The 60,948-nt window shown below is 36.7% G+C and overlaps 3 protein-coding genes, 2 long non-coding RNA genes and 1 pseudogene across 7 annotated transcripts; 4 read left to right on the plus strand and 2 right to left on the minus strand.

The window, feature by feature from the left end:
- Nucleotides 1-14,663: 14,663 nt before the first annotated feature.
- LOC128133001 (uncharacterized) lies at nt 14,664-15,811 on the plus strand. The gene is made up of 3 exons (XR_008231194.1): nt 14,664-14,774; nt 15,305-15,370; nt 15,661-15,811. It is a non-coding gene; the product is annotated as an uncharacterized LOC128133001 (long non-coding RNA).
- Nucleotides 15,812-21,274: 5,463 nt separating this feature from the next.
- LOC128133002 (uncharacterized) lies at nt 21,275-22,422 on the plus strand. Its single transcript, XR_008231195.1, has 3 exons — nt 21,275-21,385; nt 21,916-21,981; nt 22,272-22,422. It is a non-coding gene; the product is annotated as an uncharacterized LOC128133002 (long non-coding RNA).
- Nucleotides 22,423-32,141: 9,719 nt separating this feature from the next.
- Nucleotides 32,142-37,080, minus strand: LOC122196841 (uncharacterized). Of its 3 annotated transcripts, none has more exons than XM_042900050.2 (11): nt 36,757-37,080; nt 35,819-35,865; nt 35,524-35,713; nt 34,613-34,677; nt 34,353-34,497; nt 33,931-34,171; nt 33,596-33,787; nt 33,292-33,531; nt 32,460-33,218; nt 32,328-32,396; nt 32,142-32,219 (listed from the first exon to the last, which is right to left on the minus strand). In XM_042900050.2, exons 5-9 carry the CDS (start codon nt 34,460-34,462, stop codon nt 32,763-32,765), a joined length of 1,239 nt encoding a protein of 412 aa, XP_042755984.2. In that variant the 5' UTR covers nt 34,463-34,497; nt 34,613-34,677; nt 35,524-35,713; nt 35,819-35,865; nt 36,757-37,080; the 3' UTR covers nt 32,142-32,219; nt 32,328-32,396; nt 32,460-32,762. The 3 variants fall into 3 exon arrangements, with proteins under 3 accessions (XP_042755984.2, XP_042755985.2, XP_042755986.2); XM_042900051.2 differs by having other exon boundaries at nt 35,497-35,713; XM_042900052.2 differs by lacking the exon at nt 35,819-35,865.
- Nucleotides 37,081-41,904: 4,824 nt separating this feature from the next.
- On the plus strand, nt 41,905-42,631 carry LOC111905242 (calcium-dependent protein kinase 1-like). Its single transcript, XM_023900933.1, has 2 exons — nt 41,905-42,226; nt 42,354-42,631. The coding sequence occupies exons 1-2, from the start codon at nt 41,905-41,907 to the stop codon at nt 42,629-42,631; spliced, it is 600 nt and encodes a 199-aa protein (XP_023756701.1).
- A 12,119-nt stretch (nt 42,632-54,750) lies between these two features.
- On the plus strand, nt 54,751-56,820 carry LOC111905244 (uncharacterized; annotated as a pseudogene).
- Nucleotides 56,821-58,181: 1,361 nt separating this feature from the next.
- LOC122197095 (uncharacterized) lies at nt 58,182-60,015 on the minus strand. The gene is made up of 4 exons (XM_042900564.2): nt 59,772-60,015; nt 59,366-59,453; nt 59,177-59,273; nt 58,182-58,412 (listed from the first exon to the last, which is right to left on the minus strand). Exons 1-4 carry the CDS (start codon nt 59,944-59,946, stop codon nt 58,269-58,271), a joined length of 504 nt encoding a protein of 167 aa, XP_042756498.2. The 5' UTR covers nt 59,947-60,015; the 3' UTR covers nt 58,182-58,268.
- Between the last annotated feature and the right edge of the window lie 933 nt (nt 60,016-60,948).

The following is a 60,948-nucleotide window of genomic DNA, read 5'->3' on the forward strand; positions in this document are numbered from 1 at the left end:
CATAACCGACGACCTCCCGATTGGCGATCTTTCATCATCAGCGACGTCACCAAACTTCTGCAAGTGAGGTTTTCTTCTTCTTTCTTCATTGTTTTTTCTTCTTTTCTCCCCCTTTTTTCTTCTCCCCGCTGAAAACTCAACTTTGCCAGAATTTCCAGCTCCACTTTCGGGATTTGGAGCTCCCTACCAGAAAATCTTGAAATATAGAACACCCATCTCTCTCCGCTGGATTACACCTCTACAGGTTCTTAATCATCTTTTTAGTTTTAATTTTGTATGTGGAATGTATATTTTGTTTATGTATGTGTATAATGTATGTATGTATATGTGTGTGTATTTGTATGTGTATAATGTATGTATGTGTATCATGTTTATATATATATATATATATATATATATATATATATATATATATATATGTGTGTGTGTGTGTGTGTATTTTTGTATGTGTATTATGTGTGTATTTGTGTATTATGTGTGTCTATGTGCTTGCTAGTTATTAGGATTGCGTTGCACTTGTCTCTTGATCAAGTATGCATAATGTTCTCCTAGGAACTAGCCCATTGTCCATTTTTATGCTTCCAAGACTAGTTCAATGTTCTCCTAGCATGAATTCCACATAATTTCCGCAATCTCCAATCTTTCCCACTCCTCGTAGTCTTCTATAAATCTGAAATTAAACAAAGACTAGAAAGTGTTCAAATATAGATAAAAAAAGAGAAATATGTAAGATTATTAAGTAAAAACAAGATAAAATATACTAAAAAAAACTATAAAATGAAGTAAATAAAATGCATCTATCATAGTAACATGAACACCAAAACCAATAAATGAGATACTTGGAGCACTATAAAGACGTCGTCATTCGTAATCGAGAGTTTCTTCGGAATGGTCGATATGATGGATTCCAAAATGCAGAGAAAGTTGTAGGTACCATATCATTTTTCTTAAATGAAGGATCATAATAAATAAATAGACAAATGTCTCTTGGATTTTGGGTCCAAAATAACTCATCATCATACATACTTATAAAGCTAGCATTTTTTCTTTAATCTCATGCATTTGAAACCCCCATAAAAATTTGCCAACACATCATGCATTTGAAACCCCCACACCCTTTCACCTTCAAAATAATTAATCACACATAATCTCATTCCAAGAAAATCACACACTCTATAAGTTCAACACCTCATGCATTTCAAAATCCCACACCCTTTCACCTTCATTATATATGTAGTTATATTAGTACATTTTTTTTACAAAAAGTCGTCATTTGGTTGAAGATATTATGATTCAAAACTTTTCATATAGTTGAAGCATCCACGATCCAAATATGATGATTTAAAGAAATGAATTATGTTGCATCGATGGTAATTGGAATATGATTTTCTCTTTCAACCAAAACAAATGAAGCTTTTCTATTATTTCTTTATATTCAATTTCTCATTTGACCTTTATATGTGATTTGTATGTATTACTCAATCTTGAATGTGACTCTCCAAACATCAAGGTTTTGCTTGGAATATCTTTCTCGTTCTTCTCTTTCAAGAAAAACATTTTGATTGCAGGTTAGTGAAAAATTGTCATCAAGTTTTTATGGTTGAATGGTGTTCAATAAAGAAATAAGATTCAGAAAACGGATATATGTTTTTTTTGTTTGAGCAAAGTAGACGAATGTTAGTTTTTTCTTTTGATTTAAACTTATATTTATGTAACATTTTTATTTATATATTCAACCACCCAATGTTCTTATTTATTTGATTGTAGTTTTTCTATTTTGATTATGTTTATTTTTTATTATTTTTTTGTTGGGTTATCCTACACAACATATTTGCAAGACAATATTTAAAAGATAACATAATTTTTAACATTTGGTATGTAATTATGACGACTTATCATGATATGCTCTTCATATGAAAATAATTTATTCATATTACTACGACAAGAATTACATATGACATTTACGAAAATATATATTATATGTGATTTGTTTAATATATATATATATATATATATATATATATATATATATATATATATATATATATATATGCACTTATGTATGTATGTTATAAAATTTTAATTAAATATCTTTACGTTTAATAATTGAAGGGATTAAACTGATGCATCAAAAACAATTATTTAGACGAATATAATAATAATAATAATAATAATAATAATAATAATAATAATAATAATAATAATAATAATAATAAATACACATTTCCAAGTATTGTATTCATTTGAAACTCACACTACAACTCAAAAGTTTTCTAATTTATGTATATTTATTAGTTACAACTCAACAGTTTTTAACTTATGATTATTAATTACTAATCATTAATAACTTTTTATTTTTCTTTCTTTTATAAGGTTGTAAAATTTTGCTCATTAAAAACATTAATGCATTTGAAGAGATTTATGATTTAAATAGGAAATGTTAATATTTATATTATAATAAATGTTTTAGCGTTTTTATGTTATTAAAAGTTGTAGTGTTTATTTTTCATATTTTCTATTATTCGTTGTATATATATTTTTTATAATACAAATGTTATAATAGATGTATTTGTATTTTTATGTTACTAAAAGTTGTAGTTCATATTTTTGTTCATACATTTTATTACCCGTTATATATAGATTATATATGTTTGATATATAATTTACATAATTTTAAACGGTTTATAAAATTATTAATAATTGTATATATCACAATGACTTAAAAATTAAAACTATAATCATCATATCATATCATACTATATTATAAATGAAATATTTTTTCTTTCACCACATTCATTTGAAACTCCTAACTTTTCATATTTCTATACAATATACTTAATTTATTAACTTAAATATGCTTTTAGTTGTAAACATTATCATAAATGGAAGAATTTGTGACTTATCAATATGATATGCTTAATTTGTTAACTTCAATATATAGTTAAATAAATAACCTACGTTAATATATCAAATAAGCTAAAAAATTTAGTGTAAAATTTAAAACCTAAAGTAAAATATCAAATAATGTTTAAAAAAAATTCAATATATATTTTTTTAACATAGTTAAAAGGAAAAACATTAAATATACTAATAATAAAAGAACCTAAACTGATGAATGGAAGTAACTAAAAAGTGTCAAACTATATTCTAACAATATATTTTTAACCTACGCCGACAATAATGATGAGGACAAAAGTGCACAAAAAACATTAAGTTTACACAAAACTGTGATTCCACCACTGTGTTTTTTGTTTCCTCAATTAAGTCACTAAATTTATAATTTTGTTGCAAATTTAACCAATTGACCGATTTGTTTCTTGTGTTTCATTTTCTCACTTGAAGACTAGTTAAGAAGCTAGCGTAGCTTCCACATATGAGCATTGTTGGCCAACATTGTCCCTAATTTTTTCTTCTTTTATTCTCTTAAAGAATCATTATTTTTTCAATGACTTCTCAATGTCGTTCAAGTGGTTCATCATCCTAAGGGAACCTTGTTGCTTGCCCACCGTAACATCTCCTAAAGGAAACATTTCTTGCCTTGCTTATACCATCCTTAAATGATGACCGATCTTGATGCTAGAAAAGAAGAAATTAAGGAAATTAAGTATAGATCTACATAATGGTTCAATTGAACACAAATGTTTGTCGATTGGAGTGATATATGAAAAGCATATCAACTTTTGTCTAGGTAGTATGTTAGAAACATAAAATACTTGAAGTAAACCGGTCGATTTGTTAGATTTGCAACAAATTGTAAACTTTGCAATTTAACTGAGAAAAGAGAAACACGGTATCAATCAAAATTTCATGTAAACTTATTTTTTTAATGAAATTTTCCTTTAGGATAAATAAACTTCTAAACGGCACTCTAAAGATGAGTATCTATTATTGTGCATATTGTATTTTTGTAATTATCTTTGAGTTTTTGAAGGATAAATATAATTAAAGTTAAAATTAACTTAAATAAGCTGTATTTTTGGAAATTAAAATCAATTTGTTGCATTAATTTATGGTGGAAAGCATAAACAGAGTAACCGAGGATCTTGGTGTTAGGGTTCAGGAATTCGCTTTTCTTGGAAGATTAAGAGGTACTTCTCTCTCAAACCCTAGTTTTCCATCATCCACGCATTGATTTATCAACTTCCATTTGCTAACTGCATAATTTAGAGATCAGGGCATTCGAGTTTCATAATGATTTTACTGTAGTCATTATCGTATTTCAGTTGATTGAAGCTTGATAAATCAAGAGAATAATAAATAAGGAAAAGACTGTACTATCAGAAGAAAATGTTTATTCGTCTTCTATAGAGATTGTTGTTTGATGTATACTGCATAATTAACAAAAGGCTACAACGTGGGTCCACGCCGTTTTGATTTTAAGAAGTTCACTCTTCTGCTGTTCGAATTCTAAGATTGGTACGGGATGGTTGAGATTTTTAGTTTTAAAAAGTTTTCTTTTGTTATGGTGATAGCTGTTGATTGTTTAATGTAATCATCATGTTTATCCGTAATCAAATAGTAGTTCTTATTAAGTCTTAAAGATGCTTAAATAACCTCGTTGACATTATTGTTATTATGTTAATGCTAGTCGATATTTTTTTACCTGTTAGCTAGTGATTCTACTATTAGTATATGAAGATGGAATTGGGAATTTATATTTGTCTAACCAAATCAAAATTCCTATTTTCTTCATTCATATATCCGTTCCTGCATAAAGTTATGTATACGAAACACAACTCTGTATTTGATCTTATGGTGTTAAAGCATAAGAACTTATTTTGGGCATTTATTCACTGGTATTGTAAGTGTAAAATTGGGATATAGAATCTTGTCACCTTTTTGAATACTCAATTTCATTAGCAGAACTTAGAAGAAAGCATATATGGTTTCATCATGAGATTGATGTTAATTCAAGTAACAATCATATATACTTATCAGCTAGCTAGAAGAGTTATCAAATTTGCAAACAGCCTTAATACATCCACAGAAGTGATAAAAGTATTCTGATTAAACGATGATAGGTAATCCAATTATGTTCATGTGACCCGTGAGGGAGACCATCAGATGATAAGACCAACCTTATGAGGAGCACCACCTGATGAATTATTATTGTTGTGCTCCATTTTTTAGTTGCATTAGGACTCAGCACGCATAAGAAGTATTGTTATTTACTATCCAATTAATTGATTTTTTTTAATTTACATTTTAAAGTGCAGACTATCATTTGTACGTGCTTGACTGGATATTGTTAACGAGGTAGAGAAGAGAATGGAGTTTGATCGCAATAAAGTTGGACGAGTGGTAAAAGAAGATAGATTGAGCAGCTTACCAGATGAGCTTATTCATAATATCCTGTCTTCTTTTGACATGAAATTTGTTGTTCAAACATGCTTGTTGTCATCGAGATGGAAGCTTCTATGGACATCAATGCCATGTCTCAACTTCACTAGTTGGCAGTTTACTTCTTTACCAAAGTTTGCCAAATTTGTGAATCACGTTTTGTCTCATCACAACCATCAACTTGAAGTATCTACTGTAAAGCTATATTTCACTGGAGCAGCAAGTCAGGTTTTTGTGAGAAAGATTGTAAAATATGCATTCTCTCACAAAGTCCAACAACTAACTGTTAATGGTTCGGCCAAATACCGCCTTACAAATTACCCTCCTTGCCTATTCAGCTCTCATTCCCTTAAACATTTAACGTTGACTGGCCTGCATAGTCCTTGCATTACACCCAAAACACCTTGGGACTTTCCAGCTTTAACAACTTTGCATCTCAGTCACATCACATTGTGTGAAGATGACACTGAAAAGTCTCTTGATCTTTTCTCCAAGTGTGTAAACTTAGAGAATCTCACTTTAGAACTTTTCTCTGTCGGGAATGTGGAAGTGTTTGACATCATTACCCCTCGACTTTCTAATCTCATGCTTGCCCATGGCGACAGTTGTTCAGCAGTCATCAATCTGATTGCCCCTCAACTTGAGAAACTCACAGTAATTAGTTTCTCATTCAAGTACTTGAATGCTCCACCAGGACTTTCATCTTTGTTCTACTGGGGTCGTCCCCCCCTGCAATTTTGTAAAGATCGATTTTACTCTTTAAACGAAGTGACTATCTGTTTTAATTCTTTTGGTTCGCGGTATAAAGAGGAAGACGCACGCAAGACTATGAACTTGCTTCAAGAGCTCCACAGTGCAAGATATCTAACACTTCATGTGGACATTGTCAAGGTATGTTTATATTATATTTCAGAAATTTATGACATGTACTGTAGAAATTGCAGATAAATGAGCAGGTATACAATTTATGTGTACTTTTATCCATCTTTCATATTTGTACTTATTTGTTGTAAATTTTTTGCAGTGTATTTCCTCATTTCCGTATTTATTATCACACCATCCATCACCTTTTAGCAACTTAATCAGCTTGACCATAGATTACCGCTTGAATAGGGATGCATATGGAGAAGAACTATCTACCGAAGCTAGAAACTTCTTGCTTGAGAACTCTCCAAGTGCCACTTTAATCATGAAATCACCCTGAGCTATGGCTTCTATCAGAATGATATACTCATAACAATACTTCCCATTTATCAAGTTTGTATATATATATATATATATATATATATATATATATATATATATATATATATATATATATATATATATATATATATATATATATATATATATATATATATATTTTATAGCTTTTAACTGTTGCTCTTTTTGCAATGTTTTGCTCATTTTAGGCAGTCCTTGGCATCATATATAATGTTGCTTTTCATGGTATTTTTGTGGCAATATGATATTTCTGTCTCTTGGCTAATTTCTTAAGGGTTCTGGACTGAATGTCTAACTAATCGAAACAGATTGAATGACAATTTAAATGTTTCCTGTAACTTATCCTACCGTTCCAAGTACACCATTGGACTTGTGAGGGTTGCATTTATTGATAGGACCTTCTGTGTTTATTACATGAGTAGAACAACAGTTACCTTGTTTTGTGTTGCCTTTCGGTAGATGCCACCTGACTAAAATCATCTATCAGATTAAGCTTGTCTGTATTTATAGAAGGGATTCATAGCAGTTTTAAAGTTTGCACATACATTAAACTTATTTTCCTAAAATTGGTAAATGTCAACATTCAGTATCAATCCTGTTCCGATTCTTCTCTTTTTTCCTAAAATGTCAACATTGAGTATCAATCCTGTTAGAACTTTCGCTCAGAAATCATGCAGTGCACCTATGTTTTTGTTTATAATAGCATCGTATTTTTAATTCTTCCTAAAATAACATTGTATTTTCAAAAGTCTACGTAATTATAGCACTGTCATCTAAAGATAGTCTATCCAATTATAGCAATGTCATCTAAAAACAAAAGGTTACTCTCATCTTCAAGGTAACTTTATGATTATCTTGTAGATTACTCACACCTACGTCAAGATAATTAAATGGTTTAATGCAACAAATTGGAATTTATTTTCACTTATATGTGGTATTATAACATCAATACTTTTTTTTTTTTTTTTTTAAAGTTTCTACTACATTGTTGTACTTTCTATTTATGAATTAATTTTCTCAACTTGCCTATGTAGTCGCAAAGAGTTTCAATCATTATGAACTGTTTTATGTTTTACTTAAACGTTATAAAAACTTCTAAAGAGGTTTTAAAGTAAACCTGAGCATAACTTAAACCTTGTTTGGATCTGTTCTTGGCTTTTTTGGATTTGATTCAAATCGGATTATAAAAGATACAGTGGATTTAATAGTAGAGGCCTAAGGGAGTCGGATAACATGACGGATAAATTCTTACATAACAATCGAGTTTGAAGGGTTTGTGACATGATTAGGTTTACCTTTGTATACCTAAAAAATTGTGTAGTTAATTTGTTAGTTATAATTAAAACTATTATTATAATATGTAGAGACCATGTATAAGTTAAGTCTAGCTAGGAACTTGCCCCGCCACTGTCAATCCGTTTTGTAAGTTGAGTTTTGACGATTCTATTGATAAAAGTTAGGTACAGTTGCATTTGTTGGTAAATAGATATATAAGGTCGGTACAACTAACACCAATTTATACCGTCCTAGTAAACGTACATAAAATAAGTATGAAAACGTACATACAGAGGATAAACATGAAAGTGGAGGGGACCAAAAAAGAACAAAGAAAAAATGATAGGGGCTGAAATTACCATTTAAATATATTAAGTTAAAAGTCGAATTAGGACCAAAAGGTAAAAATAAAAGGCATGGACCACAATCGCCAAAGTCGAATTAGAACCAAAAAAGAAAAAAAAAAGTCGGGAGGGACTAAAGATGGCAAGTAAAGTTGCCACCGACATTGATAAATAGGGAAAATGACTTATAAGCCCAACGAAATTTTTAAACCGTTCAAAAAACCCAATTATGTTTTCTCTGTTCAAGAAAACCCAACAAACTTAACATTTTGCCTAAAAAACCCAACTAACTTACACTTTCGTTCACTTCTCATTTAGGGTCAACCAGCTAATGAAAGTCAACGAATGACATGGCTTATGACGTGTAATTAAATATCGGAAAATGACTTGTAAGACCAACGAAGTTTCAAAACCATTCAAAAAACCTCAATCATGTTTTGTTTGTTGAAAAAATCTCAACGAATTTACGTTTTTGTTCAATTCTCATTAGAGGCAACCAGATTCGTTACATATACAACTAGTTGGCAAATGACATGACATTATATTTAATGACATTGAATAGACAGATTAGAACTTCCCTTTATATATCGATTTAGGTCTTGGAGATGAGAAAAACGAACGACGTCTGTGTTCGATATCTTGTAATAGCTACTTATTATTCCTCCTCTTAATCGTTGATGTCCAACTCAAGATCTAGAAAAAAGATATTTGATGATGAAAACCCTTGTGGACGTGAAGGCCCTTCTTGGATTTGGACATCTAGAACGGAGGGTCATCTAGAGAAAAAAGTTCAAGTTCAGGTTCAACCAAATGAGTAAGCGTAAATGAAAGCTTTATCATGTCTATAATCTATCTATTTGTTTGTTTTCTTTCAAAAACAAAAACTTATTAAAATGGACATGATAAAGCTTTCAATTACACTTACCCATCTATTCGAACAAGCCCTAAACATTATCTCTTGATGATCCTCCATTCTGGATGTCCAAATTCGAGAAGGGCGTCTACATCCACAAGAGTTTGCATCATCAAATATCTTCTTTGTAGATCTTGAGTTGGACATCAACGATTGAGAGGAATAAGAAGAACTAGCTATTACAAGAGATCAAACACATACGTCGTTTGTTTTTCTCTTATCCAAGTACTAAACGAATATATAAAGGGCAATTCTAATTTGGTTATTCCATGTCATTAAATATAATGTCATGTCATTTGCCAACTAGTTGTATACCTAATGAATCTGGTTGTCTCTAATGACAATTAAACAAAAGCGTAAGTTCGTTGGGTTTTTTTTTTCAACAAACAAAACATTATTTGGGCTTTTTTAACGGTTTTGAAACATCGTTGGTCTTACAAGTCATTTTCCGGTATTTAATTACACATCATAAGCCATGTCAATTCGTTGACTTTCATTAGCCAGTTGACCCTAAATGTGAAATTTAAGTTGGGTTTTTTTAGACGAAAGGTTAAGTTCGTTCGGTTTTCTTGAACAGACAAAACATAATTGGGGTTTTTTGAACGGTTTGGAAACTTCTTTGGGCTTATAATTCATTATCCCTTGATAAATAATATTGTAGTTAATTGTACGTTTTTACCTATACGCTAGGTTGCTTCCAATTTATTTGACCCGTTTTCATTTTAATTAGGTTTTATCCATTTGCTATCTAAAGACCATGTATAAAGGTAAGTCAAACTATTTACTAGAATATTTACCAAAAGGCTTCTAGCCTACCGGTATCCGGTGTTGTCCTCCCTCATTGAGCTTGAGAGTTCAAGTCCCCTAGTGGACAAAGGTGAAATTAAAAATTAGATTTGCCATTTAAAAAAAATTACTAGAATATTTACATTTAGACCGATTAAATCGCCTCTGATTTGAAAAGTAGAACTGCAAACAATGATTGGTCTTGTATCGGATCTGAAAAAAGACCTAGACCGAACATGTCTAAAACGAGACCAGATTGGAAAAAAAAAAAAGACTGGTCCAAAAAAAAACAGATCGCAAAAAACCAGTCCGACCCGATCCGGAATTAAAAAAACCTGGTCCAGAAAAGAACAAATCATTTCGAAATAGACACAAGACCGTTCTGAGACCGACTTAAGATTCGTCTCAAAAAAAGACGAGTAGCCAAAGTTTATAAACATGTCTATATATTTTCTTTGTCATTTTGAAAAAAATAAAATCCTTAAATTATCAAATGAATCTTACATGTGCTGAAAGACGTTTTAGTGCATATATGTGTTTGTGTAGTGATCATTTTTTAACATTAGCCCTTACCTAAATAATATGTAATACTTTTATCTTTTGTTCATTGCTAACTATATATGTTTTACATACAATATACCAATATTGTTCTTTATTTCTATCTGATTAGTGAACCTCCTAATTTAATTAAATATGATAGCTTATATGTATCAATAATAATGAAATGTTTATATAATTTTTCAAAAAAACTAAAAAACAGTTTAAAACTTACTGGATTCATGTTCTATCAAAAACAAAATATGTAGTTGGGATTTTATCTACAATTGTTCTCTGACCTTATTTCCTATTCTTATTACTGTACATTATTCAACCACCGATTAACTTAGTGTAAAATTGTGTTCGGTTAATGAAATATATAATTTTTTATGTACCAAAATGTAAGAATGATTGATAGTCTTGTTGATATCAAAATACATGACATTTGAACCTATGAAAATAGAAAACATCACAATCGAACCTTTGAATAAAAAAAATGATGAAAATCAAATTCCAAACCGAAATCTTACCTTGTCGCCAGATTCCAAGGATAGAAAGAGTGGCAGTAGTTTAGAGAGAGAGAGAGAGAGAGAGAGAGAACCAATGGTCGTGGTGTGGTCTTCTTGGAGGTGCGGAGGTTTGTTGGTTGTCTCACATAAAAACACAGAGATATGATCGGTGACATTGAAATTAGGCGGAGGTGATCAAGTGGTTTTTAGATGGAGAGAGAGAGAGAGATAGATAGATAGAGAAAGAACCAATGGTCGCGGTGAGGTCATCTTAGAGGTGCGATGGTTTGTTGGTTGTCTCACAAAAAAACATAGAGATATGAGCGGTGACGGTGAAATTAGGCGAAGGAGATCGAGTGGGTTTTAGATGGAGAGAGAGAGAGAGTGTGTGTGTGTGTGTGTATGTGTGTGTGTGTGTAACATCCATAAATGTGGTCCCGAAATTTCATTTTTAAATATTAAATAAAACCATAGTTATCAAAACATCCGTTAAAAATATAAGTCAAAGTATCCAAAACATCACAATCAGAGTATCCATATCAAAAACATCAGAGTGAACATCACAGGCTAAATCATCATGGTGTGTGCAATGCAGTCATCCCGAGCTCTCCCTTTTGCTACAAGAAGTACCTGAAACCAAAACTGAAAACCGTAAACACGAATCTTAGTGAGTTCCCCATACTACCACATACCATAAACATAATACATATACTGGGCCCTCGCCCCTTCATCGGTCCCCGCTCGACATCAGGCTCTGTCTGTCTAGCATGAGGCCTCGGCATCGAGCCACACTCGGTATACATATATGTTTATCCCATGCCCCACCTGTCACTGGGCCTCGCCCGCTATACATATACAATCAAAATCACATAATCATGCTAGCACATAAAGAAAACATACACAACACTATCAGTTCCAATCCTAAGGCCTCACCTATCATAGGCCCCATACTCTTCTAGTGATGAGATATGAAACCCTATCCACACTCAGCTAGTGGTGAGATACGGGACCCCGCCCACACTCACTTCCCTAACCAGGCATATACAAGTATCACACAGACAACAAGTATAACTAATCATGCATACATTCATCGGGTACCACCTGGCATCGAACCATAGCCCAGAAACATACATATAAGCATTCTCGGGCCCCACCCAATATCGAACCATAGCCCAGAAAGCATACAAATACTCATCGGGCATTGCCCGACATCGAACCGTAGTCCGGAAAACATACAAACATAAATACGGGCCGACATTGGTGCATTCGACCCGTTCAAACACGAGGAAACTCAGCTTGATGCTGAATCTTAGGGTAAGAAATCTCTAGCGGTTGCTCTGACGACTCCCGAGCTATCAGTACCAAAATAACACCCAGTCAGAATCCCTTAATCTAAGCTTGAGATAAAATACCATTCTGCCCCTGACCTAATTAGTCCATGATTAAGGCCCAAATCCACACACAAAGGCCCAATTATTAGTTAGCCTTCCCAAGGCCCACTAATGGCCCAATTTTCTAAATTGGGCCCAAATCATCTAATGGGCCTTACCATAAAGCCCAAAAATATTTGATTTTTGATGGCCCACTAAGGCCCAACGTAAAAAGTCCAAGGAATGGCCCAAACTGAGGCCCAAAACAAAACCTAACATATTGTCTGAGAACGTGGGGCGTACTCTGTTGTACGCTGCGCGTGCATGCTTTTTAGCTTGTACTCTGTGCGTATATGCCCAATGTATTGCTCTGTTAAGCCACTTATACCATTAAGCACTTAATACTTTATTCTAGAGGTTAAAATCATAGATCCAAGTCCTCTTTAACGTCTTAATCCATAAAGTCACTGACTTGGTGACTTTACACGACTCAAATGAACCCAAGATCAAAGTATAGCAATCTACTTCCATGAAAATGACCTTAGCTCATGCATGAACACATCAAGACCTTCAAGATGACAAATTTCTATCTTAAGGGCTCAAATAGCACCAAGGGTGGCAACCCTGAGCCTAGGAAACATATTTCAACTATAAAGCTTCATCCTTGGGACCAAAAAGGTCCCAAAACCCATACTTCAAGAGATCTAAGCAAATAAACACCAAGTTCAAAGCTTTATACCTTATATAAGTTCCAAATGTTGATAAGGTTCTGGATCTATAAGCCTTTTCTCCTTTGATGGTGCTTCAACAACGACAACCTTCCTTCAAAACACCAAGATACACTCCAAAATGGTATTCTAAGCTCCAATACTACACAAGGAAGGTTTAAGGTTTATAGAGTAGGGTTTGAGGGACAAGGAGGCTGATAAGAATACGGTTCACTCCAAAATGTTGCTTAAATAGTGGCTAAAACCCGGAAATTAGCGTTTTCACAAAACCCACTTATGCCCATCTTAGATACACGTACGCCCGATGTACGTGTCCGTGGTCCCGATTTGATTTGCTCGAGTACGCTAAGCATACACTTTGGTATGCCCCACATACAAACCCAAGGACCAAAATTATCAATAACTTCAAAGTGCCATAACTTCCTCATCCGAGGTCCATTTCCAACGAACCTTATATCCACGAGAAGGTGGCAAGAATCCCTACGCTCCTAATAACACTCCCAATACTTAAAATGTAACATCCCGAGTTCAGGAGTGCAAGTTCAGGGTTCAAAGTGTAAATGTGGAAGGGCAACTCGGTGATTCCATGGGTGGACTCGGCGAGTGGGGTCGCGACTCTAGTCGCGTGTTAAGTGGCCAACTCGGCGAGTCGGAGGCTGGAATCGGCGAGTAGGTGCTGAGTGGAGAAAACCCTAATTTCAAAGGATGAGCCCTATATAAAGGACATTATACCCTCTCCCTAGCCTCTTTACCCTCTCTTGAAGTCTAAAAAACCCTAAGGCGCGTTTGTGAGGGATTTGAGAGCATTTGAACCTTGGAGAAGAGATTTTGGAGGAGATCTTGGAGAGTTAAGAGGATTGGAGCAAGGGGCTTTGCTAAGATTCGGATTTCTCTTATGTTGGAGCTTCCTTTTGAGGTATTATATCGTTGCTTGGGCTGTTATTCATCTAGATTCATCATTTGTGGGGTTTTTTGGGCATAAATGAGGTCCATCTCAAGTTTGGTGTAAGATCTGAGGTTGCTACCTCAAATCTAGGTTGTTATTAATCCAGAAAGCCATAAAGTCTATGCACAAGAGTTGTGGGTGAAGTCCTTTTGTCCCAAACCCTAGCCCTAGAGTGTAAAATGCCTAGATCTCTTTGGATTCACGTAAAGTTTGCCACTTTACGTGATGGATGGGTTGTAGAAGGGTAGATCTATGGTTTGGATCAACTGCATGGCCTGGAAGGCTTCTGTATGGGTTAAGATCTAGAGGCACTCGGCGAGTCACAAAGGTGTACTCGGCGAGTTGCTTGAAGATGGGCAGGAACTCGACGAGTAGGTTGAAGATAGCCTTGGACTCGGCGTGTAACAGCCCGGAATCTCAGGTATTATTAAAATTATGTTTTTGGGGTGATTTAAGAGGGGACTCGGCGAGTTGGAGCCTAGACTCGCCGAGTAGGATCGCAGACTTGGTCGCGGGTCCGCGACTGGACTCGACGAGTCCAGATATGGACTCGGCGAGTCGACGCTGTTCAGCAGAAACCCTAACCGTTCAGTTTGGATCGTATTTAACGCCTCTTAGGCCGTCATTTTCAGTCTTTTGGTCGATTGAGAAGAACCTTAATCGCTGTGGACGTCTAGATCAGGAGAGAAAGCTTTTGGAACTTGGAAGAATTGGTTAGGCAAGAAGAAGAGGGATTTGGCTAAAGGAATATCAAGGAGGATTGAGTCCTGAGATTTGGGGGACACAGAGAGTGCGTTTTCAGGTAATACTCGGACCAAATCTGTTATTTTGATGTGTATGTGAGTTTAGGGTTTATGAAACCCATTTAGTGATTAGATGGGTTATTATGTTATTACCCAAACGCTTTTACCCCAGTAATGAGATGTTTAGACGTCCAGAGGGTCCCATGGTTGTATACCTTGGGACCATACGTAATTCAGGAAGCAGTTACTCGTCTGCATGGCATGGACTCGCCGAGTTGTTCTTCAGACTCGGCGAGTAGCTTGAAGATTTACTGGGACTCGCCGAGTTGTTCTTCAGACTCGGCGAGTGGAGTCGGGGTGGCCCCGCGATTCTTCCAGGAGTAACTCGTCGGGTCGAGGAGGGTACTCGACGAGTATATAAGGAATCTCAGAAAGTTGGAAGACGTCTAGACTCGCCGAGTCGCCATGGTACTCGCCGAGTCCGGTTGAGCTGACCGTTGACCGTTGACCAGAGTTGACCTAAGTCTGACTTCTTAGGGATAGTCACACTTAGAAGAGATAAGTATTAATGAGTTACGTAATGTTATAGGGAGGTTGTAGCTCGTCGGTTGTGCACGAGTCATTTCAGGAGTTGCTAGCTTTCAGCATATACGAGGTGAGTCTTCTCACTATACTGCACCCGGAAGGGTTTGACTGTGTGACCGGGAGGTCAAATATGTTATGTGATATGTATGCTATATGTGGTAAGTTAATTGTTATATGTGCTATGTATGATATGTGGGCCGGAAGGCAATATGTTATGGGCCGGAAGGCGATTATGTTATGGGCCGGAAGGCGTTGTATTGAGGACCGGAAGGTCAGGGCCTGGAAAGGCGTATGTGTGTAAGTGTATATTGGGGAACTCACTAAGCATTTATGCTTACAGTTGTTGTGTATGTATTTCAGGTACTAGCGAGGACCGTGGGAAGGCGCCGGCATGATCGATACACACTGAAGATTGTTTTATGATCTTGGGAGTTTGAATAATTGTATTGACCGAATAATTAAACTATTTATGCCTTGTTTTTAATGGAAACAATTATGTTTTAAAAATGAAAAATTTGCTTGAAAAATTTGAGTTGTTACAATTGGTATCAGAGCCTTGGTTTGAGGGATTCGGGTGCACCTTTGGGGGTAACTGAACTCAAACCGAGGATTCGAGGAAACTTTTCAAATAAAGGCATAAACTTTTGTAAATGGTTTTGTGGTAAGCAAGAAAGAAGCAGTGTGTACGATCAGTCAGCGCCCGAACGGTAAAGATCCCCAAAATACCTTACAATATTATATGATATGAATTGTTATGCATGCTAGAAGACTAGGTATTCATGATAGGACTAGAGTGGCCTGATTTGTGATGCCTTAGTCTAGGGAAGTTTGCTTATATGAGATGCTTTGCTAGTATGCGGGTAGATAGTGCATATCAGAAGTAGAGTACTCACTATCCGAAGTTTGGGGAGGAGGACTTGGGATGAACACTGATACGGTGTGGTCGGTAGTATTGGGCCCGTACTACCGAGGACACCGGGTCAGTGGGAGACCCAAGTAAGAATCCCTGGATATCGGGGACGGGGTAGGGTCGCGTTATCGAGTGCAATTACACTTGATAGAATCTCTGATAGTTTTATGTTGTATTTCAGAGATATCATGGTTAGACCGCGGCACGGGGCAAGTACGAGCGGTGTGAGTGACGAGGATATTCGTCAGATGATCCACGAGGAGGTGGCGGCGGCAATCCGGGCTGAGATCCCGGAGATGTTTGGGTCTATCAAGACCACCCTGATGGAGACGTTCGACGAGCGGTACGCCGCATTGACTGAGGCTGCAACCGCTGCAGCTACCGCAGCTGTGGCCGCTGCTAGGCCACAGGGGGGTGATTCATTGCTGTTCCGAGAGTTCAGCAACACGAAGCCACCAGAGTTCGATGGGACGCAGGATCCGATTGCTGCGATGAGGTGGATCGCAGATATAGAGGGGTGCTTCTACACTTGTTCATGCCCGGAGCACCTGAGGGTACGGTTCGCTTTGAACCAGCTCCGTCTGGGAGCCAAGGACTGGTGGAAGTTCGTGACGGCGAACTTCACTTTAGCAGAGACTGCGGCAGTGACATGGGAGGGGTTCACTACCATGTTCAGGGATGAGTACGTTCCCCCGGTGGAGCGGGAACGATTGGTTCAGGAGTTCTTAACCCTCAAGCAGGGTACTGATTCGGTGGCGGCGATCACGCGGAAGTTCCATGAGAGGGCGATGTTTTGCCCCGAGCTAGTGGCCACAGAGCAGGCACGGATGAGCCGGTACTTAGGTGTTCTGAGGAGGGAGATCCGGGAGTTTGTGTCAAACTCCACTTACCATACTTTTACTGAGCTTCAGGCGAATGCCAGGAAGCGTGAGATCGAGTTAGAGACTCAGGCCAGGGAGGAGGCCGAGTCTCAGCAAGCAGACCGGCGACCGGCTCAGTCTCAGCCGGCAGCCAAGCGGATTAAGTCCGCCGATTCGAGGTCGGGAGGTTCGAAGAACCGCACTTGCGTAAAGTGCGGTAAGGGTCACGATGGGGTGTGTCGAGCCGGTGCTTGCTACAAGTGTGGCAAGGAGGGACACATTGCTAGGGAGTGTCCCAAGGGATTTACGGTTTGCTTTCATTGCAACCAGACCGGCCATCGGAAGGCCGAGTGCCCTCAGCTTCGTCAGGGATCTGCACCTGTTGCCAGGACTACTGAGACTCGACCGGTGAAGGTCGAGGCCCCGATGGCTCGTGGGAGAGCCTTTCAGCTGACTGCGGAGGAGGTCCGCGCTGCGCCCGATGTTGTGGCAGGTATGTTGTAATTCATGTATTTATTTTAATGTCAAGATGTTATGCTTATGTTATTATATGCGTAGGTACTTTCCTTGTGAACTCTGTGCCTGCCTTAGTGTTATTTGACTCGGGTGCGAGTAGGTCCTTTGTGTCCTTAGCCTTTAGTCAGCATATCGGCGTTAGTCGTGAGTCGTTGAGTCGACCTTTGAGAGTTTCTATAGCTGACGAGAAGGTGATTTGTGCTACGGAGGTCCTTCGGGGATGTGTACTAGAGATTTTCGGGATTGGATTTCCAATTGATCTGATCCCTATCGTGATGGGGGATGTCTGTGTCATCGTGGGCATGGACTGGCTGAGCCGGTTCGGCGCTGTCATCGACTGTGAGCGTCAGTTGGTGACTATACGAGACCCTAGAGGGGGAGTTCTTTCGGTGTACGGCGAGGGTACCCGTTCGGGATCAGCTTTTTGTTCGGCCGCTAGGGCGAGGCAGTGTCTACGGCAGGGCTGTAAAGGTTTTGTGGCGTATGTGATGGATACGCGGGAGGTTTCCGAGAAACCGAAGTCAGTTGAGGAAGTTCCGGTGGTGCGCGAATTTTCAGATGTCTTTCCCGAGGAGTTGCCGGGAGTACCGCCTGTGAGGCAAGTAGAGTTTTATATCGATCTGGTTCCGGGGGCAGCGCCTATTGCTAAAGTGCCCTATCGTCTTGCACCTCCAGAGATGCAAGAGTTGTCCTCGCAACTCCAGGAGTTGCTGGGGAAGGGATTCATTCGGCCGAGCAGCTCGCCATGGGGAGCACCTATTCTGTTCGTCAAGAAGAAGGATGGTTCACACCGGATGTGCATTGATTACCGGGAGTTGAACAAGCTAACGGTCAAGAACCGTTACCCGTTGCCGAGGATCGATGATTTATTCGATCAGTTGCAGGGAGCATCTTGGTTTTCCAAGATCGATCTGAGGTCAGGTTACCATCAGGTGAGAGTACGGGATGAAGACGTCCAGAAGACAGCGTTTAGGACGCGATATGGGCATTATGAGTTTGTGGTGATGCCTTTTGGACTCACCAATGCCCCGGCTGTATTCATGGATCTCATGAACAGGGTATGCAGGCCAATGTTGGATCGGTCAGTGATCGTATTTATCGACGACATTCTGGTGTATTCGAGATCGAGAGAGCAGCATGAGGAGCATTTGAGGGAGGTCCTTGAGGTATTGAGGTCGGAGAAGCTTTATGCAAAGTTTTCCAAATGTGAATTCTGGTTGCGGGAGGTCCAGTTTCTAGGACATGTGGTTAATCAGAAAGGGATATTGGTCGACCCGGCCAAGGTTGAGGCGGTGATGAGTTGGGAGGTGCCGAAGTCACCCTCTGAGATCAGAAGTTTCCTTGGGTTGGCAGGGTATTATCGGAGATTTATCAAGGATTTCTCCAAGATCGCAGTGCCACTCACCAGATTGACCCGGAAGGGTGTTACATTCTCATGGGGGCCCGAGCAGCAGACCTCCTTTGAGACACTTCGCCAGAGATTGTGCGAAGCCCCGGTATTAGCTCTCCCAGAAGGGATGGAAGATTTCGTAGTATATTGCGACGCATCAATTTCGGGATTGGGTGCAGTGTTGATGCAGAGGGGTCATGTGATAGCTTATGCATCGAGGCAGCTGAAGCCTCATGAGGCGAGATATCCCACGCATGATTTAGAGCTGGGGGCAGTAGTGTTCGCTCTCAAGATTTGGCGTCACTACTTGTATGGAGTTCGATGTACAATATACACGGACCATAAGAGTTTGAAGTATTTGATGGATCAACCCAACCTAAATATGCGTCAGAGGAGGTGGTTGGATGTGGTCAAGGATTATAATTGTGAGATCCTGTACCACCCAGGCAAGGCTAATGTGGTAGCCGATGCATTGAGCCGCAGGGCGGAGAGCACTCCATTGCGAGATGTGTGCTTGAGACTGACCGTGATGACTCCTGTATTGGATGATATTCGTAGGGCACAGGCTGAGGCTGTGCGACCAGAAATGCAGAAGAAAGAGCGGGTTGTGGGGTTAATCTCAGAGTTTGTCAAGGATAGTCGAGGCCTCATGACGTTTCAGGGTCGGATTTGGGTGCCGTTCGTGGGCGGTACGCGTATTACGTTGATGGAAGAGGCTCATAAATCGAAATTCTCGATCCATCCCGGTGCTACAAAGATGTATTTGGATTTAAGGAAGGAATATTGGTGGCCCTGTATGAAGAGGGACGTGGCATGGTTCGTTGAGAGGTGCTTGACCTGCCGTAGGGTTAAAGCTGAGCACCAGAGACCGCATGGCAAGTTACAGCCATTGGAGATCCCCGAGTGGAAGTGGGAACAAATCGCTATGGATTTTATCACCAAATTGCCAAGGACTGCTAGGGGAGTAGACGCAATTTGGGTGATTGTGGATAGGTTGACGAAGAGTGCACACTTCCTTGCCATCAGTGAGAGTTCTTCAGCGGAAAAGTTAGCGGAGATATACGTGAAAGAGGTGATATCTCGGCACGGAGTGCCGATCTCGATTGTGTCAGACCGCGATGTGCGCTTCACTTCCAGGTTCTGGAAGAAATTCCACGAGGAGCTGGGTACTAAATTGCATTTTAGTACCGCATACCATCCCCAGACAGACGGTCAGAGCGAGCGGACAATTCAGACGCTGGAGGACATGCTCCGAGCGTGTGTGTTAGACTTCGGGGGTAGTTGGGATGCGTATTTACCATTGGCAGAGTTCTCCTACAACAACAGCCATCATTCGAGCATTGGTATGCCACCTTTCGAGCTGTTGTATGGTAGGAGGTGTCGGACTCCCATTTGCTGGGGAGAGGTGGGACAGAGAGTGATGGGCAGCACGGAGATCATACTCCAGACGACAGAGCAGATTCAACAAGTGAGACAAAGATTATTGACTGCCCAGAGCCGACAGAAGAGTTATGCAGACAGGCGCCGATCCGAGCTTGAATTTCAAGTCGGCGACTTCGTTCTCCTGAAGGTCTCTCCTTGGAAAGGAGTGATTCGATTCAGGAAGAGGGGCAAATTGGGGCCCCGGTATATTGGGCCATTTCGTGTGGTTGCAAGGGTAGGCCGGGTAGCCTATCGGTTGGAGTTGCCAGCGGAGTTGGGTCAGATCCATGACACTTTTCATGTATCGCAATTGAGGAAGTGCATAGCCGATGAGTCGGCAGTGGTTCCATTGGAGGATATTCAGGTGGATGCGAGCCTGAATTACGCGGAGAGACCAGTGGCGATCAGGGATCGGAAGATCAAGGTTCTGAGGAACAAGGAAGTACCTCTGGTGTTGGTTCAATGGCAACACCGAAAGGGATCAGAAATGACTTGGGAACCGGAGCGCGAAATGCGGGAGCAGCATCCGGAACTATTTGCAGAGTGAGACTTCGAGGGCGAAGTCTAATCCAAGTGGGGGAGAGTTGTAACAGCCCGGAATCTCAGGTATTATTAAAATTATGTTTTTGGGGTGATTTAAGAGGGGACTCGGCGAGTTGGAGCCTAGACTCGCCGAGTAGGATCGCAGACTTGGTCGCGGGTCCGCGACTGGACTCGACGAGTCCAGATATGGACTCGGCGAGTCGACGCTGTTCAGCAGAAACCCTAACCGTTCAGTTTGGATCGTATTTAACGCCTCTTAGGCCGTCATTTTCAGTCTTTTGGTCGATTGAGAAGAACCCTAATCGCTGTGGACGTCTAGATCAGGAGAGAAAGCTTTTGGAACTTGGAAGAATTGGTTAGGCAAGAAGAAGAGGGATTTGGCTAAAGGAATATCAAGGAGGATTGAGTCCTGAGATTTGGGGGACACAGAGAGTGCGTTTTCAGGTAATACTCGGACCAAATCTGTTATTTTGATGTGTATGTGAGTTTAGGGTTTATGAAACCCATTTAGTGATTAGATGGGTTATTATGTTATTACCCAAACGCTTTTACCCCAGTAATGAGATGTTTAGACGTCCAGAGGGTCCCATGGTTGTATACCTTGGGACCATACGTAATTCAGGAAGCAGTTACTCGTCTGCATGGCATGGACTCGCCGAGTTGTTCTTCAGACTCGGCGAGTAGCTTGAAGATTTACTGGGACTCGCCGAGTTGTTCTTCAGACTCGGCGAGTGGAGTCGGGGTGGCCCCGCGATTCTTCCAGGAGTAACTCGTCGGGTCGAGGAGGGTACTCGACGAGTATATAAGGAATCTCAGAAAGTTGGAAGACGTCTAGACTCGCCGAGTCGCCATGGTACTCGCCGAGTCCGGTTGAGCTGACCGTTGACCGTTGACCAGAGTTGACCTAAGTCTGACTTCTTAGGGATAGTCACACTTAGAAGAGATAAGTATTAATGAGTTACGTAATGTTATAGGGAGGTTGTAGCTCGTCGGTTGTGCACGAGTCATTTCAGGAGTTGCTAGCTTTCAGCATATACGAGGTGAGTCTTCTCACTATACTGCACCCGGAAGGGTTTGACTGTGTGACCGGGAGGTCAAATATGTTATGTGATATGTATGCTATATGTGGTAAGTTAATTGTTATATGTGCTATGTATGATATGTGGGCCGGAAGGCAATATGTTATGGGCCGGAAGGCGATTATGTTATGGGCCGGAAGGCGTTGTATTGAGGACCGGAAGGTCAGGGCCTGGAAAGGCGTATGTGTGTAAGTGTATATTGGGGAACTCACTAAGCATTTATGCTTACAGTTGTTGTGTATGTATTTCAGGTACTAGCGAGGACCGTGGGAAGGCGCCGGCATGATCGATACACACTGAAGATTGTTTTATGATCTTGGGAGTTTGAATAATTGTATTGACCGAATAATTAAACTATTTATGCCTTGTTTTTAATGGAAACAATTATGTTTTAAAAATGAAAAATTTGCTTGAAAAATTTGAGTTGTTACACGGCGAGTCTGGTCGTGAGGTCCTAACCTTCTTCTGGTTGAGCCAGGAATCGGCGAGTCAAGGGAGGACTCGGTGAGTTGAGTGCGAGGGCACTCAGAGTTGTGAGACTCGGCGAGTTGAGTTGCGGATTGGGGAAGTTCTGAGCATGGGGACTCGGTGAGTAGAGTCAGTCAGGAGGTTGACTTTGACTATGACCAAGGGTTGACCAGTTGACTTCTAGGGACATTTTGGTAATTGTTGGCATTTGTTTTGAGTTCAGTGTTGGTGTTGGCTAGTGGTGGAGATTGTATCAGTGGTCGGAGCATCTTGGTCTTATCTTTCAGTCGGCAATTGCGAGGTGAGTTATCCTCACTATATCAACAGGGTCTAAGGCACCAAGCCCGACCCTTTATCGGGTTGTGATCCGGGTATCGTTGTTCTGTTATTGCTTTGCTATGTTTGCATCCTGGTAGTTAGGATGATATTATGTTAGAGACCTGGTTAAGGTCGGTATCCTGGTATATAGGATGATGCTATGCTAGTGACCGGTTAGGTCGGTATCCTGGTTAGGATGATGTTATGTTATGTGATTTGCTAGATCGGCTTGATTGAATGTGAATTGTTATATGATTGAATGTTTATGTGCACATGGTTGTTGGACTGGGGTTGGGTTGAGGTGGGTTCTACTTTATGCTGTAGGCCAACATACCCAGGGCGGACTGGTTGTCCTGAAGACCCAGCGAGCGATCCGGATAGGTTGTAGGCCCCAAGAGGGCGGACCAGACGTGCCGAGGCTCAGAGAGTGGACCAGGTCGACTGAAGGCCCAGTGCTGACGGACCAGTCATACTGTAGACTCAGAGATATCTGTTTACAATCATACCCTTGGCTTCCGAAGACATAAATGAATACTTGGATCACTTATGCCATGACAACCACCTCCAAACTGGGCCAAATCCTTCCTTTCCCAAGGCCCTAAACCCTATGACAAATCATAATTGGGTCGCAGCCCCGAGCAACAAAACACTTTCAAAACCGGGTGTTACCGAGAGAGAGAGAGAGAGAGAGAGAGAGAGAGAGAGAGAGAGATAAAGAGAAAGCAATGGTCGTGGTGAGGTCGTCTAGGAGGTGAGGTGGTTTGTTGGTTATCTCACAAAAAAAAGAGATATGAGCAGTGATGGTGAAATTAGGTGGAGGATATCGAGTGGTTTTTAGATGGATAGAAGGAGGGGGAGAGGGAGTGAGAGAGGGATAAGGTGTGTGTGTATGGTTTAAAAAAAGAAGAAAAGGAACAACATCAAATGATATTGGGTGGTAGTGATTTGAAAAGATTTAAAATGCAAAGGGGATAATGTTATATTAAATTGAATCTAATCCAAAATAATTTTGATTTGCTATCAAAATTATTTTCCAAATACAATTTTTGATTTATAATATTTTTAGTTGGAAAGTCTTCATCTATTCATATCAATTTTGAGTAGGAATATGAGAGAAGAGTTTAGGAGACGACGCCAAGTGGCAAAGAAGAGGCTTAGAAAGTAGCTATGTGGCATATATATGAGTCTTTTATTAGAAGAAGAAGATTATTATAAATAAACATAACAAATAATAATAAATAGCTAACTATTATAAATAATAACTAAATTATATATATATATATATATATATATATATATATATGTGTGTGTGTGTGTGTGTATATGTATGTGTTTGTGTATGTGAATATATATATATATATATATATATATATATATATATATATATATATATATATATATATATATATATATATATATATATATATATATATATATATATATAGGGTTAGGCCCATATGAAACGGCCTAATTTTGTAAGGCCGTGAGACTCAATCCTAGCCACTCATTAATAGATAAAAAATTATATTTTTAAAATGCAAAATAATTGAAAATTTTCGAATTTTTTTTCAAATATTATTTTCGGAATTTATATTTTCCAAAAGAAAAATAAAAAATACCAAAAAATAAATAAATAAAAATACATTTTTTACATATTCTAGTAGAATATTAGAATATTCTACATATCTAACAAATCTAGTAGAATATTCTAACATTTTAAAAATCACATTAAAATATTTATAGGGTAATATTCTATTAGAATATTTTACGTATTTTTCAAAAAAAAAAAAGGGTAATTTTTTTTATTTATTTTATTTATTTATATTTTTTTACGTAATTAATGTTCCGAAAATAATAATTAAATTTTTTTTTTGGATTTTTTCTTTTATTTTGCATTTTTAAATTATTTTTAGATCTGATCTCACGGTATTAAAAAACTAATATGGTCTCAAATGAACCTGCAACTATATATATATATATATATATATATATATATATATATATATATATATATATATATATATATATATATATATATATATATATATATATATATATATATATATATATATATATATATATATATAAAAAGAAGTTGTGAAAATGCAACCAGTAAGAATTAGACACATGCATGTGATAATTATTTCCGTTTTTGAATTATGTAAAAGTGTTAATTAAAATGTAAGGGCAGTAAAGTAATTCCGTATTGTGGAATGTAATTATGGGTTATAACTGGATTAAGGATTTTGGATTTCGAATTTCCGGATAATGGCTTTTAAATTTCGAAGAAGTCTGGTAACTTCCAAATCGTGGAGTGTGAAAGTAATAGTAAATATATTTCGTCAAGAACAAAAATGTTGTCTTATTTGGAATTAGTAAATTTTTTCGAAGTAGATGTTTGCGTTTAAAGTAATCTTGGATGCTAGTTCATGTAGAAAAGGGGTTAATACACAAAGGAAAAAAAAGGTTTTGCAAATGGAATATGAAGGAAAGGTTAATCGAAAGTTAAAATCTGTTGATAACCCAATTTGAAATTGAGGATGACAAAGAATGAACGGATGCGGATTGTTAATTTGATCATTTACTTAGCCTGAAAAAGTCAATCAATGAAGGTTTGTGGTTTGTATGTATTTATCTGTACTTAGTGTGTTGAAAATAGTATGTATTTATACAAATAAAAAGGAAAAAGCTTGGAATGAGTAATGGGTTCATTTGTGGAAAAAAAATGAAGTGAAAAAAACGACATTTGATCTTCAGAAAATGAAATATATAAAAACTTTCATATGTAATATGTAGTTTAATATCTACAGAATCCAAAATATGTTGCTAATTAGTAGGTATTTACCTATATATTACTTACGAACATTTTTGTATTCAACATTTTCTGAGGGTCAAATGTTATTTCTATTTGCTTAAGTTTTTTTTTTCACTACATTATTATACGTTGATTACTTTGTTTTCACCAAGTTATACATAATATAAACATACATACATCCATATGCACCATCGAAAGCCATTACTCATTTCAAGTTCAATCATTTTTATGTATGTGTATGTATACAATGGTGCACATGGATGTATGTATGTTTATATTATGTATAACTTAGCGAAAACAAAGTAATTAATGTATAATAATGTTGTGAAAAAAATGGAACGAAAAAAACAACATTTGACCCTCAGAAAATGAAAATTACAAAAAAATTGATAGATAATATGTAGGTAAATACTTACGTATTAACTACAGATTTTGGATTCCATAAGTAATGTATAGTTAAATACCTAAATATTACCTACGTAATCCAAAATCTGTAGGTAATCCCTAGGTATTTAGCTACAGATTACCTACATAAGTTTTTGTATTTTTCATTTTCGAAGGTTAGATGTCATTTTTATGTTTCATATTTTTACAACATTATTATACATTGATTACTTTGTTTTCACTAAGTTATACATAATATAAACATACATACATCCATGTGCACCATCGAAACCCATTACTCATTTCAAGTTCACCATTTTTGAGTATACGTATGTATACGATGGTGCACATGAATGTATGTATGCTTATATTATGTACTATAACTTGGTGAAAACAAAGTAATTAATGTGTAATAATATTGTGAAAAAAATAAAGCAAAAAAGAAAAACAAAATTTGACCATCAGAAAATGAAAAATACAAAAAATTACGTAGGTAATCTGTAGACAAATACCTATGGGTTACCTATAGATTTAGGATTACCTTTAAAACTATGTACAACCTTAAAGCATATTAACAAACGCGGTTTGTTGGTTTCCTCTCGTATCCCTGCCTTAACCCTTGGTTTCCCTGCTTTGATTAAAGAGTCGAGTTCCTGGCTTATGGTTTCTCTTCCACCCTTTAAAAACCACCAACCACTTTTACTATTCCTCCATTTTTCCTTCCCTAACCCTAGGAATCCGTTAGCCCACCTATAATGTTGACCACTCCTAATCATGCCACCATCTTCACCTAACCTACACCACACACCCACTACCACGATATGGTTTAATTCACTGTTTAGAGCAGAGAAACTTCAAGAAGCTTTAAGACCTATAAACTTCATCTTCTTCGCCGCTTTAAATATCCACACGCACACACACACACACACACACACACACACACACACACACACATATATATATATATATATATATATATATATATATATATATATATATATATATATATATATATAACGGTGTATGTATGTATATGTACATACATATACATATACATATACATATATACATATACATATATATAATCACTTACATACATATACATATACATATATACACCGTTATATATATATATATATATATATATATATATATATATATATATATATATAAAATAACTTACATAAATGTACATACACATATACATATCCATATATACACCAGTAGACATATACATACGTTTATATGTTTATTTGTATATGGTATGTATGTTGATGTACACATATAAGTATACATAAATATACATTACAATATTAATGGGTATAATAATAAAACTGCTACTAATAATAATAAAATAAATGATAAATAATAGACAAATTTACAAAAATAGTCCATATAGTTTGTCAAAAGTCACAAAATTAGTCCCTACTAATTTTTTTGATGCAAATGGTCCTTGTGGTTTGTAAAACTTGTACCTACTAATTTTTTTGATGCAAATGGTCCTTGTGGTTTGTAAAACTTGTACGGATGACCCTTTTTACTAACTTGATTGGTATTCAACCATTAGGGATTGAATTCTTAAGGACATGTTCGTGTTTTCAAGTATAAAGGGAAATGAATTCGTGACATTTGGTAAACCATATGGATCATTTTTGTAATTTATCTTAAAATAATATAAATGATCGAAAATGAGGGGAGTAGGATTCGAACTAGGGACCTCCTCCCCCTATCCCTTAATCAGCCAAAGCCTTAGCCAACTAGGTTAAAACCAAACTTGTTTTATGTAACACCCGGAAAAATTCAAGCCAATTTAAACTTTTAAAAACATATCAAATCCATTAACTATTACAAACTTGTTTTCAAAATGTATCATATCAGCGTATCCCAGAAACAAAGTCTTAAAAAGTGAGGAGCTGTATGATCACGCTTTTGCCTTGCCACAATCCCCTGAAGTACCTGAAACAATAAACTGAAATTGTAAGCCCGAAAGCTTAGTGAGTTACCCCCAAAATACCGATACACATACAGTCCACATAACGATATCAACAATATCATAACATTACAAACTGAACAGAACAACACATAACGGGTCCACAGCCCTACAGGCTATAATACCCACGAGCCCACAGTACAAGTCTCCCTTAGCCCGTAACTAGAATGCTCCCGAGCCCACAGTACGAGTCTGGAATGCCTACCGGGCCCTCAGCTCGTATCTGGAATGCTCCCGAGTCCTCAGTATGAGGCTGGAATGCCTACCGGGCCCTCAGCTCATATCTGGAATACTCTCGTGTCCTCAGTATGAGTCTGGAATGCCTACCGGGCCCTCAGCTCATATATGGAATACTCTAGGGTTTGTTGGCTACCGCACGGACCAGTACAACCTCAACTCATCCCACATAACATGTCGACATGTAACAGATAATGCACATACAGGTAATCAATCAGTATCACAGGTAGTCCTACAGACCTACCAAACTAGCATATTAACTGGCATGCGTCACTAACTCAAAATCAACATATCAGTAACTCCAGCTGCTAGTTGACAGATTCCCGAACTGTCAACATCAAACAATACCCAATTAATAATTGGGTTCCAAGCCTAAGGTCTAACTCACACTACAAAAGCCCAAAAGTAAAATAATGGGCCAAAGCCCAACATATGGCCCAATTTTCCAAATTGGGCCCAAACCTTTACATGGTCTATCCTTAAGGCCCATTCAATTATTCCAGTCAAATTCCCATGGCCCAATATCACATAATCATAAAGGCCTAAATATGGCCCATCTATAGCCGAATTTTCCAAATAGGGCCCAAGTCCTCATATGGGCCTTATCCTTAAGCCCATTCTAATTACTCTGGTCCATTAACTTGTTCTTGGATGGTCCATCAATAGTCCAATCACCAAAGCCCAATAGGAAGGCCCAATTCAAGGCTCGAATGAGATGAGGGCTTTCACATGAAATGATGGTTAGGGTTAAGTGTTTCTCACTTAGCCCATTATGGACTTAATCCATTAAGTCCATTATTGCCTTAAGTTATTTTTCCAATGATTATTAATTATTATTTTAGGTTTAATAATTAATTTTCGAGTGTGTCCCAAAAGATTCCCATTATTAGGGTTTTCCACCCCAATACTAGCCCGTTAGTCCATTGATTGGGTTTTTAGATCACCTTGGGCCTTAGTGGTCCCACTAGGGTTTTATTAGGTCAAGTATGGTTCTTTTAGTCCCATTAGGGCTTCATTGGGCCCACTAGGGTTTCATGCATCCCATACGAATCAAACACACCAATGTGAAGCACACCGCCACCCGACACGACGGCCGGTGGCGGCAAGAGGCGGCGGCCACCACCCTACGGTGGTGGTTAGGGTTTTCTTTCCATTATCCTTTAACGATTACATCATACAACACAAAACTCAAATAACACACCCACTAAACTAACACCCCCGCACACACACAGCCACCTTGTGGTGGCCGACGGTGGTAGATGGTGGCAGCCACCACCTCACAGTGGTGGCGGCGACTTCTCCGGCCAAATAAACACCCAAATACCACTTCACTATAATAAACACACGCACATATATGTCTTCTGTTCGCACAAGGAGTCCAACCACCCACCTGGCGGCATAAGGCGGTGATGATGGTGTGAAGCGGCGGCAGCCACCATGGCCGACCGCCATGGTGGTTCTTCGTGACTCTCTCCTTCGACAGAAACCACCCGCACACGCAACCTCATCACGAACCACGAACCACATCGGCGGCTGACGGCGGTGATCGTGCACTACTAGAAAAAGGTTAATAGAGTACGGTTGAAATTGTGAATATAATATGTACATAGAGGATGTATTAGTAGAGGGGTGTATTAGATTACATGCATAATAGAGTACAACTATTTGACCGTATTATATTATCCTATCTAGTTTACAACCATCGCATGCATACAATCATCTAATACGCCATATATACACATCTAATACACCAATAAACAACCGTACTTGATGTCTCACATCCCCTTTGAGAGCCTTGCATTCGAGAGCCTTATTAAACAGACAATTCCACTCCAATTCCACTCCAGCCTTATTAAACAGTCAATTCTAGTCCATGGATGCTCTGGAACACATGGATCACCATTCCAACTGAAACAAACTTTTCAATTTCTGCAAAGCTACTATATGATTACTATGGATCAATCTCTACAAAATACAAACCTACTATACGATTCCATTCCAACCATAAGAAGTGGGACATCACTGATCATGTTTTCATTTTCAGAAATAGAAAAAAAAATTACAATGAACTTAGTTCATTAAACAAAAAAAAATTTGTTAATGTCACATCTCTAACCTCTCTTTCCCCTTTGTGGTTGATTCATTGTATGCCTACAAAAATTAACAAGAAAACTTACGATTCAAAATCTCAAATAACTTTTAATGAAGAAAACTCAAATTATAAGACCTTGGCCATTAACAACTTCATCTATAGCAATGCAAGGGTGAAAACTTCTCCAGAACATAAAAAATATGAGCAAGTACAACATGAAATACAATTTGTGTACCTTACAAAAAGGCTTCACTTTATCACCAAAAGTTCTCATCCATGTTTTAACACGTTCCTCCAATTCCTCACTAGAAAATGGTTTTTTGTCCTTCCAAATGTTCTACAAACAAATTAAGATAAAAAATTTGTTATTTAACAAAGGTGAGCCTTTATTACAATAAACAAAAATGAAAAAAAAAATATATCTAACAATATACTTACTTTCGGAAATCCATGTTGTCGAAAAAGTACAAACTCATGCATCCAGTTCATAACGTAGTAACCACACTCCTAATCAGACAATTGTTGATTACACTAAAACAATTATATACGTATGAGAGTTTTCTTTTTGGATATATATATATATATATATATATATATATATATATATATATATATATATATATATATTAGTTAGTAAGATTAATTACCTTGGGGAAAATCCAAGTCATTGGGCACAAACGTGATTTGTTGGTTTTTGTTTTTTTTAAACCTTGTAACAGCCCTAAAACAAAAATAAACAACAATGATTTGTTAAAATTTATAAAAAGATATATCATTTCGAATACTAAAATAATAAATTTCTTACTTATTCACATGTTCAACTATTGTGTAGTCTTTCAATGTCTTTGTCTGTCTTGCAGAATCCAAAATGTAGCTTTTATATTGATGAGGACAAATCACTATCAACATCCAATGTCTCCTAATAAAGATTAAACAAATTAAACATAAACAACTTTTGATTAAAAATATCATAACAGTAAAGACATTTAGAATATCATACCTTTCCCAATATGGTGCAAGAAAAAAATTGTTTTTCCTCATGAAAATTCATCACATCAACAAGATCATTGATGACATGATCTGTTTCACCCCTATCATCGTATTCACATCTCGTAGACGTGATACATTGTGGGTTTACAAAACCACATTTGTTATCCATTCTTGATACAAGCATGAGTGAATGTAGCATTCTGAAAACACAATATATATTATAATGGTAAAATAATATGAAACATTTATACCATAAATGTTAAAGTACTTACATTTGATACCAGAGAATACAACTAATATCAAGTTGTTCTTTGTTCAACATCTCCATAATGGCCACTGAGCTAATCACGAGTTTCAACACTCGCAACGTTGAAGATCCCGGGTTCAGACACAATAGGAAACGACTCCAGAATGTTGTGGCTCTTAAACAGTTTCTTTGGCATCATGGGTTCTTGCATCGTTTTGTATAACTTTTCCTTTTGTACCTACATTAAGAATCCAAATGATTATCATGAAAATTGTATTGCTATGAAAATAATACCAATGAGAGAGAGAGAGAGAGAGAGAAAGAGACGTAGGTTTGTGCCATATACCCTATTTTATGCTTCATCCCCCATCATCTCTTTAGATGCTTCCAGTTTCCTTGTTTTCTTTCTAGGAAGATTTTTCTGCCACCAAAAAATAGTAAAAAATACAGTATATTTCTGTGGGCTAAATGCTAAAAATAGCATCCAACTTTCATATATTTTCATTGTAACTTTTTATCTTATTAAGGCATGTTAATATATAATATCTTTCAAAGAAATCAAAAGAAGAAAATTATGCACCTCATACTCTTGCTTTTTCTTTGCTTTCTTCTTATGCTCTTTAGCTTCTTCAACATTCACGTTTTCTTTCTCTTTTTCCTGAAGTCCAAATTAAAAGATTATATTTTAATATATGTAGTTTTTTTATGGGAAATTAACTATAAATGAAAACAATACCTTTCCAAAATTGTAAGTTAGAGTGACTACCTGGTCATGAAGAATAGGAGCAGCTTGGGTCGACATTGGTAATGGTTCAATGAAAGGCCTTTTATCTTTCTACATAATTGAAATCGAGTTTAGTAAATAGCCAATGATGCATGTGATTAGATATTAATGTACCTTAATAAGAGTAATTGAATCTCGGGGCCATTGAATAAAACTATGAAGTGCCTGCCCTAGATTATATACACCTTCAATTGGCGAGATTGGAAGAAGGAAAGAATGATGATCTCCATAGATAATATCGACTGATACCCTCAAGTGCCCTGCTTCTAGAGGAACCGAATGAATTACACCATCTCCGAAAGGGAAGACGGTTCCTTTGGCTAATGATGGGCGTACTGTGCCATATGGTAGCATCAACTCTTAGTCGGTGGCTTCCTACAAACAAATATACATTTTGTTTAATGTAAAGTTATATTATCAAACATGTAAACAAATATATATGTCAGAAAAAATAGATATCGTTATCTTATGTAAATCATCCAACAATGTCGTGGATGTCTTCAATCCAACACTTGTCGTCTTCACCCGAGAAAAATTTGTGTCTTCCGCCATATCAGTTGTCTTATCTTGCTTTAAAGCAGCAACCACTATCGGTTCTAATTGTTCCGACATCTCAGTCATCAACCTATCTTTGATCTTGTCATAAAAGTTGCTATTCAACATCCCCGTCTCTATCTTTTCTTGCATTTGTTCAACATCGGGTAACTCATGTTCTTTCTTTTTTCTTTTATAAATCATTGATTGCTTTAATCCGATATTATGACCAATTACCCTCGTGCGACCGGAATGTTCCCGTCCTAGTACCTCCGCCAGTAGATCAGACCGAGGTCCAAGCTCCAACACTCCTTGAGATAACAGAATATCTTTTTGGATCTATAAAAATGCAAACAATGCAACTGTAAGAGCAGTTTATTTAATAAAGAACTTTCAAAGGCCACTATCTTACAATCTTATCTGCTAGAGGTTCGGTCTCTGGCGTTATAACCAACTGCCCCGATGCATTGCGTTTTCTCCTGGCATAGAGAAAATTCCTTGTCCGCTTGCTTGATATATTGTGGCCTTTTATTGTTACACCAGATGTTGCCTCTTCATCCCATTTGCTTTCATTACCACGATACCCGCTTGGGCCCAACCGAGGATGGTTCTTGTTTTTATTTGCTGCCTCCCTTCCTTTTCTTCTTAATTCCTTTACAAATGAATTGTCCAATTAGAAATAGTAAAACATAATAATATTATAAACTCAAACAGACCTCAAATTCTTCCGTGGATTTTAGAACAATAAACTTTTTCCACATTGCTTTGTCAAGGTACGGGTATTCTTGTACTGGATTGACACCTTTTCCCCACAACTTAAGAAGCGCCGACTTGTAGGCCTTCCATTGCGTGTTGCAATCTCTAAGTACTTGTGCTTTATGATTATCATCTCGTATATGCCAATAATTCTGCTTTTTTAAATAAAAAATGAAGATAACAATTATTAGGTAAATGATATGATACAACTTGTATGATAGAAGAGAATAACATGGCAGGAAATTGTGATTGCTACTATTAAATGATATCAAAAGTGTGTTGAAATGAGTTTTACCTTTATGTTCAACCACAATTGATCCTTGTCACATTGATGCACTAAATCCCAACTATCTATAAGGATAGAAATCATCTTCCTCGTAGTCACTCCACGATAACCGGTGAACTTAAAGCGGTTAGGTCCAATAGCTCTACCGAATTGATCAAACTCAACTGTTAAATTTGATAGATATTCTTTGGAATGATCTCTGATCAATGTCACACTTCTCTTTTTCTTTTCTTTACGGTCCATTGTATGCCTACAAAAGCATAAACACTCGTATAATTAATTCTAAGAGTCTCAAACACCAAAAAAAACCAAAATTTTATATAAAATTGAAGATGCCCAAGGTAAGTTTATGCTCTTTTCAAAACAAATTCAATGCTTTATGTACTCTTGATTCATATATTAACTCAAATAATGTTTGTTAATATGTATACCTTGCTTCAAGATGTTTTGTTTTGGGTTTATCAGCACTTCTTTTTCTGGTTTTTCTTTCTACCATACGGATCCTCCTGCTCTTGGTTGTTTGCACTAGTACCTCATCCATATGTAATGGTAAATTTCCAATGTATAACCTCAGACCTGTTGATAAAAAAATGAGCATAAAAATGATCATAGAAAATGATGAGGGTAAAGATATGTTAAAGATTATGACTTAATCCAACTAATGAGAAGATGATGAAATAATAATCGATACCCCACAACTAAAGGCAATTGAAGTGAAATTGAAGGAGATTGGAATGGTCTCTGAATCTTTTGGTCCTGTACAGAAAATTTCAAAAGGATCAATGTGATTGAAGATTACACAAATAAAAAATCGGTTACTTTGTAGTTTTCATTCCATTCTAAATGCATCTTTCTACTCAATAGTGCAAAGGTGGCGACTCAGGGGAGAAGAAACTCTCTCTTCATTTCTGATGATTGGTATGTAATTTGCCTCATATTCTTAAAATCGACTTTATTTATTAAAATTTTGACATGGAATTTTATAAAACATTTTAGTAATTCAGCTGTGTTGACTTGTTTTCGAGCCAAATGTACTCATTTAACTGTTATATTGACCTAATATTTCTTTTATTCTTTAATTTCAAGCTTTTGCAGATGTTAAATCAAGTTACAAAAGGATGAATGCACTCCCCAAAAATGAAAAAAATTAAGGAACTCACAGAAGATGAATTGAATTTGGAACCTTTGTGCAAAGATGTAGAAATCTTTTCTCCTATTCACTTTTCTTTTTTACTTACAGAAGGGTAAAATGGTCATTTACTCATTTACTCACATTAAGAAAGTTGATATTATATGATTATATCTTGTATTTGTGAATCAGTTACTTGAATATTTTTCTGAAAGAATGATATCTAAAGAGACATTAAGGAGAAATCATGCCATGCAAAGAAGATATGAAAAACAAGTAGAAAGAATTTACTAATTTACAAATAACATTAACCACTTGTTTTCTAGCCTCATATAATCAAGAAAAACAATACATGTTATGTGGAACTGAATTTTGACAAATATTACTTGAGGAAAACGTCTAAGAGCCAATCCCAAGTTCCTTATGATGAATAAATCAACAATTACCGTTTCAAGTACATAAGGCCTTTGTACCTTAACATCAACCAAATCCCCATTTTCTTTTAATCTACCCTTATACACCTGCCCAAGTGAGGCTGCTGCTATTGGAGAAGTGGTGAGCTCTGAATAGATGTTTGGTGAAAGTGTATGATGAGATTATTTTGATGCAGTGCTCGGTGGATAGGAGATCATGGATTCTCAATTGGAATTGATGATGTTCAACCTGTGGATAATTTGAATCACAACACAAACAGAATCATTTCACAAGGGAATAAAAAATGTGATAATTTCATACTCGATTTTAATAAAGGAAATCTTAAGTGCCAACCTGGTTGCAATGCTGCTCAGACCCTCGAAGCTTAGATCACAGGTGTCCTAAATAAGATTGTAAGCCGTATAAAATAAATTGGGATAAAACTATGCAAAAGTTTTGTTTCACTGATGGAAAACAAATATATTTTTGATTTTTGGACAGGTGTGTATGGAAAAACTACATTGGAGAAACAGCCCTTTGATTATGTCTCAATGTGGGTCGAAAGGTTCTCCTATTTCCCCACAAACTCTAAGACCCCTGCTGTATGTTTTCTTCTCTCATATTCCTTCTTTAGAGGAGTTCACATAGGAAATCATCAGAGGGTAGCAAAATATGCGCCTTTGACTTGTTGGCATCCATAGCTGACAAGTTATCACAGGAGAGTGAAAGTTCTACTTCAATCACCAGTCCAGAACAAAAAGACCAGATTACCCTCCCTAAAGAATCACCACATTCCGGTAATGATTCTGGTTTGGAACATGTTTCTGATGTGAAAACTAACGTGAAGTTGGAACCATGTGAAGGCAAGAATGTAGATAAAATGGAGGGAGATTTATGTAATTTTAACTTGTTTAACAGTATAGCTGAAATACAGACCGAGGGAGTAAATGTAAAGAATTAAAACAAAGTGGAGACTTTACTGCTAGTGACCCAATGGAATCATGTGTAAATACTCGTGTGCTTACTAAATCATACAGTAGTTTAAATCTACCCTCCAAACGTAGGTTACTAGAAATTAATATGATTATGATATCATAGACCAGTTGAAATTGTCGATTACTAGAAATTTTACTGATTATGGTCTAATAAACCAATAACTGAGTAGCATTTATACTTTTACACAGTATAACCATTATCAACTCCTAGTCAACTAGCAGCATTGCATAAACACAACATTAATCAAAGAAGACATTGTCATAAACAGAACATTAATCAAAGAAGGCCGATCGTACCTGTAAACAACGTGAAAGAAGGAGGAGGCAGAAGCGGCTGTTGGCCGGAGTAGGAGACTTCGTCTGTGTCGTCGACTGAAGACCGGAGGCGGAGGCGTCGTTGGCCAGAGGCGGAGGCATCGTCGGCTGAAGGCGAAGGCTTCGTCGTTCTCGTGATAAGCAAAAAAGTACACGCAAAAGGGAACGTAATTGCAATTTTGACTTTTGGGTCAATTTTGTTTAGTTTGCAAATTTTGACCGAATTGAAAATGTGCTGGGCTACACTGATGGGCCCCTTCAGTATGCACATCCATATAAAAGAAAAATGGGATTCCCGTCCATATATATATGTAAAAAAGACAAAAAAAAAATCATTTTTTTTTTGCTTTTGTTTCTTGTTTAATAAAAGAGCATGCAATACTCAAGGACTATCAAGCAGTGTTTTTCATTCCAATGTTCATGTTAATTACAATTGATTTTAACAAGAGGGTGTTTTAATTTCCAATAATTTTGTTTGTGGACAATAATTTGGGGAGGGAGTAATACTTACTTCTAAATTAATTCAGCTAGGTTTGATACTGATATCTAACACTTTTATTTATTTTGTTTTCATTTTCCTTTTTCTTTTTCTGATTAACTAGTTTTTTTTATTATTTTTTTAGATTATTTTAGCATAATTTCAGAGTGGAGGATATCATTTCCAGGTATCATAAAAGTAGCCTTAATGCAGTTTTTGGTACATCAAAATATATTTCCGACAATAACAGTTTATGGTTTTGGAGAAATTAAACAAACAAGTTATGGAAAATAAGGTGGAGAAGGGCTTTTTTGGAATTGGAATCGGAATTGGAATTGCTTGTGATTTCCGTGAACTAATGGCGGGAGTTGCCACATTGCAATCATGTAAAAAATGCGTTTTTATTTTTTTATTTTGTCCAAATTTGAATTTTTGTTACACCTGTTTGCAGTTATCCGTGGTGAAAATTCAAGAAGGAAGTGTAATAATGAAAATCAATGAATGTGAATATGAATTCAATTGTATATATACAGTCAATTTGTCATGGGTGGTTGGCTAGAAGATATTTCAGCCATGTCTGCAGCTGGAAGATGTCTACAAAGGTAATTTTATTTTATTTTAAAAACTAAATATAATTATAATAACAAAATGGTTGTTTTTTTGTATATAGGGTATGTTGCAAGATAATCTTTCGATTATGCCCTCGGATGTTATAGAGCTACTAAAGCTGATCATCAAGGGAGACATGTCCCTAAGTCAAAAGGAGCAAGAAAATACAGATTTCTATATTTTGAATAACATCCTTGATATATTCCCGATTAATTTACTAAAGCCGTGTATAAAGCATTCACCTTAAATATAGTTCCTTAAATCTAGCTTTCTATAAGAACACGATTGCCATAATTTAATTCTTATTTTTTAATTCAAAATTATAATAATCTCTTAATATGGAACCCACTTGCACCCAATATGGAGTCATCATTCCTAATCGATTAATACGCAAGTTGAGTTCATAATGGACTACCCATAACAACATTCATGCATTGTCATTTCGTTATTTAATTTGTACAAATGCAAAAATATTATCACAGCTAGCGATTTCTTGTGTTTGTTATCAAAACTTAACCAATTATCATTTGTAATGATACAACAGATTAGATGCTGAAAACTAGAATTTCCAAACTTGGACATTTTTTTCATTCTTTCTGTATTTATATACATGAGCATAATGGTTTTTTTTAACGTGTATTCTATCAACAAAACAGTTTGTAATTCAGTACGATCAATAATAAAATGAAGATAAACTTATGTAAGTCATGACATAAGTTGGATCATCTGGTGGTGATAGCAGCTGTGTACATTGATGGATAACAGTTGCTTCTGCCTGTAAAATTACAAAAATACCCTTACTACTATCTAAAGTTGTAAACACATCAATGATTCATATAGCCAAACAGAAAGTAACCTGTTTCCATATGATCCATATAGCCAAACACATCAATGTGTAGTTAAGAACATAGAATTGTTCTTAACTACAACTATCATTGTTATTGTCCTTCAGTGTCGTGTCCGTCTGTGTTGCTGCAAACAAAAATGTATTAAATACATACATAATACTATCCTCATATGTTTCAGATTTACATTCAAATTATATTTTTTATTTTTAGATCGAACATAGGGGTTTATTACCTTTCTTCAACATATGATCCTTCGTTATGGTCCAATCTTAAGTAAGCAGCGTCATTAATATCGACATTCATAGATGGAATACCAATAGAAAATGGAGGTAGGTCGTCAAACTGGTTATATTCTTCCTCGTCCACGACATTTTCAACTCCGAGTATACGTCGTTTACCATGAAGAACAATGTGCCATCTCGTGTCCATTGGGTCCTCAACAAAGAATACTTGGTTAGCTTGCTTAGCTAGAATAAATGGTTCAGATACATAACCGTTTGTAGAAAGGTTGACAAGTGTGAAACCGTCTTCATCAACTTTAACACCTCTTCTATTGTCAACCCACTTACACTTGAACACGCGTACTATAACCGAGGAATCATAGTTCAATTCCCAAATTTCTTGAATGACACCATAATACGAGTCTTTGGCTATACGTGACCTTCCCTCATGATTTGCACTAGAGTATTCGGTCGACATGGCTATTAGCGTCACTCCACTATTTTGTAGTGTGCTCTTTCTATCCTGGTTTTGAGTATAAAATGTATACCCATTAATGTCATAGCTTTGATATGTTGACACAGCATTTTGCGGACCATACCCCAACACCTGCACTAATCTATCAACATCTTTTGTCCTTAAGCTTACTTTCACCTTATCTTTCAACCATTGTGGAAATTTTTTAATATGCTCGTTAGCTAACCATTTTTCGGTCCTCCTACTGTTTCTTGATCGTAACATTTCCATGTGTTCCTTTGCATAAGGAGCAACAGATGTCATGTGTTGCAGGACTGTAAAGTGTGCCATGTGGAATTCGTCTCGATCAGGAATTACCACTTTCGATCCAATTATACCAACTCCTTGAAGTCTACCTTCATGATGTGATTGCGGTATTCCAATAGTGTTGACTCCTTTGAGATAGTTTGTACAAAACTCAATCACTTCCTCTGCAGCATATCCTCTAACAATACTGCCTTCTGGTCGATGTCGGTTCCTTACATATCCTTTTAAGACATACATATATCTCTCGAAAGGGTACATGTATCGCAGAAACACCGGACCACAAGCCTTTATTTCTCTTACAATATGGGATACAAGGTGAACCATGACATCAAAAAATGAAGGTGGAATGTACATTTCAAGTTCACAGAGAGTGAGGATAATATCATGTTGCCATGAGTCCTAAACTTCAGGATCAATCACTTTCGAATGAATCATGTTGAAGAACAAGCAAAGCTTTGTTATTGTATGTCGGACATGGTCCGGAAGTATTCCACGAATTGCAATAGGAATCACATGTGTGATTAGAACATGATAATCATGTGACTTCATGCCAATCAATTTCAAGTCTTTCATTGACACCAACTTCTTGATGTTTGCAGAATAGCCAGATGGCACCTTGATACCATGTAGGCATTTACAAAACTTTGTTTTCTCATCTTTAGACAATGTATAGCAAGCTGGTGGTAGATATGTACGTCTTCCTTCTTTCTTAATAGGAGCAAGCTCTGGACGAATTCCCATTGCAACCATGTCATCTCGAACACTAAGCCTATCCTTTGATTTTTTTGGAATGTTCAACAACAAGCTTGTTAAGCTTTCAGAAACATTTGTCGTAATATGCATGGGATCCAACGTTTTCCAGTATGGTAATTCCCAAAAAATAGACCTTTTCTTCCAATTGGTTGGCTGATTGTTTTTACTGCGTTTTCCAAAAACAATCTTTAAATTTTGAACTTGGGAAAATGTCATTTTTCCATCCATTGGGAGATTCATATCTTCATCCTCGGTTTTACCGTCAAACAAGTTTCCCTGGGTACGATACAAGTGATTCTTTGGAAGTGATCGTCGATGTCCCATGTATACATTTTTTTTACAGTTTTTCAACCACATCGACTGTGTGTCCTTTTCACAAACTGGACACGCCTTCTTTCCTTTTGTACTATATCCGGACAAATTTGCGTAAGCTGGAAAATCACTTATAGTACAATAAATCATTGCATGTAGCTGGAAATACTCTTTCTTGAATGCATCATAGACTTCAACTCCCGAGTTCCATAATTCTTTCATGTCGTTAATTCATGGAGCCAAAAACACATCAATATCGTTACCGGGTTGTTTCGGACCTTGAATTAGCAATGACATCATGATGTATTTCCGTTTCATACATAACCACGGTGGAAGATTGTATATGCAAAGAAGAACCGGCCATGTCATGTGTTTGAACGGATTAATTCCATCTGCACTAAGTCTGAATCGGAGATTTCTAATCTCATTACCAAATTCTTCAAATTCATGATCAATGTTCTTCCATTGCGGAGCATCAGCCACGTGTCTCATCTTTCCATCTCTTTTACGCTTCTCGGCATGCCAACGTAATAATTCTGCATCTTTGGCATTTGTAAACAATCGTTTCAGTCTTGGTACAATGGGCAAATACCATAATAACTTGGCAACACTACTAGAAAAGAGCCCTTTAATGACACACAAACAATGACACACACTGATAGAAGTCGCGCATTTGTGTGTGCCCTAGAAATGAATGTCAGTTTTCCAAAATGTGAATGATAGTGGACACGCATTTATGCGTGCCCTAAAATTAGTGTCGAATAAAAAAAATTAAAAACACGGAGGGCACCTATCATAAAAAAGCGCGTCGTCTAAAACCGTCGTTTTATAATTTTTTTCAGAACGCGCGTTCTCCAATTTTTTAATTGACAAGGGGGAATGAAATCCCAAAAAACTTAAAAACCCCGCCTGATACTCTCATCCTTCTTCTTCGATCAAAAGAAACCCTAAAACCCCGCCTGATACCCACCTCCGCTACCTCCAACCTACACCGACTTTTCAGGCCTCGCACAAATAGTTCGCACAACCTACAAAATTAGTAACGAGCTAGGTCATGGCTAATTTGGTGTGACACATATTCTCGCTCATAAAACCACGCACGAACAGTTCGTTTTTAAGTCAATCGTGATGCGGAAGCTGATTAACAAGGATGACATCGATGATGTTCGTCGAGAGCTCTGTGGTGCCTACGAGGATCGGCACTCTGTTAACCTAATCATGGAGTTGTGTGCCGGCGCGGAGCTATTTGATCGGATTATAGCCAAGGTACATTATTCAGAGTGTGCGGTAGCTGGCCTCTGCCAGCAGATGGTGTCGGTGGTGCATGATTGTCATACGATGGGAGTGTTCCATAGAGACTTCAAAGTTGGGAACTTTTTTTCCTTGGGTACCGATGAAGACTCGCCATTGAAAGCTACTGAATTTGGTCTCTCAGTGTTTTTTAAACCAGGTATTCTATTTGAATTATTTAAGATTTTTTTCCCAAAATACGTGTTCTATAACAATCTAACATCCAAAAAGGGATGATATCTTGCTGTGTCTCTTGCCTTTTATCATGTTAAGATGATATGTTGCAGGAGATGTTCTCAGAGACGTTGTTGGCAGTGTATATTATGTGGCTCCTGAAGTCTTGCGTAGACATTATGGTGATGAGGCAGATATCTGGAGTACTGGTGTAATTCTTTATATTTTACTTAGTAGTGTCCAACTTTCTAACTTTTTTTTCTGCAAATTTGCAGAAAGACATGGTTGGGATTACACTAGATACAACCTTTTTTACAGCTTTCTTCTTGTTATCATCTTTGCTTTTGAACATTTCAATTTCCCAAATTTTGTTCTTCAACTTGTTTATTGATCATCTGTCACACCCCAAAACCGAGAACGGCGGAAACGTTATGGGGCGGAGGACGTCATGTAATGTATCACAACAATGCAAAGTAGTAAACAAAGCAACAACATCATCCATTGCATTAATAGTATAATTTTGATTACATTTGAGTTCTTTCATAGTATACAAAATGAATATTCAAAAATAAAAGACGAGTCTTGATTTCTCCGTCTTCACAGAATCTGGTAGTCGTACCTGTCTATCCGTATCCTGGGAATACAAGTTATTTTGAAAGCGAGTATCAGCAATAATGCTGGTGAGTTCATAAGTATTTAGGTGACTTTGATTTGTAAAGCTGTAAAGAAAGACTTGTAATCGTTTGAAAGAAAGTTTGTACCAACGAATATGTTTGTAAGTAATGGTAAACGTTTGAAACTCCTAGAAAATCTCATATTTTCTACTAGTATAAAATGTAGCCTTCTACCAAGGCTCGACTGTTTTGAATGTTTGTTTTCAGAAATCCAATATTTGTTCGTAAGTAGATGGTACATTAAAAGTCCCAAAATGAGACTACCATAATGTTTTTCATGTCTAAAATAGTAGATTTGTGTACAGTTGTAATTGCTAAGATATATGAAAACTCCGTAAATCAATGTGTTTTTAATACTCCATGTGAGTTTTATAACCATGCTAATGACAATGATGGCCTGTAACAACGTTCTTCAGGCGTTGGAACTGTTATGACATTTGTCACCCCAGGCCTGCCGGCCTAGCTGTAGCTAACAGCTTAGGTGTGGGATTGTCAATCCCGTATAGATCTATACACAAGTATCACGCTCCCCCTACAAGGGATTATGGTATATAATACAGGACTTAATAATGCATACTCGATCGTACGTGAAGCTGTCTCACAACCTAGTATAAAAACTGATTTACGTATGAAAATGTCCATTTGTTTTTGTATGAAAATACCTTCTTGATATGGTACTTGTAGTATAAAACGTTATGAATATCTAGTATACTTTCTCATGTAATTGTATTCCTTGGAATGGTATGTCTCGAAGTTGTATGCTTTTGTAATTGTATGTAATTGTACCTCTTCGCATAGTATGTAATGTATTTGTATTGACTCATGAATAGACTACGTCTTGTATGATTCCTGGTACTTGGAATGGTAATTAGTATGTCTTAACTATACCTATTATAGTTATTGATAATGTGTGTGTATAATTCGAAATATGCTTTTGCAACTCAAAGGTACTGAACGAACTGACGGAAACTTTTATGTCTATATATGTACATATATTTATAACTAATATTTAGACGACATTCGGACGAATAACCGATGCCCTAAGGCCACATCCCAATGAGGAAAAGGAAATAAAGCGAGTTAGCCGTCCTAAGTCCTTCAAACATTACTTATATAAGTACACATATATAGATGAGCACAAAAATATAAAAGAAGTTTTGTAAAACCAGTTTAATAAATAAGAATTGATGACTTGATGTCAGTTTATAAAATGATTTGAAAGCAGTTTGTTTGATAAGAACAGTTTTAAATATAGGAAGACCTTTGTTAGTAACATGATTCTAACAGCGTTTGAAAAGAATCATAAAGTATGTAAGACAGTTTGATAAAAAGTTTTTAACATGTATAAATGTTTGTCGTAAACTATTATAGTTTTTCCAAAAGTTCGTTTCGTTTGTATAGTAACCCTAGTGTAATGCTCACTTGTTATGAAATGTGTAACTTTTTGTGGTGACATAATGAACACTTATACTCGAGATATAAATAAACTGTTTGATTCGTATACGTATAACAACATATTTAATTTCGATATATATATCAGACGATATCGTGTTATGTTTTCCGTATGAAAGATTCCACATAATGGTTGTGAATCACATATGATTTACTTGATAAAAATGAGTATTTAGTGAATCTTTGAGTTACACACGATAATAATCGTGTGTTTACTTGCATTCTCCCCCTCAAAAGTGTATATTAAAACAATATTGATAACACATTTAAAATGTAGATTGTAGGGGTATGAACTCACCGAAGAAAGTGCGTGATTTGAAGAAAACGAGATTTTCCCGGGCGGCACCTCGACCGGAGAGTGGCGAGATTTTTGGAAATCTCGGGGCTTCGGACTTTCGTCGGGGCTTGGATATGAAACCGGGAAGTTGGGATGTTTTCGGCACGAAAAAACGAGGCAAAAAATGAGAGAGAATTGAAGCATTTGTGTGAAAATGGCCGGCACCCTCGCAATCTATTTATAGAGGCTGGAGGTCCTCGGTACGCGGGGCGTATGTTTGCGTCACTGCTTACCGCATCCTCGGGCGAAGTTCTAGTCGACGTGGTTGATCCGGAGCCTTGTATCTGAGTACGCGGGGCGTACGAGGGTACGCAGGGCGTACTCCTTCGGATAAGACTTTGAAGTGCGTGCCAAGAACTTCAAAAATGCGTAACTTTCGCATACGAGCTCCGTTTTTGACGTTCTTTATATCCACGCGAAGGTGAGAAAATACTCTACAACTTTCATTTAGACTCCGTCGGCTAATTTTGACTTTATTTTTAATTATATTTTAAATAATAGGTCGGGACACGATAACTTCGTTAAAAATCCGTAACTTCTTTATCCGACGTCCATTTTCGTCAGACTTTTTATTGTTATACTCCTATTGTCGGGCTCTCCAACTTTCGTTTAGGTTGTGTCGGCTAAATATCGCTCGATCTCTGTTTCGAGTTTTTAGCTGTCTACTGCTAGGTTAGGAACTTCGGAAAATCATAACTTCCTCATACGAAGTCAGATTTGGGCGTTCTTTTTATGCATGATCACGGTTTAACGTAATCTACGACTTTCGTTTAGATACCTCAGGTTAAAATTTATTGTATCGAAACTTTGCGTTTTACGTCTACCAGCGTTGCCGGTTCTCGCCGTGAATTTTTGATTGGTCATAACTTCTTCGTTATAACTCGGATTTTAGTGTTCTTTATATGTACGAAAACCTTGATACGAGTCCTTCCACTTCATTTAACCCAAATATGATTTTAGGAAAGTTAATTTTTGGCTTAAATTTGACTGGCGTTACATTTCATCATCTCAAAATATCGGGTTGTCACATCATCCCCCTGTTAGAGGGAATTTCGTCCCGAAATTCGAGTTTTAAGTAGTATTAACAATCATACTACGGACATGAGTTTGCTTCTCGTGTTCTCAAGTGAACTCTGGTCCCCGCTTGGCATTCCAGCGAACCTTTTACTATCGGGATACGACTTTGCTTCTGTCATTTGACATTTCTGGGATGATAACTCTTCTTGGTTGAATGTATGTTGAATGTTTTTGTGGTTTGTGAACATAGTATACCTTGTACTCTACAAATAGTGTCTCTAGATCTTCGGAGCAATCCTCGCTGCTCCTGAATTAGGGTCATGTGTTGAACAGTCAAATTCTTGTGTCTTAAGTTGTCTTGAGGTATAGGTAGTGATCTTTCCCCTTGCATAATACTACAACCAAGCCCTTGGTTAGATGTATCGCATTACAGCATGCAATATTCTATCCTCTTTTTGGTAGGGATAATATTGGTGCGATGCATCAGACTTACTTTAGTGTTTGGAACACTCTTTCTTGTTTATAGACAATTACGATGCTCTTCCACATGAGAAACTTGTCCTAAGGAATCCCCTTCTGAGGAGTTTGTTAAGTTTGTTAGGAAGTTCTTGCACCTCGGTTGGAGCTAGAGAATAAGGTGATTTGGTTACTGGAACTAAGTCGACTCTGAATTTGACTTGACGCCGTGTTGGTAGTCTCGGTTGTCCTTTCGGAAAGGTGTTGGGAAAAGCCGCGTACTTCTTGGATGTTCTGAATGTCCTTCACTTTTCAGCACGTCTCGGCGATGTGTGCAAGGAATACATGATATTCCTTTCGTAAGCATTTCTGAGTATGCATACACGAAAAGATGAGAGGGTTCATACTTGGTTTGTCGCGGTAAATAACTAGGGATTTGTTGTTTTAGGGAGGTTAGGGAAAATTGCTTTATCAAGACACCTGATGTCGGCTCGATGTAGACTTAACCAACTCCTACTGATTATGTTGTCAAAACTTTGGGGTGGATTAGCTGTCGTGAAGATCTAAAAGAACGTATAACTACTCATGAATTAGGAAAAAGGGTAGGTATTTCTGAGTTTATTCTCGCTGATGCACGATCACTCGTAGTCTTGGGTAGTCTCCGTCCTGAAGTTCATAGTAGAACTCATACCTAGTCCATCCATCACAGACTCGGGTATACGAGTCGTATATAATTAAGATTGAAAAGGTAGTCGAATAAATGATTCCTCTTTAAGCTCACATCCCAACGAGGAAAAGAAGTTAAAGTGGAATCATCAATTCTAAACCTGTAGAATCCTGATTATATACCACCCTCATGTATACATTCTTCGGAGACAGATCAACCATATGGGTCTTTAGATTGAACTTGGCGTACTGTACGAGTGATACTTCAGAGAGGTTTGCTGCGGTTTCCTTGGAAAGGATGAGAAACAAGAGGTACTCTATGCATGAGTACTTCAGTGTTCTGGAATGACGGCTTCGCTAGAAAGACGTTTTCGGAGAAGGAGAAATACGCACGAAACTGATATTGCGAGGATCGAATTGAGTCAAATTGTATGATGATATCGGACTTACTTGGAAATACGGTATTAGGTTTGATCATAAGGGTGTTACAGACAAAACACAACAGTGCAACATTTAACAGAGTTACAGTACTTTGGTTCTACTACAAGACTATTGTTGCGAACAAGGTATACTACAAAAGGCAAGTATATGCAACATGAGGGTCCCCTTATACTGACGGGATCTCTCAAAAGGTAAGACTCGAGTTGCACTAGTTTTATGCGAGTTTAACGACATACTTAATGCCGACGATTGGAAGTGAGCCCCTATTATAGCCGGGTCCTTCATTCCCTTTTTCCATTCTGAGGTCAAACTCCTCATGTTCTACGGTCGTTCTTCTCTGTTGGGCAATCCCTCTTGAAGTGTCCCATTAAACCACATAGATGGCATATCCGAGAAGTTTCGACATTGGTGGTTGAAGTAATGTGTTTGACCCGAGTCCTGCAGAAGCGGGTAGTGTGTCCGTTCTTGTTGCAGGTTTTGCAGTGTAACAGACGACAACTACCTAAGTGATGGAAGTTGCACTTATTGCAATTTGGTAGGTTTCCAGCATACTGTCTGGCCGGGTTAGGGATAATTGGGATACTTGTAGTGTTGGTGGTAGGAGTTAAAGATGTCGTGGCTGCGAAGGCTGCCACCGGTGATGGTTTCTTGTTTGTCCCTCGTGGTGATTTGCCTTTAACTTTATCCCAAAATTTTAGTTTGTTGCTCATTGGTTTGAGGTTCTGAGCGTCGTGGTAGTTTGTTACTCGTGGGTGTACTTGGTTGTTACTTGGATTGGAATTATTGAAAACCATCCCGCTAACATTTGCATAGTTGGCGTTAAGGTGATTCGGAACAGTTGTCACGACAGCTGAGACTGCAGCTTGAAAGGTAGCTGCATCAATCTGAAGAGTTGGTGTTTGGCTGATGGGTTGATTACTTTTCTTTGGCGACATGAGTCTGTATCACGAAAGGAAAAAGAGTTCATGAGATATTAAGGTTGAACCTAGGTGTATTTCGATCGCTTAAGTAAAGAGTAAGAGTATGTTCTCGAAAGTTTGACCTACATCCCTATGATGCCGTCCTAGTACAGAGTAGAAGTATGTTTGTTGTTCAAGCCGAGGTATCGTTAGTTGGTGAATAACATGATCCAATCGCTAGAAGAGACATGGAAATGCCTCTGGAGTTAAATTACTATAGTCCAATGACTTGACTAAAGCATATTATCGAAGGTATGATGAGGGTTTTTGAACCAAAGGTGACACGGAAGTTAGCCGATTGTCAATATCCTCGATGATTTACGATGTAATAAGCTTAGGAAAAATTTGACTTTGAAGAAGGCCTTACATCATATCCAGAGTAGGAAGGTTTTAGCAGCATAAAGGCCCAACTTATAGTACAAGATAGCTTCATAGAAAATGCTGCATCGGGCATAGACAGAAAATAGTCCATTTAAACAAGGCAGGGAAACAAAGCCTTTCTTTCTGGAGGAGGTCATCCTTCTGGTGAACTCTCAGTTAGCCAATTAATGTTCCATTATTATTAAGAAGGTGTCCTTCGTACACCCGTTGGAGTTCTTATGACTTCGGCTTGCGTTTCAGCTAATGCTTGCAGCAGGGTCTCATGGTCTCTCTCTTAGTTCTCTCACGAGTGTTTTTCAAGATGATTGGTGTAGATGGTGTGCATTCTTGCATTGGTATTTAACTTCTTTGATATAATGGAGCGTCGTCCTGCCTTGAATTTCGTTTTGATCAACTCTGCGGATCAGTATTGTTAGAACTTTGTCTGCTGAGCTCCCTTCGCTTAAGTGGTAGTAGCTTCGGTCTCCTTTTGACGACATAGGTTGATCTTGCTCCGCGCTCCATGTTTCTAGGCATACTACCCAAGGAGGTGTCGGGCCATGAAGAGCTAGACGAGGTTTAGGGTTTGAATTGGAAGTTACCGGGGGTAGGTTCTCCTTCTCGAGTTCAGAGTTATCATCGTCCGAAAGATCTTCAGTATGGTGATCATTCAAAAGGGATTGGATGATCATTCTCTGGTTCTTCTCTGAACCATCTAGCACTGCCTTTGCTCGGGAAGTACGAGTTGTCGTGGGGATGGGGTCCAGCTATGTTATCTATACGGTAATTTGGGGTATAAGAATCTAACACATAAGTAGTTTATAGAATACACAAAATACTCCTATAGTATTTTAGGTTTACGTTCTATTGTTCCCATTGTGGTGTTGTGGGTAAGTTTTTAGACTTGTTGCAACTCACAACCACACTTAGGCACATGCTAGTCAACCCTTGGAAAATATAGTTGATCAGGCTATATCACCCTAGTTTTGACTATATGTCTCTAAGTCTACTTGTGTTGCCCAACAATCGTAATACTTTTGTTCCGTCCTAGTGATACTAATTTTAGTATGTATGCAGGCATGTATACTTATTTAAATATTTTATTATTTAAAAGTATAATCTCTTTATCAGAGTATTTTAATCCCTATTGTATTTATAGTTCGTGTATCTTTTATGGGTTGATATACTTGATTCACTATAAACAATGCTCTGATACCAATCTGTCACACCCCAAAACCGAGAACGGCGGAAACGTTCTGGGGCGGAGGACGTCATGTAATGTATCACAACAATGCAAAGTAGTAAACAAAGCAACAACATCATCCATTGCATTAATAGTATAATTTTGATTACATTTGAGTTCTTTCATAGTATACAAAATGAATATTCAAAAATAAAAGACGAGTCTTGATTTCTCCGTCTTCACAGAATCTGGTAGTCGTACCTGTCTATCCGTATCCTGGGAATACAAGTTATTTTGAAAGCGAGTATCAGCAATAATGCTGGTGAGTTCATAAGTATTTAGGTGACTTTGATTTGTAAAGCTGTAAAGAAAGACTTGTAATCGTTTGAAAGAAAGTTTGTACCAACGAATATGTTTGTAAGTAATGGTAAACGTTTGAAACTCCTAGAAAATCTCATATTTTCTACTAGTATAAAATGTAGCCTTCTACCAAGGCTCGACTGTTTTGAATGTTTGTTTTCAGAAATCCAATATTTGTTCGTAAGTAGATGGTACATTAAAAGTCCCAAAATGAGACTACCATAATGTTTTTCATGTCTAAAATAGTAGATTTGTGTACAGTTGTAATTGCTAAGATATATGAAAACTCCGTAAATCAATGTGTTTTTAATACTCCATGTGAGTTTTATAACCATGCTAATGACAATGATGGCCTGTAACAACGTTCTTCAGGCGTTGGAACTGTTATGACATTTGTCACCCCAGGCCTGCCGGCCTAGCTGTAGCTAACAGCTTAGGTGTGGGATTGTCAATCCCGTATAGATCTATACACAAGTATCACGCTCCCCCTACAAGGGATTATGGTATATAATACAGGACTTAATAATGCATACTCGATCGTACGTGAAGCTGTCTCACAACCTAGTATAAAAACTGATTTACGTATGAAAATGTCCATTTGTTTTTGTATGAAAATACCTTCTTGATATGGTACTTGTAGTATAAAACGTTATGAATATCTAGTATACTTTCTCATGTAATTGTATTCCTTGGAATGGTATGTCTCGAAGTTGTATGCTTTTGTAATTGTATGTAATTGTACCTCTTCGCATAGTATGTAATGTATTTGTATTGACTCATGAATAGACTACGTCTTGTATGATTCCTGGTACTTGGAATGGTAATTAGTATGTCTTAACTATACCTATTATAGTTATTGATAATGTGTGTGTATAATTCGAAATATGCTTTTGCAACTCAAAGGTACTGAACGAACTGACGGAAACTTTTATGTCTATATATGTACATATATTTATAACTAATATTTAGACGACATTCGGACGAATAACCGATGCCCTAAGGCCACATCCCAATGAGGAAAAGGAAATAAAGCGAGTTAGCCGTCCTAAGTCCTTCAAACATTACTTATATAAGTACACATATATAGATGAGCACAAAAATATAAAAGAAGTTTTGTAAAACCAGTTTAATAAATAAGAATTGATGACTTGATGTCAGTTTATAAAATGATTTGAAAGCAGTTTGTTTGATAAGAACAGTTTTAAATATAGGAAGACCTTTGTTAGTAACATGATTCTAACAGCGTTTGAAAAGAATCATAAAGTATGTAAGACAGTTTGATAAAAAGTTTTTAACATGTATAAATGTTTGTCGTAAACTATTATAGTTTTTCCAAAAGTTCGTTTCGTTTGTATAGTAACCCTAGTGTAATGCTCACTTGTTATGAAATGTGTAACTTTTTGTGGTGACATAATGAACACTTATACTCGAGATATAAATAAACTGTTTGATTCGTATACGTATAACAACATATTTAATTTCGATATATATATCAGACGATATCGTGTTATGTTTTCCGTATGAAAGATTCCACATAATGGTTGTGAATCACATATGATTTACTTGATAAAAATGAGTATTTAGTGAATCTTTGAGTTACACACGATAATAATCGTGTGTTTACTTGCATTCTCCCCCTCAAAAGTGTATATTAAAACAATATTGATAACACATTTAAAATGTAGATTGTAGGGGTATGAACTCACCGAAGAAAGTGCGTGATTTGAAGAAAACGAGATTTTCCCGGGCGGCACCTCGACCGGAGAGTGGCGAGATTTTTGGAAATCTCGGGGCTTCGGACTTTCGTCGGGGCTTGGATATGAGACCGGGAAGTTGGGATGTTGTCGGCACGAAAAAACGAGGCAAAAAATGAGAGAGAATTGAAGTATTTGTGTGAAAATGGTCGGCACCCTCGCAATCTATTTATAGAGGCTGGAGGTCCTCGGTACGCGGGGCGTACGTTTGCGTCACTGCTTACCGCATCCTCGGGCGAAGTTCTAGTCGACGTGGTTGATCCGGAGCCTTGTATCTGAGTACGCGGGGCGTACGAGGGTACGCAGGGCGTACTCCTTCGGATAAGACTTTGAAGTGCGTGCCAAGAACTTCAAAAATGCGTAACTTTCGCATACGAGCTCCGTTTTTGACGTTCTTTATATCCACGCGAAGGTGAGAAAATACTCTACAACTTTCATTTAGACTCCGTCGGCTAATTTTGACTTTATTTTTAATTATATTTTAAATAATAGGTCGGGACACGATAACTTCGTTAAAAATCCGTAACTTCTTTATCCGACGTCCATTTTCGTCAGACTTTTTATTGTTATACTCCTATTGTCGGGCTCTCCAACTTTCGTTTAGGTTGTGTCGGCTAAATATCGCTCGATCTCTGTTTCGAGTTTTTAGCTGTCTACTGCTAGGTTAGGAACTTCGGAAAATCATAACTTCCTCATACGAAGTCAGATTTGGGCGTTCTTTTTATGCATGATCACGGTTTAACGTAATCTACGACTTTCGTTTAGATACCTCAGGCTAAAATTTATTGTATCGAAACTTTGCATTTTACGTCTACCAGCGTTGCCGGTTCTCGCCGTGAATTTTTGATTGGTCATAACTTCTTCGTTATAACTCGGATTTTAGTGTTCTTTATATGTACGAAAACCTTGATACGAGTCCTTCCACTTCATTTAACCCAAATATGATTTTAGGAAAGTTAATTTTTGGCTTAAATTTGACTGGCGTTACATTTCATCATCTCAAAATATTGGGTTGTTACATCATCTAAGTGATTCTTGACTGCAGGTTAAGAAGTACCACTCACCTCTATTGAAGGTTTAACACTCAAGAACCAACTCTAATTACTTCTTTTAATTACCTCTACATGAAACAATCATGGGTTTTTTTAATAAGCCATTTTAATTTCTTCCTTTGACATAACTTTGTAATATACTCTTTACAGGGGAAGGCACATTCAGACAACTTCAAATGGAAGGGGCTTCCAAAGACACCTGAGAAATAAAGTGGCTTTACAAGACTTGTTCAGGTTCTTTTAATTGCAATTTGTATGTTTGTTTTCATGGATTACAATAAATCAGTCTGTTGGTGCACTTACCCTCATTTCTCTTTGTTCTGTATATGCTTCAAAACATTTATGCTCATGGAATCTGATTAAGAACACTTGATTTACATGATTACATAGCTAGCAAGATCTAGTTTCGTTCACACTCATATTCATGTGACATGCAGATATAAGATAGTTATATGCTTTATATATTGTTTTCAACATGAATTCTGATAGAAATTGTTTCATATAGAACTTATATTTGTGGCAAAGATTTATCTTTTTTCTCCCTTTGTCTTATTGGGGTTGTATGACTCGAAGCAGTCAGATGCTTGTTGCTTAGGTATTTATTTGTTTTCATTTCCACTCAATTTTATATATACATGAACTTATTTCTTTGTTTTTGTTAAAATCTCAACTTTACTTGGTTTTTTTATATTTTCTTTGTTAGGCATTGCTAGTACATCAACTAGAAGATCAATGCTAAAATATTGTCCCTTAACTATGAGGACTTAAAGGCATTGCTTTAACTCAGTTTATGATAGTGAAGATGCAAGATCTGTTTGTTTATGTGAGTATGGCACTGCACCTAATATTAAGGTCTATGGTGATCCTGATTTCACATTCCTATAAGTTGTATAGAGACTGCCCACAGGTAATGTTTTCACAGATTGAACTTACACAAAGGATTTAACTGTTTTAGGTTTTGAGCTTGCCTAAGTTGCCATAATTGACAACTGCCCACAGGTAATGCTTCTAATTTAATCTTTTTTTCCATTCTATTCCATGATGGAATGGAATTGTAAACTTTACTTTCATCTATAACACCGATTCCATTATTTGGTGGATTCAGGTTTTCCAGATGCAAGTGAATAATGGGATTCTAATAAAGAGTTGGTTTAATAATCCATCACATTGTGCATTAATTACACTTCTTCCCTTCCTAGTGACACTAGCAGATGCCATTCCTATAGGTATTTTTCATCATTAATCATTATTAAGTAAATTAAAGATTTTTGTCCCGAAATCACTGTTTCTTAACCTAACCCTCTCATCCTTGTAAAATGACCATTTTACCCACCCCTTCAAACCCTAAACTTTGTGAAAGAGGAGATTGTTTGAAGTACTTGTGGTAGACTCACAAATAGGTAGGCTTTTGTTGACTTTTTATGAATGTTGACTTCTTATATTTATCAAAGACCCTAACCCTATAGATTAATTTCTAGCACTATTGTTGACTTATAGATTTAAATCCCCTAAACTTACTTCTAACAGGTAGAGTCGTGTTAACTTCTTATAATTTTAACAACTACATTTGTGTTGACTTGTTTTATGTTAAAATTTTAGACGGTATATTTGTGCTGACTTTTTTTTGTTTAGATTTTGAAGTTTCTAACTCCCCTCACCCTCTGTATTATATATTGATCATGTGATAATACATAAAGGCCCTGCATATTGGCTTAGCTTGTAATAATATTATTAGATATTCTATCATTCATTGTATGGAGCTGATAAAAATTATTTTACAACATTTAAAGTGTTTTTATATGGTTCAACTCAAGTGTATATATTGCGGCAAAATGTTGAAGGGTGGTGGAATTCACAGGATTAAAGAACACCTCGCAAGCCAAAAAGGTAACGCATCCAGTTGTTTAAGAGTATAGCCTGATGTTCGTCTGTTGATGCAAGAGAACTTAAATGGTGTCGTAGTGAAGAAGAGAAAGAAACAGAAATTGGCTGAAGAAATCACTAATTTCAATTCTGGGGAGACTGATTCTTTTGGTAATCAATCTGCTTTGAACGCTGAAGCTGTAATGCTTCCTGTTGCAGAAGCTATTGAGCCCAATCCTAGTTTATTAGTAACTCAAGAAGAAGAAGGTATTGTAAGTAGTAAGAGAGGTGGAGGTAGAAGAAAAAAAGGATGTAGAGTGAGAAAAGGTTCGAATGCTATTGCTCTTATTGATACCGTGTATGATGATTCAAAAAGGTTAACCATCAAGTTAGTTTAGCAATTAGGAGGTTTTTATTTGACGTTGGTGTACCTTTAGATGCTGTGAACTCCATATATTTCCAGCCCATGATTTATGCAATTGCTTCACAAGGGTCAGGATTTGTGGGGCCTTCATATCATGATCTTCGTAGCTGGATTTTAAAGAATACAGTTCAAGAAGTTAGAACAGAAGTTGATCAGTGCATGGGGACTTGGGGCAAGAGTGGTTGTTCTGTTTTAGTCGATGAATTGACTTCAGAAAATGGTAAAATGTTTCTGAATTTCTCAGTTTATTGTCCTGAAGGGCTAATGTTTTTGGGGTCTGTTGATGTGATCAACATTATAGGCTCCATACACGCTTTATATGGTTTATTTAAGGAAATCATTGAAGAAGTTGGAGTAAGAAATGTTCTCCAGATTGTTACTAACAATGAAGAATGTTATATTGAAGTAGGGAAACGAACCACCAATAATTTCCCCACCATTTTCTGGACTCCATGTGCGACTCATTGTGTGGATTTGATGTTAGATGATTTCAGAGAACTTGAATGGATAAGTACGATTCTTGAACAAGGTAGATCAATATCAAGATTCATAAACAATCATAGCTTTGTATTGAATATGATGAGAAGGTACACTTTTGGACTGGACATCGTTGTAGTGGGTCCCACACGTGCATCCACAGATTTCTCCACATTGAAAAGAATGGTAAGTGTGAAGCACAACCTCCAATCCATGGTAACCTCAGAGGAATGGATGGATTGTTCATGTTCCAAGAAAGAAGAGGGGTACACTACATTGTATTATATAAGCAACCCATCTTTTTGGTCAATGTGTACAGTGATCACTCATTTAACAGATCCTTTGTTGAGGCTTTTGAGAATTGTTAGTGGGAAAAAGAGACCAGGAATGGGGTATGTTTACGCAGGGGTATATCAGGCAAAAGAAGCAATTAAAAAAGAACTTATTGATATGAAAGATTTAATTGTAGAAGTTTATGTGAGTTTATTTATTTATTTATAAGGTGTAGAGGCATGGTCATTTGATCAACATTTAGGAGTTGTTGTATTTATCCCAGCTGGATGTCCTTTTCAAATGAGGAATCTTCAGGTGAGTTGAGAGTCCTTTTCTCAGACAAATACTAAAATATAAAAACTGTTTTTTTTAACAAATAAAATTATAAAAATTGATAATTGAGTCGTGTTGGCTTTTTGCAGTCAACGGTTGAGTTAGGGCTTGATTTCTTCTTCCCTGAAAGTCTAGCAGAAGCTGTATGATTAGGTGCAGAGATTTGTGAACTTGCTAATTACCATGATGCAAAGCTTCAAATTTTAGAGGGAAAACATCTTTTTTTCCCATTATACCCTTGTGATTTCACTATTTACCTTTTTTTAATTGTAATTTTGAATGATTATAGGTTGGAAATATTTCACTTTATGCAACAAGTTCATCAATTAAGGAAGTTCAAAAACTGCTGTTGGATCCAAAGTAAGACACTCATATGAGAATCTCTTTTATTTATTTATTTTAATTAATGTTTCTACTTTTTTATCTTTCTTTTTTCTTTTTCATTCTTTACAGCAGAATTCTATATTATCTAATAATCAGAAAATCAGGGCTTTATTAGTTTTACAGTTTACTTTAGTATTTGCATTCTTATTATATTATACCCATCACATTTTCCCAAATTACCCCTTCCTCTACAATTTTTTTTTTGTTTCTGTGTATTTTGTGCATCAGGTAAAGTTGATGGAAGAAAGGAATATGAAGCCACCTCATTTAAATCTTGCAGCATTATCAGCAAGATGCAGTAAAGACTTGGAGTTGAATTTGGCTAAGTCATTATTGAGTGAGATGGGCCAATGTACAACTGCTTATCCATATAATTAGTTGTTTGGAGCATTAGTCTTAAAGAATTATGAAAGGCAAGATGCAACTTTACTTAGTTGGAATTTGATGTACATAGTAGATTAGATGCAAATTTATATATTGTAAGAAATAGAATTATATGACATTAAATTTATGAAATGGATTCTATTGTTTGTATATGATATTTTATTTTCTATTATGAAACATTAAATACAAATTTAATTTGAAAATAAGTAAATCTATAAATAATATTTTTTTAAACGTTTACAATTATGATACGCAAAAATGTGTGTCATCTTCATTTATGACATGACCTTTCTTGACAAGGGCTTTCTTGATACGCATTGCATGTCATTAACACGCGTATCGTAAGGTTACGACACGCGAATGTGTGTCGTCTTCCTTTATGACAAGGCCTTCCTTGATACGCATTGCGTGTCGTAAACGCGCGTCGTAATTGCGCGTCGTAAATGAGCGTCGTAAATGCGCGTCGTCTCTCTTTATGACAGGGCTTTCCTTGACGCACATTTGCGCGTCGTCTGAGCCTTTTACGACGCGCAATGAGCGTCATAAAAGGCTGTTTTTCTAGTAGTGCAGGGGGGCCATTCTTTGTCACATCACTATTATATTCTGTTTGTTTCTTCCACAAGTAACGCGACTTTCCACATGTAATACATTCATGTAGATTTGCATGCTCATTTCTATACAACATACAATCGTTTGGACATACGTGTATTCTTTCGATTTCCAAATCCATTGCACACATTATTTTTTCGCTTGGTATAGTGAAACAGGCAACTCATTACTTTCAGGGAGCATTTCATGTATAACCCCTAACAGTTATGTGAAACTTTTATCACTCCAACCATTATTTGCTTTTAGGTTAAACAATTTCAGGACAGCAGAAAGCTTGGAAAATTTCATGCAGCCGTCATACAACGGTTTTTCAACGTCTTCAAACAACTGTTGAAATTTTTCATAATCTCTATCAGGCACATTATATTCAATATCATGTAACATGTCATCTAGGTTATCATGGATGTCATCTTCTGAATCATCTATATCATCGTAACTAGATTCAACATCAATTGTGTTATGATCAATCAATAACTCGCCATGTTGTGACCAACACGTATATCCATTCATAAATCCTTCACATATCACATGTTCTTCTATTATATCCAAATTATAGACCTTTTTACAATTTCAGCACATTTTACAAGGACACCAAATGTAAGATTCTCCTCTATGCACCCGATGATCCTCAACAACTTTAAGAAATTTCTTGAAGTTATGTAAATATTCACTGCTAGCCCGTGGTAGTCCATACATCCAAGTTTCACGATACATCTGTGTAAAATAATACCACAAAAAGAAAGGATTAGAGTCATCCCACAAAATAATAACAATGTATTTTCTTTTATTTACAAATAATAGTATAATGCTTATATTGATAGTGAAATGTAAGTGCATTGCTATTATAGGTACAAAATTATCACACAACCTTCCACAACACAACTCATTACTTTTTATATCAACTTTGTTACAATTTTTGTGACCTGAATCAGGCAAATATATCATGTTTTACCAAAAATGTTGATCATTAATAAACCCGTTTCAAGGATAATTTGGTCCAGATAAAAGATTTAACCACCAATTTTATCATTTTTTACAAATCAAAAATATTCTATTAAATAGTTGATTACATTGGAATTGATACAATTATTAGAAGAATATGATAAAAATGAAAGAATAACCATTGTTTATGAGGTATAGAGGGAATCTGTATTCTTTTAGTTGATGCAAACTCAAATGCTTACAATAAACAAAAAATCAACAATTAACCACCAATTTTATCATTTCTTGAAAGATTTTAGCCAACATTTCAAGATTATTAAGCAGGTATACATATTATGTTTGCACTATATATGTGTGTATTATGGAACTTAATCTAATATTTTGACAGACTTGATGAAATAGGGAATGTGGTCTCTGTGAGTAAGAAGTTGATATATTGAAATTGATTGGTATGAACTTAGTACTCATGGACTATTAAGGACTTGATGAAATAGGGAATGTGTTTGAATTTTAAGTTTTCAAAATAGAGGTCCTACCATTTGATTTTGCATCTCCATCAAAGCCAAAACGCTTCCTTGTCCTTCGTGTGAACAATTGTAGTTCCTTTGTATTTGTATTTTTGCTCTTGTTTTTCTGTTGCAAAAATAGAAATCCAATCTCTTACCTTTAAATTTGAACCGCTACCTGTGTTTTTCTATTGCAAAAACAGAAATCAAAGCTCTTACCCTTTAAATTTGAACCACAGGTCCGGTGGTGGGATTTTCAGGGTGGTTGAATTATTGGAGGTGCCAGGCGAGGCGAGGCGAGGCGAGGCTGGCCGATGATGATGGTGTTGCGACAGGGGAGATGGAGATGAAGGACCGATTAGTGTGGGAGGAGGAAGTATGTGAGGAGGAGGAGGCGTATTCAATTTAGGTATTAGCCGTATTCAATTTATGTATTAGTCGTACTTAATCAAAATGGGGGCGTATTTTTTTACTTATTTGATTTTGTTTCTAGTACATCTCATTGACCGTATTAGATGCTGCAATTAACCGTATTAGATGCTGCAATTGTGTGTATTATATTTATTTATCCCTTTATAATACGGGTTTTTATACAACTGTATTAGATGGGGGTGTACTCTATTACCAATTTTCCAGTAGTGGTGGCTGAAATGCAGCAAGCGAAGGGCGGAGAGGGAGAGAACGGCGATGCGAGTTGTAGCAGCAGCGAACGACTGCAGCGAGGTTCCGACAACATAATGAATACTCCGGTGCTCATACGGTGGTTTATGACCACGACAGCGGCTGATCGGAAACAACATGGTGGTGGCGTCGGAAGTGGAAGGGAAGGGGGCATAAGGTGGTGATGGCGGCTGCAAGAGGGAGACATTAGGGGGGGGGGGGGGGGGGTGACGGCTGATGTTTCTTTAGGTTTAGGGTTCCGGAAGAGGGGATGGGTTATATACCCGATCCTTTAACTAATTTTCATAATGACACTATTAGCCCCATCCCTACTCTTTTATTTCCAATTAAGTCCATATTTTACCTTTCCCACCCTGACTTTGGAATTCCTTTCAAGTCAAGTCCATAACTTTACCAATGGCTCCCTCCATAATGAATTCTTCTCAAAATAAGTCTAATAGTTACTCTTTAACCCCTGATTACATAAATTCTTACAAAATAAATCCGAAACTTACAGTTTTAACCCCCAAATTCTAAAGTTGTGACCATTAGCTCTTCAAAGCCATCCTTTGATATAATATTATTTATTTTAGGGCCACTATTTGTTTATTAATTAATTTATTTATCTAATAAATAAAGAGGGTGTTACATTTTATATTTCCGAAAACAAATTAATATTATCAAAAATAGTAAATACATTAATAATAAAAAATAAGAAAAAGCATATTTTTACCAAAAAAAACTTTTTTTTAATAAAAGAAAATATATTTTTAGCGCATTGTAAAAAAAATTTACAAACACTTTATTTGTTTTTTTATGTATTTATTTTACGTAAAATATATTTTTTATGTATTTAAAAAAATACGTTTTCGTGTATATGTTATCACATTGCTATGATCCTAAAACATAGTTTTTATGTTTTTATATAAAAATATTGTCTTTCACATTGAAACAAGGTTTTTTTTCGAATTTATTTTATGTTCAATATTTTTTTATATTTTAAAAAAATATGTTTTCGTATAAAATCTTATTACATTGTTATAATCCAAACATATACTTTTAAATACACAGAAAAATGTAATAACATATTATACAAAAACGTAATACTAACAAAACATAAATAAAAAAAGCTTTTTGTATAT

The sequence above is a fragment of the Lactuca sativa genome, chromosome 3, assembly GCF_002870075.4.
Source record: "Lactuca sativa cultivar Salinas chromosome 3, Lsat_Salinas_v11, whole genome shotgun sequence".
In the NCBI taxonomy this organism is placed as follows: Eukaryota; Viridiplantae; Streptophyta; class Magnoliopsida; order Asterales; family Asteraceae; genus Lactuca; species Lactuca sativa.

Excerpts from the sequence above, each read along its gene's own strand:
- LOC122197095 (XM_042900564.2), bottom strand. The coding sequence starts at position 59,946 with ATGTTGTTTCCGATCAGCCGCTGTCGTGGTCATAAACCACCGTATGAG. Across the intron at positions 59,454-59,771 it reads CCACCACTACTGGAAAATTG|CCTCGCCTCGCCTCGCCTCG; the intron begins GTAATAGAGTAC and ends ATCATCGGCCAG. Across the intron at positions 58,413-59,176 it reads TGGAGATGCAAAATCAAATG|ATGTATCGTGAAACTTGGAT; the intron begins GTAGGACCTCTA and ends TATTTTACACAG.
- LOC111905242 (XM_023900933.1), top strand. The coding sequence starts at position 41,905 with ATGCGGAAGCTGATTAACAAGGATGACATCGATGATGTTCGTCGAGAG. Across the intron at positions 42,227-42,353 it reads CTCAGTGTTTTTTAAACCAG|GAGATGTTCTCAGAGACGTT; the intron begins GTATTCTATTTG and ends GATATGTTGCAG.
- LOC122196841 (XM_042900052.2), bottom strand. The coding sequence starts at position 34,462 with ATGGATGAGGTACTAGTGCAAACAACCAAGAGCAGGAGGATCCGTATG. Across the intron at positions 34,172-34,352 it reads ACAAAACATCTTGAAGCAAG|GCATACAATGGACCGTAAAG; the intron begins GTATACATATTA and ends ATGCTTTTGTAG. Across the intron at positions 33,788-33,930 it reads AATTGTGGTTGAACATAAAG|AATTATTGGCATATACGAGA; the intron begins GTAAAACTCATT and ends TTAAAAAAGCAG.